The sequence below is a fragment of the Anomaloglossus baeobatrachus genome, chromosome 5, assembly GCF_048569485.1.
Source record: "Anomaloglossus baeobatrachus isolate aAnoBae1 chromosome 5, aAnoBae1.hap1, whole genome shotgun sequence".
Classification (NCBI taxonomy): Eukaryota; Metazoa; Chordata; class Amphibia; order Anura; family Aromobatidae; genus Anomaloglossus; species Anomaloglossus baeobatrachus.
This window is the reverse complement of record NC_134357.1, coordinates 110,629,411-110,701,499: the sequence shown is the minus strand read 5'-3', so window position 1 is coordinate 110,701,499 and position 72,089 is coordinate 110,629,411. Positions and strand designations below refer to the sequence as shown.

The 72,089-nt window shown below is 47.2% G+C and overlaps 1 long non-coding RNA gene across 1 annotated transcript; it reads right to left on the bottom strand.

Moving 5' to 3' along the window:
• Positions 1-45,107: 45,107 nt before the first annotated feature.
• Positions 45,108-71,758, bottom strand: LOC142313361 (uncharacterized). Its single transcript, XR_012754421.1, has 4 exons — positions 71,661-71,758; positions 54,421-54,523; positions 46,149-46,487; positions 45,108-45,554 (listed from the first exon to the last, which is right to left on the bottom strand). It is a non-coding gene; the product is annotated as an uncharacterized LOC142313361 (long non-coding RNA).
• Between the last annotated feature and the right edge of the window lie 331 nt (positions 71,759-72,089).

Below are 72,089 nucleotides of genomic sequence, written 5' to 3'. Positions count from 1 at the left end.
AACGCTGTTTGTCCAGCGGTAGCTTGACTATCGCTGAGAGAGTATGAAACTCCATCCCGAGGTAAGTCAGTGATTGGGTCGGAGTCAATTTTGACTTTGGGAAATTGATGATCCACCCGAACCTCTGGAGAGTCTCCAGAGCAACGGTCAGGCTGTGTTGACTAGGAGATCGTCTAAGTAAGGGATCACCGAGTGGCCCTGAGAGTGTAGGACTGCCACAACGGATGCCATGACCTTGGTGAAGACCCGTGGGGCTGTCGCCAGGCCGAAAGGCAGTGCCACAAACTGAAGGTGTTCGTCCCCAATGGCGAAACGCAGGAAGCGTTGATGCTCTGGTGCGATCGGCACATGGAGATAGGCATCCCTGATGTCGATTGATGCTAGGAAGTCTCCTTGGGACATCGAAGCGATGACAGAGCGGAGGGATTCCATGCGAAACCGTCTGGTTCTCACATGTCTGTTGAGTAATTTGAGGTCCAAAACGGGATGGAATGATCCGTCCTTTTTTGGCACCACGAACAGGTTGGAGTAAAAACCGCGACCACATTCCTGAAGGGGAACGGGGGTCACAACTCCTTCTGTCTTCAGAGTGTCCACCGCCTGAGCAAGTGCATCGGCTCGCTCGGGGGGCGGAGATGTTCTGAAGAAATGAGCCGGAGGACGAGAGCTGAACTCTATCCTGTAACCGTGAGACAGAATGTCTCTCACCCATCGGTCTTGGACATGTGGCCACCAGGCGTCGCCAAAGCGGGAGAGCCTGCCACCGACCGAGGATGCGGTTTGGGGAGGCCGAAAGTCATGAGGAGGCCGCCTTGGAGACGGTGCCTCCGGCGGTCTTTGGAGGACGTGACTTAGACCGCCATGCAGAAGAGTTCCTCTGGCTCTTCTGTGGCCTGTTGGACGAGGAGGATTGGGATCTGGCTGAGGGCCAAAAGGACCGAAACCTCGCTTGAATTTTCCGTTGCTGAGGTCTGTTTGGTTTGGACTGGGGTAAGGACGAGTCCTTTCCCTTGGATTGCTTAATAATTTCATCCAATTGTTCGCCAAACAATCGGTCGCCAGAAAAAGGCAAACCGGTCAAGAACTTCTTGGAAGCAGAGTCTGCCTTCCATTCGCGTAGCCACATGGCCCTGCGGACTGCCACCGAATTGGCGGATGCTACCGCTGTACGGCTAGCAGAGTCCAGGACGGCATTCATGGCGTAGGATGAAAATACCGACGCCTGAGAAGTCAAAGACGCTACTTGCGGAGCAGAGGTACGTGTGACCGCATTAATCTCAGACAGACAAGCTGAGATAGCTTGGAGTGCCCACACGGCTGCAAAGGCCGGAGCAAAAGACGCGCCTGTGGCTTCATAGATGGATTTCATTAGGAGCTCTATCTGCCTGTCAGTGGCATCCTTGAGCGATGAACCGTCAGCCACTGATACTACGGATCTAGCCGCCAGTCTAGAGACTGGAGGATCCACCTTGGGACATTGAGCCCAACCCTTAACTACGTCAGAGGGGAAGGGGTAACGTGTGTCATTAAGGCGCTTAGTAAAGCGCTTGTCCGGAAATGCTCTGTGCTTCTGGACAGCATCTCTGAAGTTAGAGTGATCGAAAAAAGCACTCCGTGTACGTTTGGGAAACCTAAACTGGTGTTTCTCCTGCTGTGAAGCCGACTCCTCTACAGGTGGAGTTGGGGGAGAAAGATCTAGCACCTGGTTGATGGACGCTATAAGGTCATTTACTATGGCGTCCCCTTCAGGTGTATCAAGATTGAGAGCAACGTCAGGGTCCGAGCCCTGGGCTGCGACCTCCGCCTCATCCTCCAGAGAGTCCTCAAGCTGAGACCCCGAACAGCGTGATGAAGTCGGGGAAGATTCCCAGCGAGCCCGCTTAGCCGGTCTGGGACTGCGGTCCGTGCCGGAGTCCTCCACGTGATACCTAGGGGCCACCCCGGGAGCACGCTGCGGCGCAGACCGAGAGGGGCCTGGGGGCGATGGGGTAGGTGGAACCTGCAGGTAGCATAGCCGCACAAGAGGTACAGGTTGCAAAATAACCCTGTGTCTTGGCACCCTTGCTCCTTGTGAACGACATGCTGTTGTCTCCTAGGAGAGTGATCACTGAGGGTATATAGCCAAAAGCTAAACACTGCGGCCGAACCGAGAAAATGTATACAAATATAATATATATATATACAGTTCGGCACCCTAGGGGGACCAGCACCGGGTGACCGGTGTGGCTTACCGACCGCTCAAGCGGTGTGTGTCCACCAGATTCCCTGCCTTGGGTCTCCCAGAGCTGCAGCCAGAAGTCCTCCACCGGCAGAATGTGTTTAAAACATGGCTGCCGGCGTTCTCAGGGGAGGAGGGAGCCGTGGGCGTGACTAATAAAGTGCGGGAATCTGGTGCCCCAGAGTGATTAGTGAGGGGGGAGGAGGACACCTAAAGTGTGCTCCAGCCCTCACTGTCGACGTCAGGCCGACCGTCCCGCCCTTACCCCTGACTGGCAGGCCCGGGGGCGGGAGTTTAAGGCACTAGGCCGCAAAAGCCGGGGACTAAATTTAATACCGCGGCCGGCAAACAGGCGCGGTCGGCGCGGTAGTCCCGGTCGTCATACAAATACAGCAGCTGCTGCAGCGTCTGAGACCAAAGTGCTCCATGCACCGTCCCCAAGGGGACACAGAGTACCTTTAGATGCAGGGCCTGTCCCTGATGATACCCAGTCTCCTGTCCGTCAGATTCCCACACGGGCTGCGGAGGGAGCCCGGTCCCAGTGCCTGGATGACCGGTTAGGATCCCACTTCTCCCAGAGCCTCTAAGGGATGGGGAAGGAAAACGGCATGTGGCTCCAGCCTTTGTACCCGCAATGGGTACCTCAACCTTAACAGCACCGCCGACTCAGTGGGGTGAGAAGGGAGCATGCCGGGAGCCCTGTTAGGGGCCCTCTTTTCTTCCATCCGATACAATCAGCAGCTGCTGCTGACTAAAATGGGAGCTCGAGTGAATGTGTGCCTCCTTCAACACAAAGCATAAAAACTGAGGAGCCCGTGATGCACGGGAGGGTGTATAGGCAGAGGGGAGGGGTTACACTTTTTAAAGTGTAATACTTTGTGTGGCCTCCGGAGGCAGAAGCTATACACCCAATTGTCTGGGTCTCCCAATGGAGCGACAAAGAAAAATCCTTCAATAGCAGCCGGTGATGTCTGATTAATACTGAGATTTGTTCTGAACATAAAACCCCATTTTTGGCCCATTACAGACACTACCAGGTCTTTTTATTCATGTACTATTAACAACACAAATAATTTCACCCCAAATTTCTCTTCAGCGCCTTAAAGTAAATGTATGTAATATATAAGTGATACAGGAGCGTCTGCCCACACATTATCTGACCAGCTCCATGTAATATACAGGGATATACAGTACAGACCAAAAGTTTGGAAACACCTTCTCATTCAAAGAGTTTTCATTATTTTCATGACTCTGAAAATTGTAGATTCACATTGAAGGCTTCAAAACTATGAATTAACACATGTGGAATGAAATACTTAACAAAAAAGTGTGAAACAACTGAAAATATGTCTTATATTCTAGGTTCTTCAAAGTAGCCACCTTTTGCTTTGATTACTGCTTTGCACACTCTTGGCATTCTCTTGATGAGCTTCAAGAGGTAGTCACCGGAAATGGTTTTCACTTCACAGGTGTGCCCTGTCAGGTTTAATAAGTGGGATTTATTGCCTTATAAATGGGGTTGGGACCATCAGTTGTGTTGTGCAGAAGTCTGGTGGATACACAGCTGATAGTCCTACTGAATAGACTGTTAGAATTTGTATTATGACAAGAAAAAAGCAGCTAACAGTCTATTCAGTAGGACTATCAGCTGTGTATCCACCAGACTTCTGCACAACACAACTGATGGTCCCAACCCCATTTATAAGGCAATAAATCCCACTTATTAAGCCTGACAGGGCACACCTGTGAAGTGAAAACCATTTCCGGTGACTACCACTTGAAGCTCATCAAGAGAATGCCAAGAGTTTGCAAGGCAGTAATCAAAGCAAAAGGTGGCTACTTTGAAGAACCTAGAATATAAGACATATTTTCAGTTGTTTCACACTTTTTTGTTAAGTATTTCATTCCACATGTGTTAATTCATAGTTTTGATGCCTTCAATATGAATCAACAGTTTTCAGAGTCATGAAAATAAAGAAGACTCTTTGAATGAGAAGGTGTGTCCAAACTTTTGGTCTGTACTGTATGACATTCATGGTAAAATGTACTACAGCACAATGACTGCGTACTATCGCTTTAAAACTGCAGCTACCTCTGTAACCATGGTAACTGCATGTATAATCAGCCAATAGAATTGCTCAGTTAGAATTGAAATGGAAAAAAAAAGCCGTTTGTCCTCAGTTTGTTACACCTCATCTGAGAGTGAAGACAGACAGCAACAATCAGCGAGAGATTTCTGTGGATTACAAGGAGCGACAATGGCAGAGAAACCCATCTATTGGACTGCGTATGAAGCCAGCGGAGGATCAGGTAGTATCATCAGTCTGTGAGGGCCGACTGTTCCCTAGATTTAGGGTTTCCAAGAATATTTCTTTGCTAGGACTTTGGGCCTAGAACCTACCAGGACGGTAGATGCCGACTCCCTGCCTGTTACTTCTCAGGCCCGTAGTAAGGAAAATTAAAATAGCCCCAAATAGCCCCATTAATTTACTGCTAGTTTAATGGGATCCATCAATAATAATTGCACAGGCCTAGTTAACACCAAAGATGGCCAAGATAACGCTATTCCAGTTCTAACCCAAACAGTTTGCTGTGCGCTGGTCCTGCCGACATGGAGAGGACTACTGACGGGGAGGACGGGTCAGCATTAAAAAAGTAACAAAATGCTTAAAAAGTAAATCTCATCAGAAATCGGCCTATTATTTATATCAGGTTTTTCTGTATAATGTATTTTTTAACAATAAAATTTGTCATTGTTTTTTTTCATCCATATCAGTCTTTATTATACGGTTAGGACTGATCCTAATTTCTGGTTGTGTTTCCTTCAGCTTACATCACACCTGAGGAGAAGCTGAGAAGATTGTCACATTGTATGATGATGCTGCCATCACCCCTCTTCAAGAAGGAGGTCAGTGAGAAAAATGAGGGCAACATCACTGTCTTTTTTTATAAGGGGGTTGTGTATTTGGATGTTCATATTCATCTTTCTAACTTAACTTAATCTCGCCTTCCCAGCGCCTGATGCCGACTAATCCAACGGCCCAAAGGAAATATCAAGTCAGGCAAGAAGAAAATCCAGGACCATCCAAGACCGTCCAGACCAGAGAGAAGAGAAAGAGAGAAGAAGAAATAAAGACCATGAGAGACCTCTGCAAAGACCTGGATGAAGAAGAACCAGTGAAAAAGTCATCAGTAAAAAAACTGAAATTGGACAGATTGAATCTACGGATTCCTGAGAGAAGAACTACACGAGAAAGACAGATTCCTGAGAGGACGACAACACCAGAAAGAAGAATCCAGCAGGACAACAACCGCCAAAATGTGAACAGGTTCCTGGGAGGAAGAAGAAACCTCATATGGACCATGCTGCTGGGACCTCTCGAATGAACGGCGGTGGTGAGTATTAATAAAAAACTAGAAAAAATAATAATAGTAATAACATGAGTAATAATAAGAAAGTAGTTAAATTATTAATGAAATAAGGGTAGTGATAGCAGTAGGTAGAACAGAGGTTTGATCCAGGGTTCTAGGACTGATCGCCTTTTCTCGGGGTCGAGATGGAATTTTTCCCCTGTGACACAAATTGGCTGAAGGTGTCATGGGGGTTTGTGCCTTCTTCTGGATCAACAGTGGGGGGGATAGTTTAGTATTAATAGTTTTAGAAAACACTAAATTAGAAAAAAATAATTTAGAATAACACTGTAATAAGAGAGCAGGATAAGAATAGTATAATAGCTTCTCTCTGTACACTCTAGAGGACCAGTATAATTAGCTCTGTAATATTAATTAACTTCACTACACATAGCATCATTAGTTTTGATCCAGGGTCCTAGGGCTGATCGCCTTTTCTCGGGGTCGAGAAGGAATTTTTCCCCTGTGGCACAGATTGGCTGAAGATGTCATGGGGTTTTTGCCTTCTTCTGGATCAAAAACATTAGGAATTATTTATTAGGAGTTTTTAATACAACACTTAGAACAACAAGGGTAAGAAAAAAAAAATAACAATAGGTGAACATATAAAAAGTAATAGTGCCGTAATAATAAAAATGGTAGTAATAATCTCAGATTTGTCCTAGCCCCAGTTAGTTAGTAATTTAGTGATAAGTTAGTGTAGGGACCCATCTGAAGAGGTCGCCTTGACGTTGGCAGATGGGCTCGCACAATTTAATCACATTGTGTGCCAAGAACCTCACATGTATTTGTATAGAAAATATAGTATCTATATAGAGATTATGAACAGAGGTTTACGGTGTGCACACAGCCGAATAGGGATTTTAGAGGTGCAAGTGAGGGGACCGGGGTGCACACTATAAGTCACAATAACAAACACTGCACTCTCTTTTTTGTATAGAAAATGAAAAAATAAGACAGAGTTGAATTTTTCTTTGCAAAAAATCTTGTTGTATATTTATTAATAAGGTGACAGAGAAGACATGGGACGTTTCGGCCTTGTAAGGCCTTTTTCACGCCAAGTCACTGAAAAAGGTGAAAAAAATAACAATCAATATTTTACAATATATTACATGAATACATATTTGCATAGAATTTCACATTATGTACATAAATTTCAAGAATATCCACATAGATAACTGTAGTCAGATGAACTAATACAACAGTACAGCTTGGTTACAAGAATGAAAACTTATACACTGTAACAGCTCTGCACCAACAAAATAACATACCTCCAAGAAGACTTTTTTCAGAGGAATATTTTCAAAGGAGGAGGAAAAAAAGGGGAGTTGAAGAAGAAATCCACCGAGAAAGTATTTTATAGAAAATCACTAGAAGCGAGTTCTGTTAATAAAGGATATGCATGTAAATAGTTTGTATATACAATATATGTAATGAGGGGTTGAGTGGGGAACTGATGGAATACCTGGTTTGTATTTTTCACAGGTTTTTCTTTGATATAACCACGTTCTTTGGTGTGGGGGTAATGAGCTATGTGGTCTCTCGTCAAGATTGGAGAGCTTTCGTGGTTGGTAATACCTTTATAGGCCTGCAACACACATCCGTGCCTCCGGTACGTGTTTGGTACGTTTTTGCACGTACCGGAGACACGTTGACCAATGTTGCCCTATGGTAGATGGCACACACACGTAAAATCACACGGAACGTGTGTCCGTGTGGTTAGTACGTGTGTGTGTTTTTCCACACGGTCGACATGTCCGTTTTTGGCGGTCAGCACGCAGGCACGGACCCGCTAAAGTCAATGGGTCCGTGCCTGCACGGACGATACACGTAGCATGTCCGTGTTCAGCACGTACTGTCCGTGTGCGTTTTTAAACGAAAGATGTCAGGTTTTTTTTTTTTTTTTGTTAAATGTCAGTCTACTTACCTTTTTTTCTGCTGTTCTCAGTCATCATCCTTTTTGCGCTCGGTCTGTATCTTCCCGTCGCATACTCACCGATCCCCGATCATCAGCGCGGCGAAGAACAGCTGTTCCAAAGATACGCGGCTTCAATTAATATGAAAAAGCCGGCCGCTCATTAATCAATCTCGTATTCCCTGCTTCCCCCGCCCACAGGCACCTATGATTGGTTGCAGTTAGACACGCCCACACACTGAGTGACAGCTGTCTCACTGCAACCAATCACAGCCGCCGGTGGGCGGGTCTTTACTGTGCAGTAAAATAAATAATTAATTAAAAAAAAACGAAGTGCGGTCCCCCCAATTTTGATACCAGCCAGGGTTAAGCCATACGGCTGAAGACTGGTATTCTCAGGATGGGGAGCTCCACGTTATGGGGAGCCCCGCAGCCTAAAAATATCAGCCAGCAGCCGCCCAGAATTGCCGCATCCATTAGATGCGATAGTTCTGGAACTCTACCCGGCTCTTCCCGATTTGCCCTGGTGCGTTGGCAATCGGGGTAATAAGGAGTTAATGGCAGCAACCCATAGCTGCCACTAAGTTCTAGATTAATCATTGCAGGCGTCTAGGAGACACCCCCAATGATTAACCTGTAATTTAAAGTTAATAAACACACACAACGAAAAATCCTTTATTTGCAATAAAAAACAATAACAAATACCCTCGTTCACCAATTTATTAAGCCCCAAAAACCCATCCATGTCCGGCGTAATCCACGGAGGTCCCGCGTCGCTTCTACCTCTGCTACATGAAGGTGACAGGAGCTGCAGAAGAACACCGCCGCTCCTGACAGCTCCATGCAGCAACTGAGGTGAGCCGTGCAATCAGCTGTGCTGTCACTGAGGTTACTCGCGGCCACCACTGGATCCTCCACCTGTGACAGTAAGTCGCCCGAGTGACAGCGATGAAGTCACAGGTGACTTGCGGTCTCAGGGGGAGGACTCCAGCTGGCCGCGGGTAGCCTGAGTGACGACAGCGCAAATCGCGCTGCTCACTTCAGTCACTCAGGGGATTAGCGGTCACCGGTGAGTCCTTCACGGGTGATGCTAATCAGTACGCGACACCCAGACAGAGCCGCGGTATGACAATGAAGTCGGGTGAAGTTCACCCGAGTTCATTCTCATCGCGCAACTCTGTCTGCTGTCATGTATCAACGACATTGTGCATATCACACGGAACATTTCACACGGACATTACACATACGCATACACGGCTAGCATGCGCCATCACACGGATGTCATACGTACCAGAGAAATGCCCATAAAAAACGGAACACTGACTCGAAAAACGGAACATGTGACACGTACGTTTTTTCTGCGGAAGTGTGTTTTAGGCCATAGGGGTTAAGATTAGGATAGTATGCTCTATGTACTAATATTTCATCATATTGTAACGTATATGTCAATACCTTGTGGTTGCTTCTGATTATTATCACCATGAGGGAATAATGCTTCTATAATATAATTAAGGATACCTACACCTGGAACAAGATCCATATAGATAAGAAGTTTTTTGCAATCTGATGCATTAGTACTGAAATATGTCAGGTGCATACTAGGATTCTATAAGACCTCATAGGTGTAGTATTTAAATTCAAAAGATCACGTTTGCACAACCGTGAATCAAAGGTTAGAGTATGTTAACATAAGATGGCTATACAGGTCCCTTTAGACACTATAAGGTCCTCTAATATAATAAAGTGCTATGTATGGTAGATTTAAATGGTTAATATATATTACCTGAGTCACAGTGATATAAATTTCTTTTACAATGGTGGAGTGGAATTTCTTCTAAAAGGCAAAATTGGAGAAGTATATTCAATATAGTAGAGGTGGGTAGTAGGGGTATTAACATAAATAGTTTGTTTACCTGTACGCCGCCTTCCCAGGATGTGGCTGTATGTAGCGTTTCTCAGCGCCCGCAGGCTATTTAATGCTGCAGACCCGGAAGTGATGGAGGACGCCGGCGCATGCGCCGTTGTCTCCTGTGGTGTGTTCTATATTAAGGTATAAACGGTAAGGCTGCTTTCACATTGCGTTTTTCCCTACGTTCACAGGTCCCGTCGGAGCATCCGTCCGAACCGCCCCTTCCCTATTCTGCAAAGCGTGTTCCGGACGCATGCGCCGACAGGGCCATTCACTGTAATGGAGCGCACTGCATTAGCGTGTGCTCTGTTTTGTGCCATTTTTGCACATATTCGTTTTCTGCAGACAGACACCCGAACATTGATTTTATTAAAATGATAGCAAACAGGTCAGTAAGTGATTTCTGGAATCAGGGTCTCTGTCTCTACATTATGCTGCTCTCAGATGGGGGAGAAAAAACTTGCTGACAGATTCCCTTTAAATGCAGCAATTGTCCAGTATAAATGTTCCCTTAGATCCAGGTACCGTATTGGTGACTTCTTCTCTGATTTGCTTTGTCTCACTCCATTCTTCTTCATCTGATCCAGACAACATGATGACTTTGGACGTACACAGCTTCTTTCCGCAGACTTTCATTTTCTGGTTTTCCACAACATATTCCAACATGATGCCCTAAAAAATGTGTGTCATTATTATATCTAAATAAAAAATATCCATACATACTGTGCACTAAATAACCCTTATACTGTGCACTAGAAAAAATATTTCCGCCCACTATACTCCCAGATCAAAAAGTGACCCATACCCTGTCCCCCTAATGATACATGGCCTCCACTTTGTGCCTCTCATATACTACAGCCACTGCACCATCCCTCCACCATGAATTATGGCTACCACACTGTCTTATATCCATAAAACCATCCCCCCTCATTAATCATGCCCTATACGCTTTCCATACAAAATAATGTACCGGTGATATGAACAATGGCCTCCACATTGTGCACTCTGCTGTCTTTTCACACCATACAGCCTTCACAATGTGCCCACACATTGTCCCTCGTATACTGCTCCTCTCATACTGTGCCCTCACATTGTCAATCGTATACTGCTCCTCTCATACTGTGCCCTCACATTGACAATCGTATACTGCTCCTCTCATACTGTGCCCACACATTGTCCCTCGTATACTGCTCCTCTCATACTGTGCCCACACATTGACAATCGTATACTGCTCCTCTCATACTGTGCCCTCACACTGTCCCTCGTATACTGCTCCTCTCATACTGTGCCCACACATTGTCCCTCGTATACTGCTCCTCTCATACTGTGACCTCACATTGTTCCTCGTATACTGCTCCTCTCATAATGTGCCCTCATACTGTCCCTCGTATACTGCTCCTCTCATAATGTGCCCTCATACTGTCCCTCGTATACTGCTCCTCTCATAATGTGCCCTCATACTGTCCCTCGTATACTGCTCCTCTCATACTGTGCCCTCACACTGTCCTTACTGCCTCCCATAATGTGCGGTCACTCTGTATACTGAGTGAATGCTCCTATTCCCCCTCCCACACTTTACAGTAAAAGTTCCTCGCATCTACAGCTCCATGGTGGAGCACTTACCTTGTCCCTCATCTTTACCTCCTTTGTGGTGCTCTATCCCAGACACATCCTGCACCCCCATATCCCATACTGCACCCCATATCCCACAAACTCTTCACCCCAGCCTGTACCCCCATATCACACAGACCCTGCACCCCATATCCAACACACTCTGCATCCCTATATCTCACACAGCCTGTATCCCAACTTACCCCTCTCTCAAACACCCTGAACCACCATATTCTACACACCCTGCATCCAGGGCCGGCATCAGCATCCGGCACACCAGGGCAAATGCCAGGGCCCTGGACAGCTGGGGGGGCCCACTCGCCGTCTTCAGTCCTGCGGGGCCCTGGCTGAGTTCCAGGGACTGCAGTGCTTGGGTTGGCAGCTGCCCTATCCTGCATCCTGGATGGTGCGGTTGCCGACCCTTTAATCCACACTGGCTCACAGCATTCAATGTTGAATGCTTCATGCACCTCCTGCATTGAAGTTCATCTGTGGGCGGAGCTACCGCGCAGTGTGCTTCAGGCTCACATATGAAGAGAAGCCGCAGCGCAGCTCCAACCAGAGTCCCCCAGCACACCCATACTGTATGCCCCCTCCACCTGAGCTGTATGTTCCACCCCCGATCTGTATAGGACTTCCTCATCATCTGAGCTGTATATTTCAACCTCCCATCTGTATGGGCCCCCACTCCTGAACAGTAGGTGACCCCTCTTGAGCTTTATGGGACTGCTAGAGCCGTATGTGATGCCACCCCAGAGCTGTATGTGCTGGCTCCACAGAGCCGTATACACTGCCACCTCAGAGCCGTTTGCGCTGCCACCCCAGAGCTCTATGCCACCCACCCCAGTAAAGCGTATGCCCCCCAGAGTTGTATACTACCCCAGTAACATCTATGCCCCCCAGGAATATGTATGCACCTCAGTAACATGTATGCTCCCCAGTAATGTCTATACCCCCAGCCCCTCCTGTCATTTATATACTGTATCCCCCAGCCCTTCCTGTAATGTATATATTGTAGCCCCCAGCCCCTCTTGTGATGTATATACAGCAGTCTGTGTGCACTGTGCACGTCCATGTCTGTCAGTGACGGCCATCATGCAACACAGCCCCATGCCCTGGAGGAGCTGGATGGAGACAAGCGGGGAGGTGAGTGAGGCTACTGCCGGCTTCCCTAGATCAATAATATCTCTAATGCGTCTCTGTGTGTGTATGTATAATGTGTATCTATGTGTGTCCGTGTGTATGACTGTGCATAGATTTATGTCTGTTTATATGTATTTTTCTTACTTTTACTTTAAATACCATATTTTTTGTTTTATAAGACGTTCCCCAAATTTGGAGTAAAAAAATAAATAAATAAATAAATAAATATGGGGTTTGTATTATAATCTGGTGGTGTCGTCATACCAGGGATGAGGGCTGTCAGAGGAGCGGGGTTCATAGGAGGCAGGGGCGGTAGTGGAGTACGGCGATGCTGTGAGTGGTACAGATGGGGGCCCAGATACTCACTGCATGCTCTGTGCTGGGCAGGTCTGCTCTGCTCTGAGCGGGGCGGCTCTGCTCTGTGCGGCGGGCGGTAAGGCACCAGCCATTCTGAAGATGTTGGCGGTGAGGGCTTCTTCAAATAATGGCGCCCGGAGTCCACACGTTCGCAGATGAGAGCCTGAGCTGAGAGCTCCATCTGCACATGAGCTGACTCTAGGCGCTATTATTTGAAGAAACCCTCACCGCCAACATCTTCAGAATGGCTGGTGCCTTACCGCCTGCCGCATAGAGCAGCCCTACGCCGAGCAGTGCAGGCCCGTGCTGAGCAGAGCCGCCTTGAGCAGAGCAGCCCCACACAAAGCAGAGCCGCGCCGAACAGAGCCGCAGCAAGCAGAATAGCCGTGCTGCAAAGCAGAGCCGCCCTGCACAGACCAGAGCCACACTGCAGAGCAGAGCGAGCCGCACAATGCAGAGTGAGCCACACAGAGCAGTGCCGGCAGCACACCGCATAGCATTGCCCCTGCCTTCTTTGACCCCCCCTCCACCATCCCCGGTAAACTACATTCGGATTTTAAGACGCACCCCTCATTTTCCTCATAAATTTTTGGGAGGAAAAGTGCGTCTTATAATCCAGAAAATACGGTATGTATTGTAACGTTGCGCCCTGCAACGTGGAGGTTTCACTCGCTTGCAGCGGTGTGAGGTAGCTTCAGCAACACACGTACACAGTCTCTTCATAGAAATTCTGGCAGTTTATTTAAAAACACTCAGCATAAACTGCCCTCAAACATAAACAATAAGTCCATAATGGAAGTTTAGCAACTTCTCCACTCTCTGGCTCCTGCCAGCGTACAACTCTAGCCAAGGTTCCTTCCAGCACCCAGGGCCCTCTGCAGACCCCTGTCTGTCTCTCCTCCAGGAGAGATTCGGTCCTACAGCCCTGGCCTGGCTTGGCCGCACTCACCTCAGACTCAATATCAGAGCCTTGTGATCAGCCTCCATGCAGGCTGATACACCCAGAGCTCCTGGCTCTGCTCTCGCTTGTTTCCAGTCCACACACTGGACATCTGGAGCCAGTCTCTCTCTAGACTGCCCTAGACACACCTCTCCCAGGTTCAGAGACAGGATTGCTTTAACCCCTGGAGCCACACCCACAGGTGGTAAGGAGTGTGTAATCAGCATCACACACCCTTCCATGGCTCTGCATGTAATGCAATCCTGTGGAACCACAGGTCCCAGCCAGCTTCACATTGCAGAGCATCCACGCTTCTGCAAAACATACCGGCCCTTTGTAATACAGCCGGTTGATACCTCACATACCCTCCCCCTCTGTTCAAACCCGTAGGGGAGAACACTTGCCAATGACCTGGGGCCGCGAGACAGGGCATCCCCGCTGCCATGCCCCAGCAGTCGAGAGGGCCGTCCAAGAGCAGTAGTCCCTGAGACATCGCCCGACACTGTCACCAAACCCTGTCTTCTCAACCTAGGGTTAAAGGACGTCCCATTTCCAGACCGTTCTCTCCATGACCCCCTCCCAGGGTCACCGTAGTAGAGAGACATGTCCCCAGTCAAACCTACAGTCTTGTCCGAACCTAGGCTTTCTCGAGTACCCCCAAGGCTACTGTCGGGAACTCTAAGCTCATAGCGGCCACTATCTACAGTACATCGTAGGTTACCACTCTGTCGGCGATTCCTTTTATCGCGCGTCTGAACTACTGGACCGACACGCCATCTTCCACTTCTTTCCCCTGAACAACGGGTGGAAGACGGCTGCTGTCCCCCACACAGTTGGCGAAGCTGCTCCTTAATTTTCAGGTTTTCTTGCCACAACCGCTCCATGTCACGTACATGGTGTACCCGATATTCAATAAGGCTTCGAATGTTTCCAAGACTCTCTACAGTCCCGACACAGACGAACGGAACCATACCAGCTACCCTGGGTATCTTGCTCTCATTAGCAGCAGGGATTCTTAATCTCACCAATCCCGATATATTCACCATGTCTTGCATGACTCGTCCGTTTTTTCAAATGACTCTCCCCACCAGAGCCTGGGGTACTTGGACGATATCTTCCGCCAGACTCTGCGCTTTCCTTTTATACTCTAGCTGTCTAGTGGCTTCTTCCTTTTGCAGTAGGACCTGCCACTTCATACGAACACATCTGAAGTGCATGTCCTTTAGAATAGCCACCCGCTGCCCAGTAATTTCACTGGTGGATAATATCACTAACTGTTCAGCCCCTGGGGTACAGTAGACATCACACGCTTCCACAGCTCTCTTAAATTCGTCATGCATGCACTCGGTGGCACACGCTTCTCTTAAGTCCTCAGGTATATCCACCATGCACTTGACTACAGAAGTCTCATTCATCCCTGCCACATGCTTGTCAAGTTTAGCTTCCAGAGTCAGCTCTCTTTGGGCCTCCCCTGCTTCAACAAGTTTGGTCAGGATTGACACTCGCTGCTCCATCTGCTCCAAGACTCCCTGGGACTTGGACTGGTACTCTGCCAAGCGACTTCGGAGCTCAGCCACTTCTTTCTCCAGCTCACTTACTCGACTCTCAGTAGCCTGCCTAAGAAGTATCTCTTGTTGCAGATGGTCTTTGCTCATCCTCTTGAATGAGTCTTCACTTGCGGACCTCTCTGGTCTACGACACACTATTTCTGAGGCTTCTTCCACCTCAGCTTCAGAACGTTTGGGTTTCTTACTCTCCTTATCCACGACCTTCTCTATATCCTCCATCGTGGTTTTACCAAGCAGGTCAGGCAGGCTCCCAGTCCTGGATGAGACCTCTGGTTCAGACTTCACCTCCTCAGAGGCTCTCTTAACTTCAGCGCCAGCTGTTTCTTGTTTCTTCACTGCATTATCTTCCACTTCCTCTGGGGTCTCTGCAGTGTCACCCTCAGCCTGGGTGTCACACCCTTCAACATGGCACTCTGTTCCTTTTAGAGATTTGGGGCTAAATTCGCTGTCTTCCACCCCAGCACTTGGTAGTTCACCAGTCTGCTCACCACGACTGTTGGGGATTATTCCTTCCCCCACACTCTCTAGGATTCCATTTCCTATACCACTCTCGCCTGACAGACTATCAGCTTCACACTGGTAAATCATAGGGACCACCACCATTACGTCCTTGGTTGGCTCCTTCTCTGCACTTGCAGCCCGCTGATTTCTGTCGTCACAATGTGTCAGTTCAATCTCTGATTCCTCTGTCTTTTGTAGGAAATCACCGTCTGACTCCACCATAGCAGGTGTTACTAGCACCATGTTTTCATTAACCAGGCATATCACTTTCTCTGCACCCTCAGATAGCCTACACTGTGCCCCCTCTCGGCGCTTATTACGTCTTCGGCGTCGGGAGGAAGTTTTGCCCTTCTCGCCCATCTGTACCACACTGTACTCGTTTGTCACTTTTCTAGAGTCAGTGTCTTTACTGGAGTCATCATCACTCCCCCTGGTATCCTGGACTATCATGTCCCCACTTAACCAGATATCTGCCTCCCTTTCTGGAGCTACCCCGTTTTTAACGGTCACACTATCGGTTATTCCCTTAGTCCTTATGTCACTAAGTTGGGTCCGTCCATCATTTTCTTTGGTCACCCCTAACTTAGGACAGTCAATTTTAGGAGGTGCTATCTCCTCCTTACCACACATAACTGCACAACAAGGACCCCTTTTCACCTCCCAATGTGGTGGGGTTTCCTTTGGGCTGTTCCGGCTCTTACACAAGCAACCGTATACGTCCCCCTGCTTCCACAAGTGCACAAATAATTTAGAGTCCCAACCTATAATAATTGGGTGCAGTAAATCTGAGACTACTCCAACATCATGAGAACCACTGTCGCAGGCTGTCTTAATGACCACTCTGGAGACCGGGTATTCTGTCTCATTACTGTGGGTGCAGCCGACGTGGATCTTCCTTCCAGGAATCAAGTGGACATCAGAGGTAGCCCTCACCAGGGTCACCAAGCTCCTTGAGTCTACGACTCCGGTTACAGATTCCCCATCCACTTCCACGGAACACAGACGTGGCTTCTCGTCGGATGGGTGGTCTATATTGCAAACAGGACACTTGTGGCATGAACACTGTTGTCCCTGGCTACAGTCCATCTGCGCCACTTCACCCTTGGATTTGGGATGCTCCGCACCCTTTTGGGGGACCACCGCTTTCTGGGACTCCATCCCCTTATGGGCAACCACCCCTTTATGGGACTCCACCCCCTTATGGGCAACTATTCCCTTCTGGGACTCCGCCCCCTTTTGCGGTTTCCATGCAATGTCCTTAGCCCCCAGTTCACACTGTTTGCCCTTGTCTCCCTGGGCACCCAGTGTCCATACTGGCCCCTGAAGGGAACGCTCAAACTGGTCCATGGCTGTGACATCGCTACACACCGACAGCTCCTGCTGTCCCCGGACCAGGAACTGGTACAGCTCCTCCACAATGTCCACAGGGACCATTCCCTCTTTTTGGCTTTCAGCCCCCACTGCTGTCACTGGACCTCCTGGCACATGCCGTTGGCGCTGCTGGCTCTGCAGCAGCTGGTTCAGGAGCTCCTCCATGCTGCAACGAGAAGAGGAACAGGAGGGGCGCTCCAATGGGTAATACCCGGTGGTCAAAGACAGGGGGGGTTAGAGAACCACTAACCTTTCCGGGTTGTACCGCCCGTACAACCAGGATCTCCAGCCTGTGGTGTATCACTGCTCACCAAGCAGGGCCTTGCAATTCCGGCTGGCCTGGAACCTCCAGTCGCTGGACTCTCGCCACTGCAGCACGGGTCCCCAACGACCTGCTGATTCACCACCAGGTGCTTGAGAGCGCTGTCCCTGTTCGTGGACCCGCCGATCCACCGCCAACTGCTTGAGTGCGCAGACAATTTTCGTGGACCCGCCGATCCACCGCAAACCGCTTCAAAAATTTTTCGTAGACCCGCCGATCCACCGCAAGCAGTCCGTATCCACAGGAATATGTCCTAGGCCGTTGCCCCTAGCAACCAGGCTGCGTTGCCCCTAGCAACCAGACCGCATGCCCGCATTCTCCACCATATGTAACGTTGCGCCCTGCAACGTGGAGGTTTCACTCGCTTGCAGCGGTGTGAGGTAGCTTCAGCAACACACGTACACAGTCTCTTCATAGAAATTCTGGCAGTTTATTTAAAAACACTCAGCATAAACTGCCCTCAAACATAAACAATAAGTCCATAATGGAAGTTTAGCAACTTCCCCACTCTCTGGCTCCTGCCAGCGTACAACTCTAGCCAAGGTTCCTTCCAGCACCCAGGGCCCTCTGCAGACCCCTGTCTGTCTCTCCTCCAGGAGAGATTCGGTCCTACAGCCCTGGCCTGGCTTGGCCGCACTCACCTCAGACTCAATATCAGAGCCTTGTGATCAGCCTCCATGCAGGCTGATACACCCAGAGCTCCTGGCTCTGCTCTCGCTTGTTTCCAGTCCACACACTGGACATCTGGAGCCAGTCTCTCTCTAGACTGCCCTAGACACACCTCTCCCAGGTTCAGAGACAGGATTGCTTTAACCCCTGGAGCCACACCCACAGGTGGTAAGGAGTGTGTAATCAGCATCACACACCCTTCCATGGCTCTGCATGTAATGCAATCCTGTGGAACCACAGGTCCCAGCCAGCTTCACATTGCAGAGCATCCACGCTTCTGCAAAACATACCGGCCCTTTGTAATGTAGTGGGTGGGCCTACCCCCTACTAGTTTAGCATAGTTACCCGGCATTGTGATTATTAAAAGTGTTGATTTTTATTATTGTATATGATGTGTTAGGGCACCCCCCTAGTGGCCGGGTGGGACGGCTGTTGCCACCGGGGAGGAGGAGTCGGCCGGATATCTAGGCAAGGTCTGAATGTGTGTGGAGAGAGAGGATCCGGGGCAGCGGAGAGTGCACATCTGCAGCGGCAAGTGTGATTGTGTGAGCGGACCATCAAGGGACACCTGAGATAAGGAGGTGAACGCAACCTCGAAGCCTATTCTGCCGGTGTGGGTCCGGTGTATGCTTGGCTAAAGAGTGGAAGCCCGTAGGAAGTGGAGTACTTTGGGCATATTCCCACCAGAGGGTGCGTTCGGGCAGGGTGTCCCCAGCTCCACTAATATTGCCGGAATCTGCTGCCCGGAGTGTTTTATCTTCGTGAATAAATGTCGTTTTTATTGCATCTGGACTTTTGCCTGCAGCCTTTTTGTGCATCGGCCGATGAAGACACCGACATACACTCTCTCAACATTAAAGAAGTGATGAAGCCAGGGATGTGCCTTGAATACAGTGCTGCCACGACTACACAGCCAGAGGCCTCCCAGACTTGTCACTTCAAGTGGCGTAGTCGGCAGGATGCGATTCCCCTGCCAGGAACCCAAGAAGCCGGAGACCAAGTGGTGCCGAGTGCACCGTCTCCGGGCTATGAGAACAGATTTCCAGTCCCATGGTGGGAGGAAGAAGTGCCCAAGGCGTTGGACCGGGCACAAGATGGCGGCAAGATGGCCGTCGTCTGTGAAGATAACGAGAGCGCGCGGAAAGTTGGCGCCAAAAGAAGAGCCTGGGGCTGGCCGGCGCCGAAGAAAAAGGACAGAGTACTCCGCCCAAAGAGGGGAGGCGCCAGCTCCAGGGCATTGAAGATGAAGAAAAAGAAAAAGAAGTACCTCAGCGGAGGAGTCAAGATGATGCGTGAGGCTGGGGGTGGAGTCCGTTTAAGAGCGGGAAACGAAGACCCGCCTCCACTTTCCCCAGTCTCAGCGTCGACATCACCGCCATTACCAGCGATACCGTCAGAGACCGAGATGGAGAACTTTGGGCAACCCGCGGAGTTGGCGACGACCATGGCCCTAATCAGCCTCGGTCGAGGCCGACCACGGTTCGCCCCTGCTAACGAGGCCGCGTTAGAAGACCTTCCCATTGGACCGGGAGGTTCTACGAGGCCGGACAAAGTTTCCTGGAAGACCTCATGGGATGCTCAAACCGGGAGCACCATCACAGAGGTGAAGGCGACCTATGCCACCCCACCCATGCCAAACCGTCCGGGGGTTGCAGTCTTCCCATGGGAGACCCCGCAGCTTAACGCCGCCGCTTCCCCATTTGTGCCGGAGCCGGCTGAGGAGTTTGCTGAGCGCTTGGAGAAAGATCACCTGGGCTTCTTCTGGGATCCAGTCATCGCCCCGCCTGCGGAGCCGCGCCCCAGTGTCCCGACCCCGAAGCCTGACCCCGTCCAGGAACGTCTCCTGGCCGAGACCATCGTCCGGGAAATGCTGTCCGGTTCTGGTGGCGAGGAGCTGGCACAGCAGTTTGTGACCGGGGTGGTTGTTAAGTTCAACCAGCAGGACGGATATGGATTCATCCGAGAAGTCGAGACCGGGGATGATTACTTTTATAATAGAGTTCATCTCGACGTGGAAGGACTGCCCAAGCGACTCCATACTTTGTGGCCGGGCGAGAAAGTCCAGTTCCTGCCGGACGCAGGTAGCCGCGGCCTGTTTGCTGTTTGTGTCTCCCGCATGCCAACCACCCGGGAAGCGGAGCAGTGGCAGGAGGAGATTGAGTGGGAGGAGCAGCAAGAGCGGCGCCGGAGCCATGCCAGATCGCTCCCGCCCGCGCCCTCTCAACCCCGGCGTGTCAGGGCTGCTGTCCCGGAAACAGCGACTGCATCGGCCCCTGACCCGGAGAAGGTTCCAACCGTGGTAGCGGTAACGCAAAATGTTACAAACAAGCCGGTCATCATGCTGGACGCACCACCGCCATCTCGGGCAGAGACACCATCACCCCCAAGAGGAGCTGCAGCAGCTGCACCGGCGGAGCCGCCTTTCGCCCCTGTGTCTTTCAGGCGAATCCGCCGCCAGCCGGGACAATCTCTGGGGGCCTATATCCAGGCTCAAGTGGAAGAATGGAAGCGAGCCTGGCCCCCAGAGTAAGTTGTTAACTTCAGCACCTTCAAAGACCGGTGTTGTTCCAGACCGGCAGAAAGTTTCATTGTTGTTGAAAAGTTTTACGGGCCCGTTGCCCTCCAGCAAAGACCGGGAGCGCTTTTGAAGCCTCCGGGCACCTTCAGCAAAGACCGGGAGCGCTATTGAAGCCTCCGGGCGCCCATCTAAGACCGGGAGCGCTGTTGAGCCTCCGGGCGCTATCCAGAGACCGGGAGCGCTGCTGCGCCATTAAGCGCCCCTAAAGACCGGGAGTGCCGCTGAACTGGTGCCGCTGTTGAGGACTGACCCAAAAGGTTTTTATGTGTCAATATGTTTAAAGTTTTAGAGCCTTGCCGGGAGGCTCGGATTTTAAGAGGGGAGGCATGTAGTGGGTGGGCCTACCCCCTACTAGTTTAGCATAGTTACCCGGCATTGTGATTATTAAAAGTGTTGATTTTTATTATTGTATATGATGTGTTAGGGCACCCCCTAGTGGCCAGGTGGGACGGCTGTTGCCACCGGGGAGGAGGAGTCGGCCGGATATCTAGGCAAGGTCTGAATGTGTGTGGAGAGAGAGGATCCGGGGCAGCGGAGAGTGCACATCTGCAGCGGCAAGTGTGATTGTGTGAGCGGACCATCAAGGGACACCTGAGATAAGGAGGTGAACGCAACCTCGAAGCCTATTCTGCCGGTGTGGGTCCGGTGTATGCTTGGCTAAAGAGTGGAAGCCCGTAGGAAGTGGAGTACTTTGGGCATATTCCCACCAGAGGGTGCGTTCGGGCAGGGTGTCCCCAGCTCCACTAATATTGCCGGAATCTGCTGCCCGGAGTGTTTTATCTTCGTGAATAAATGTCGTTTTTATTGCATCTGGACTTTTGCCTGCAGCCTTTTTGTGCATCGGCCGATGAAGACACCGACATACACTCTCTCAACATTAAAGAAGTGATGAAGCCAGGGATGTGCCTTGAATACAGTGCTGCCACGACTACACAGCCAGAGGCCTCCCAGACTTGTCACTTCAGTAATACAGCCGGTTGATACCTCACAGTATATGTATGTATGACTGGCGTGTGACCCGTGCGAGTATGGGATCGCACTGCCCGGACCGGCCGCGGCTCTCCTGACAGGACCGGGTCAGCATCATAGAAATACATAAAGCGGAGCCGCTCCTGGCAGGAGAGAAGACAGCCGGTCCGGGCAGTGCCATCCCATACTCATACTCCAGCCATTCATACATATATATACCGTATTTTTTTATTTATGTCACACAGCCTGTACCCCAACTTACCCCTCCACACCATTCTGTCACAGTCTGCACCCCTCATATGCACTCACCCTGCAGCCCCATCTTCCCTCACTACTGGTCACCAGCTCCCATCTCCTTCAGGAATCAGTATGTCCTTGTTTTCTGAGCGGCAAAACTGTGGCTCCTCCCACTCAGTCACATGGGCATGACATCATCACAGGTCCTATCTACACCACTAGGATGTATTTTCGTCATCTGGACAAGCGTTTCTGCTCTGCCCCTGCAGCACTCACAGGTGAAAGCTCCTAGTGGGCCCCTCTGAGCACGGGTCCCGGGGCCACCCCACCCGGTATCTATGCTACTGTCACAACCCCGAATATTCACAGTGTGAGGATTGGTGTGTTAGTACCAAACTTTCTCCTCTACATATAACACTGCTCTGAGGCTGTGTGCACACTTTGCTTTTTTGTGTGCACATTTTGTATACATAAAAAAAAAACGTTTAGGTAGGAAAAAGGCAGCAGAAAAAATGCACATTTTTTATTGTTTGCAAGTTTTTTCATGTGTTTTTCATGATTTTTTTTGTCTTGGCGATTGCAGGGGTTCAGGTGCTGTAGCCACACAATCGCCACCAGGTCTCTGGCTGATGTTAGGCTGTGTTCACACAGGGCTTTTTTTGGTAAGTTTTTTTTTCTGACCAAAACCTGATCTTGTGGCAGGAAATCTCCTTTGAATCATCTGCGTTTTTGGTGCATTTTTCATGCGTTTTCAAGGCTATGACCGCACTTTGCGTTCTCCTACTTGCAGTTCTAAACGCACGTTTTTGCCTTAATTGATTTGGCCAAAGTTGCCTATTCCAGAAATTTAGCGTATGCGTATTTACCGCGTTTTTGATGCTTTTTCAGAGCTGTTTACATGCTTTTTCACCTGCGTTTTGACAGATGCGTTTTGAACATCAAGACACTGCTAAATAAAGATTACACAGTCAAACAGAATGAAAAAAGAGAAAAAAACCCCAAAACATTTATATTTTGTGAATTAATAAAGAAAAAAGTTATATTTCATGAAATTATAGCGGTTTTATAATATTTAATGCTAAAATAGCAATAAAATCATAATTTTCTTTAATTTAATTGTCGGACTATGTGTGTGTGTGTAAAGGGACATATGATTCCATTAATTTAATGTTAGAAAAGTATGTATTTTGTTTGTCCAAAACGCTTGTTTTCTGCTCACAAAAAGCAGGTAAAACGCAGGAAATTTGAAGATTCTTGGTTTTTGCCATTTCTCATTGAATTCAATGTTAGCAAAATGCTGCAGAAATGGCAAAAACAATTGACATGCTGCTTTTTTGAATGCATGGTTTTTGCCATAAAATATGCCAATGAAACGCAGCGTTTTAAAACGCCAAGTGCGGTCTAGAAATCTACATTTTTCATAGACTATTATGGAAAAGCAAAACACATGCCTTTTGGCATGAAAACGCTGCAGCTCAAAACGGACCTAAAAAGCAGCAGAAACGCAGGTGGAAACGCAAAGTGCGGTCATACCCTTAGTGACGTTTTTCTTTAGATTTGGTGCGGATTTTCTGCTTTCTTTCTACAAAATGGGTTGTATCAATAAAAAAATGCAGCAAAGAATTGACATGCTCATTCTTTAAAATTCTGACCAAAAACACAAGTATTTAAAAAAAAGTCAGGAAAAATCCTGATGTGTTTGTGTGTGCGTGTGCGTGTGTGTGTGGCGCCCTGGACAAGCCAGGTCGTCACAGAACTACACCAACACACCCCACACCCCGGTTAGGCACACCAAAGCCAAACACAAAATCCTTGTTGCCTTCCTCCAGGAGCTGATGTCCACACCAGGGGGTGTGCCAGGCGGTTGGTCCCGCCCACCGAGGAGTTCACAGTCCTGGAGGAGGGAAAAGGAAGACAGTTGAGTTTTAAAGTTTGAGAAGTGAGGAAGAAAAGTGGTAGTGGAGGAGACTGACCGTGTCCGGGTGCGTGGCCCGGGCACATACAGCAAGGTTGGTAGACGGTGGTGACCGTCTGCAGGAGAGGCTAATTGAAGCAAACCGTATGGACCGTGGACGGGCGGTGGCCCGGCGGTACCGGATCGGAGAGTGAAGAGAAGCCAGCACCATCCGGCAGGGCTTACGGACCCCGACCAGGCTAGGAGTCGCCGTTAAACTGGTCAAATCCGTTATCGAAGGGAACCTCCGGGGTTTCCCAGCAGTCAAGACCCGATTGAAGGCAACCGCTCACACCGTAGAGGGAAACACAGTCACCGCCAAGGCTACAGTTCCCAGGGCCAGAGACTGCGGGCAAAAGGGGCTCCTTCAGCATCCATCTAAGCTGGGGAGCGGGTTACCGGTGGGAAGCCATTGGAACCGTAACACAACACAGGTGCAGGGAAAGGCAGTCACCATCAACTTGCCGGGAGGAGAAACACCGCAGCCGTCTGTGGGACCCGTCCATCCAGCCGTTTGTTTTACCGGAGACTTTGCATTCGTCATTGGCTGAGTGAGTACCACCGTGCCTTGCGGCACAGCGCTGCCCCCGCGACTCTGCATTTCACCAGGCCCCGTAACCCGCCTGCCATCCATCCCTAACCCTCTCCGGGGCCCCGGGACAACCAACCCCCCTACCCACGGAGGGGAGAACCAACATCCAAGCTGTTCCCTGTCACCGCTCCCGGGATCCCCGTCCAGAGCAGCGGTGGTGTCACCAATCTCACCACAACCGTGGGTGGCATCACGGACAATATCCCTAAACCCAAACCACCCCCTTTCACTCACGGGCAAGGAACCCCGCTCGAGTCCCCGGGATCCGGCCCACCGCTCGAGCCACCACCGAGCAGCAGCAGCCGGACCCGAGCAGTGGGTGAGCGCAGCGTCCCCTCCTCCGCCCGCGACATGTGCATCAGATTTCAGAAATCTCAAAGACTGCTGGGACTGTAAATAGCAGCTTTTTATTAGCATGGATGTCATTACCAGTGTCAGTGTCATTATCCTTTACCACAGTGTCAGTGTCATTATCCTGTACCCCGAGTGTCCGTATCATTATCCTGTACCCCAGTGTCAGTGTCCTGTACCCCCAGTGTCAGTGTCATTATCCTGTACGCCCAGTGTCATTATCCTGTACCTCCAGTGTCATTATCTTGTACCCCAAGTGTCAGTTCAGTATCCTGTACCCCCAGTGTCAGTATCCTGTACCCCCAGTGTCAGTGTCATTATCTTGTACCCCAAGTGTCAGTGTCATTATCCTGTACCCCCAGTGTCAGTGTCATTATCTTGTACCCCCAGTGTCAATGTCATTATCCTGTACCCCCAGTGTCAGTGTCATTATCCTGTACCCCCAGTGTCAGTGTCATTATCCTGTACCCCCAGTGTCAGTGTCATTATCCTGTACCTCCAGAGAGAGATGCCTCCTCCTGGCAGAATAAGCACAGGAACTAATGCCCTTGCGACTAGTATCTGTTCTCATTAGCATATCATAAAGGATCTTTAGAAATACTGTTTTTAGAGATCTCTTTATGTATGCTACTAGATACAGGGACTTCTAGGCAGGGATTACAAATATGCACCCATAACTGCTCGTGCTTCTGGGGGCATATTGCACCTGACAGGTTCCATTTAAGGGATGTTCAACCTTTATTGGATCGTTTAAATTATGCTTTATGATTAATTCCTATGGGGACAGTTTTTTCCAGGAGAATACCGTATAAGATGCTACTAGAGGAGTTGTCTGTCCCAAGTATCGTATTCAGTTAACAATCAGTTTAAAAGAGGACTTATCTATGTGGTTAGAGTTATTAAACAAATATAATGGTCACACATGCTGGTACCAAGATTTTCTATCATCTGATTCACTGCAAATTTGCACTGATGCTGCTGGATGTTCAGGGTACGGGACTTTTTTCATGGGTAAGTGATCTGAAGAGTCTTGGTCCCAGTAATGGATACGGTAGTTAATAAGGTGGTTGATAGCATTTTAGTTTTAGAATTGTTCCCAGTTTTGGTAGGTATAGTTATTTGGAGTTCGAGTCTGAAGACTAAAAGGATCTTGATTTATTCCGATGACAAAGAAGTAGTGTTCGATATCAGCTAAATGATGTTGGTCAACTACAATTCTTAGGCATTTGGTATTTTATTACATGAGTCAAAATATTTGGTTAAAAGCTAGGAATAATGTCAGTAGAAATAATTGTATAGCTGACGCTCTTTCTTGCCAGCAGTGTAAAACATTTTAGGATTTAGCTCTCGATGTAGATACGGTTGGGTTTCCATGCCCTTGGCACCTTTGGGATTTAGGCTATGTGCGCACTTTGCTTTTTTTCATGCGTTTCAGTAGCGTTTTGAGCTGCAGCGTTTTAATGCAAAATTGCATGCGTTTTGATTTCCAGGCAAAGTCTATGGAAATTAGGGCTTTCTTGTGCGCACGATGCATTTACAAACGCTGCATTTTAGTTGCGGAAAATTTGTAAAAATCCCTGCGTTTGAAGAAGCAACATGTCAATTGTTTTTGCCATTTTGGCAGCGTTTTAATAACATTGAAGTCAATGAGAAATGTCTAAATGCATATTTTTCAAGAAAGAATGCATTTCACTTGCTTTTTTACTAGCGATCTGCATGTGTTTTTGACATAATAAACGCAGGTCTTTCGGTCTCTTTCTCTGTCCATGTCGGTCTCTCCTTCCCACCCCCTCTCTCATACTCACCGATCCACGATCACCAGCACTGCGCTGCACGGCATTCACACTGTGGCAGCTTCTCCTCTTTTGAAAATGCCGGCTGCTCATTAATCCATCACGTATTTGCTGCTTCTCCCGCCCACCGGCGCCTATGATTGGTTGCAGTCAGACACTCCACCACGCTGAGTGACAGCTGTCTCACTGCAACCAATCACAGCCGCCGGTGGGCGTGTCTATATCAAGCAGTTAAAAAAATAAATAATTAAAAAAAAACGATGTGCGATCCCCCCCAATTTGGATACCAGCCAGGGTAAAGCCACACGGCTGAAGTCTGGTATTCTGAGGATGGGGAGCTCTACGTTATGGGGAGCCCCCCAGCCTAACAGTATCAGCCAGCATCCGCCCAGAATTGCCGCATCCATTAGATGCGACAGACCCGGGACTTTACCTGGCTCATCCCGAATTGCCCTGGTGCGGTGGCAAACGGGGTAATAAGGAGTTAATGGCAGAAGCCCATAGCTGCCACTAAGTTCTAGGTTAATCATGGCAGGCGCCTCCCCGAGATACCTTCCATGATTAACCTGTAAGTTAAAGAAAATAAACACAAACATCCAAAAAATCCTTAATTTGTAATGGAAGACAAAAAAAAACCTCTTTCACCAATTTATTAATCCCTCAAAAACACCTCCAGCTCCGACGTAATCCACGCAAAGTCCCACGACGCTTCCAGCTCTGCTACATCAGAAGCTGACAGGAGCGGCAGTAGAACATCGCCGCTCCTGTGAGCTTCATGCAGCAACTGAAGTGAGTCGCGCGATCAGCTTGAGCTGTCCCTGAGGTTACCCGCGACCACCGCTCTCAGGTGGAGGACTGCAGCTGTGGCTGCTGGTAACCTGAGTGACGGCACAGCTGATCGCGCGGCTCACTGCAGTCACTCAGGGGATTTGCGATCACAGGTGAGTCCTTCACGTGTGACTGCAAATCAAGCCGCGGTACACGTACAGAGCTGTGCGATCACAATGACGTCGGGTGAAGTTCATGCGAGTTCATTCTGATCGCGCGGCTCTGTCTCGCAGTCAGCCATGCTCTTTTTGACAGTCCGGTTCCACTCGGCTCTGCTGCAAGTCTATGGGGATGCTGCAGAGCCGAGTGGGACCGCACTGTGAAAAATGTGTATTCTGCCGAATGAGTCTCAGAATGCAGCTTTTTCGGCTGCATTCTGAGACGCACAGGCAGTGACTTACACACTGCGGTATTGAACGCAATGTGCACACATAGCCTTAATCTGGGACTGATTCCATCATACTTAGAGAAATTGGTAACTAGCAGGACATGGGTCAATTACTCGGCTGCATGAATGGATTGGATTCACTTATGTGATTTTGTTAGAATGGCTTTTTTTTTTTTTTCGAAACAGTTTTTATTGATTTTACAAATTCTACACAATATCGTATCATAAGAAGTATTATCAGGTTACATTGACATAAAATAAGTCAAAATTATAGAATCTGAACATAACATACATGAAACAAACCCTTAAGCCCCTGTGCCATTCTTTAATATTTCTAATATTGATGCCGTGCCTTGATCATGTCATACCATCTTACCTTTGTCCTTCACCTTAGTCCCCGCTAAGTAATCCTCAACTTTCCCAAGCTGCCCTGGATTTCACTCAGAAGGTACCACTCCGTATGCCTAAAAGGTGCCACTAAATGGTTTATTTCTTCCTGTTTGAAATAAACTTCAATAAAAGTTTTACACCTACTAAAAAACTTGGTAGTCTTATTGTCTTTGTCCCTTTCTGCTTCTAGTTTCTCCATCCTCAAAAGATTATGTAGTTCCCCGATGACTTCCCCTGTGGATGGAGCCTCCTCCTGTATCCAGTGCCTTAGGATGCACCTTTTAGCTATCATGGCTATGTCATGTATGATTGCAAATGTCTTTTTGTCCTGAGGATTCAGTCCCCCTCTAACTCCACCCTCAAAGAAGGGAAAAATCCACACCATTAACTCTGATTTGCAGGAAATTCTCCATGTTGTCTGGGCTAGTGCTCCGACTTGATTCCAGAACCTCTTTATCGTCCTGCATTCCCACAGGCCATGTAACATGTCTGTTTTTTCTTTATGGCACTTAGGGCACCGTGCCTCCCTGCCCGGTATGTTGAAACCCAAAACTGCCCTGTGTAATATCCTAAATTGGGTGTCTCTCCAGCTCTCATTGGTGACTTGTTTCCGCATCTGAACCCATCCTTTCAGTATGACCTCCACCACTTCTTGCCCTTTCAGTTGTTTTTTCCATGGCTTTTGCACAGAGTAATGTTTCTTTGACTTTACATTTGTAATAGCAGGTAGAAGGAAAAAATCTGGGCATTCTTACCGTCTATTAGGACCTGCCGGCGGCATTTTCTTAATACAAAACGTCCTTAGTATAGGAGCCGCTTGCACTTATGCTATGCTGCAGCAGGATCTTTGTGAGCCCACTCCTGTAGATACACGGCTAAGGGAAGACTGGCAGCCACCGTGGTGCTATTGCCAAGCAATAGAAACGTCCATCCAAAAAAGTAAGATCGGCAACACTCTGCGGTGTGAGAAGTTTTAATGTTTCTTCATGCAAACAGGTGAAGGGGAGGGGAGGGAGCATAAAGGACAACGGTACCGTTTTGCATCTCTAGGGGTGCTTTCACGGGTCCACCCGTGAAAGCACCCCTAGAGGTGCGAAACGGTACCACTGTCCTTTGTGCTCCCTCACCTCCCCTTCGTTGACTCACGTGTTTGCATGAAGCAACATTAAATCTTCTCACACCGCAGAGTGCTGCCGATCTTACTTTTTTGGGTTGACTTTACATTTTGTACAGTAGATTATTTGTTTAACAGGAAGCTTGCTTTTTCTTCCCTATTGAAAATCTTAATAGGTGTATCTTTATTTTTGTAGTTATATCACCAGAATTCCTTGAACAGTTTTTTCCCACATTAAACAGTTGTTAAAGGGATATATGAAAGCTGTTTCAAGGCCCGATGATCGGCGACCTTTTTCACTGAAGCTTTTACGTAAGCTTTGGTATACTCTACCAGAAGTTTGTTTCGATGGTTTAGGACAGCTTTTATTATTGAATTTTTTGCTGCCCTAAGGATTGGACAGCTAGTGTCTTTGAAGAAGTCAGTGGTCTCCGGTTTATTGATGTCTGATGTACTTTTAAATAGCTCAACAGTGGTAGTTTATATCAGAAGATCCAAGATGGATCAGTCCAGGAAAGGATGCCACATTACACGGAAATAAATGTTTGATTCACCAATCTGTATGGTAGCCAAGGTAAAACAATGGATTGGTATGAGGCCTTTTTTAATTCACAAAAATCATTTACCTGTAACATAATTTCAATTTAATGTGATTTTAAAAATAGTACTTGGTTAAATTGAATCTCAGAAATATAAAATGATCATCACATTCCCTTCGGATTGTTGTCGCCACTGAAGCAGCCAGATTGTGTTTTTCCAGAAGAAATGTTATGCCTTTAGGAAGATGGGATTCAAGCCTTTACGAATTGTACAATAGACCGGAATTGTCTATTTAAACAAATCTTTCACTTCTTAGGACCTATAATCGTATAGGTTGTGGGCCATTCTTATATTCATTGGTCCCAGAAGAGGGCAGCAAAAAGGAACTACACTGAGAGTTTATCCTTCACCTCATATACACTTAATGTGCTTGGGTATGGAGTTAGGCTATGTTCACATTGTGCATCTTTTGTAACTACAAATATTAAGCGTTTTTGACCCAAAAAAACGCACCTGAGACAAAAATGCATCAAAAAATGCATTTTTGATGCGTTTTTACCACATTTTGCCCAAAGCATTTTTAAAGTCAAATCTATTGAATAGAAGGGCTCAAAAATGCTGGAAAAATGCAAAAAGAATTGACATGCTGCATTTTCAAAAATGCAGCCAAGATACAGACAAAAAAAAGATGCACTGTGTGGACAGCACAATAGAAATCTCAGTCTTTGCTGGGGGCAGTAAATGAATGTGTCGCGGGCGGGGAGGAGGGTGTCAGCACACTACGCTCACCCCTTCTGCTCGGGTCCGGCGGCTGCTGCTTAGTGGTGGCTCGAGCTGTGGGCCGGATCCCGGGGGTTTCTCTAGCGGCACTCCTCGCCCGTGAGTGAAAGGGGGTTTGTTGGGTGTGGGGATGATTATTGTCCGTGACGCCACCCACGGTTGTGGTGATTTCACCACCGCTGCTCAGTATGGGGATCCCGGGAATGGTGATGCGGAGCAGCCAGGTGTTGTGTTGCCCCTCCATGGGTAGGGGTTGGTGATCCCGGGGCCCGGTGATGGTGAGGGAGGTGCAGGGCCTGGTGGGCGCAGGGACCAGGGGGCAACGCTGTGCCTTGCGGCACTGTGGTACTCACTCAGCCTGAGACGTTGACACAGTTTTACGGTAAACCACACGGCTGGAAAGACGGTTCCCACGGACGGCTGCACTTGCTCTCCCAGTAGGTGACGGTGATGTCCCTTTTCCTTGCACCTTTGTTCTGTGTTGGTAGCGATGGGTTCCCACCGGTAACCCGCTCCCCGGCTTCAAGCTGGACCGGAGGAGCTCTACTCTTTGCCCGCAGGTGCTGGCCCTGAGAAACTGGTGCCCTGGCGGTGGCGGTGTCTCTCCTACTCTGGTTGGGCTGTTGCCTTCAATCGGGACTTGGTTGTTGGGGGATCTACGTCCCCTTCACTGACGGATTTGGCAAATTATGGCGACTCCTAGCCTTGCCAGGGTCCGAGAGGCCCCTGCCCTGGTGCTGACTGTCCTTCGGAACACTGCTCCAGACCGCCGGGCCACTACCCGTCCGCGGTCCTTCCAGGAACTTCCAAACGGTCCCCCTCCAGACAGTCACCGCCGTTGCTGACCTTGCTGACCTGTCCTGCACACAGCTGGACTACTTCAGGCTTTCTTTCTGTCTCCACTCTTGCTTTCCTCCTTTACCACTTTACTTCTTTCTACTTTCACTTCCTTAACTCCTCTTTGCTGTTTACTCAAGCCCTGCCTGGGCTAATCTGCCTGGTTCTTCCCGCCTCCAGAGCTGTGAACTCCTCGGTGGGCGGAGCCAACCGCCTGGCCCACCCCCTGGTGTGAATCATCAGCCTCTGGAGGAAGGCAACAAGGATTTTTGGTTAGCTTTGGTGTTCCTAACTGGGATGTAGGGTGTGGTGGTGTGATGACTTGTGTCCCCTGGCTTGCCCAGGGCGACACAAATGCATTTAGGTGCATCTTTGTGACCTCAAAAACACACCAAAAACACAGCAAAAGATGCCCTGTGTGAACATAGCCTTAGAGGTCTTAGATGGGAGAAGGTACTAATAAATTGAAATGTTTATCATCTTTGTGGCCTAATCCTGTTCTGATTATTTTGCATGTTGCAGGCAATGATATCGGCAAAGTTACTCCTTGGATCTTTGAGCAGGGACCTTTCCCTGTTTAAATGTTGGTTTCCAAATACATGCTTCCAATTCTCTAAAATAATTTCTAGATTATTTTGAGCAAATAGAGGGCTTGGTTTAATGGAGAAAATACGAAAAAGATTGAACCGCTCTTTAGAAAAGATCATGTCTGTAATTGGTGACTTTAGCCTATAGGTTTATTTGACCTTGAAGGCTACACCCTTGGACTTTACAGGACTGATCTAGTTCATCGTTCTTATATAGGAATGAATATTTTTAATCTAAGCCTAAAAAATTCTATACAAAAATGGCTGTGATGTTTGGGGGGGACCAAGTCTTTTTAAGCCTTAGCGTTTTAGGACAAATTGCCCAGCTATTGCTGGGTAGATTAGTCAATTTATATGTTGGTTAATTTACATATGGTTTTCTTTATATTGATTATTTATTCTTATTTTTTTCAATTATTTATTAGTAACACTTAAACATCACAGCCATATTTTTAGCCATTACAAAATAGTGGCGTCCTTATTTATTTAATTTATTATAGAAGTGTTTTTTGTGCTGCCAAGCTTCTTAGTTCTTGGTACTACTTCTGCTCTTACACTGTCCTCTACTAAACTTTTTCCGACACCACTGTTCCACTTAGAAAAGTCATTGAGTCTCGCCCAGCCATGGTTGCAGGATGGGTAACAGCCGGAAGACCCCTCTTTATATTTTTCCATAAATTGTCTGCATATGTTTTGCGGGTTAAATTGTACTACATTGCACTTTTTCAGTGCTATTTACAGCACCTTAAGTATTAGTGTATATTCATTTTTGCTGGTTGGCCTTTATATTATATACTAGAAGGTGGCCCGATTCTACGCATCGGGTATTCTAGAATTTACGTATTGTGTAGTTCATGTATGATTTTTGTTATATATATATATAGATGTTGTTGTGTGTAGTTACCAAGTGTTTGTGTAGGGCGCTGTACATGTTCTGGGTGTGGCGGGGGTAAGAGCGGTGTTGTATGTGTGTTGCGTGTGTTGCGTTGTTTGTGGAGCGCTGTGTGTCTGTAGCGTTGTGTGTGTGTGTTGTGCGGTTTGTGTGTGTGTGGTGTGTTTTGGGGGGAGGTATGTTTTGAGCAATGTGTGTGTTGTGCGGTATGTGCGTATATTTGTGTGTGCTGCGGTGTTTGTGTGTTGGGTGTTGTGTGTGTGCAGCGTTGTCTGTGTGTGTGGGTGTCTGTGTAGGGCGTTGTTTGTGGTTCCCAGTGTGTGTGTGTTGTGCAGTGCGCGTGTGTGTGTGTGTTGGGGGGAGGTGTGCACCTTCCATCGTGCTCCATCCTCCATGCTGCGCACCCCCTATCGTGCTCCATCCCCCATGCAGCGCACTCCCCATCGTGCTGCATCCCCCATGCTGCGCACTCCGAAACGTGCTCCATCTGCCATGCTGCGCACTCCCAAACGTGGTCCATCCGCCATGCTGTGCACTCCCAAACGTGCTCCATCCGCCATACTGCGCACTCCCAAACGTGCTCCATCCGCCATACTGCGCACTCCCCATCGTGCTGCATCCCCCATGCTGCGCACTCCCAAACGTGCTCCATCCGCCATGCTGCGCACTCCCCATCGTGCTCTATCCGCCATGCTGCGCACTCCCAAACGTGCTCCATCCCCCATGCTGCGCACTCCCAAACGTGCTCCATCCCCCATGCTGCGCACCCCCCATCGTGCTGCATCCCCCATGCTGCGCATTCTCAAACGTGCTGCATCCGCCATGCTGCGCACTCCCAAACGTGGTCCATCCGCTATGCTGCGCACTCCCAAACGTGCTCCATCCGCCATACTGCGCACTCCCCATCGTGCTGCATCCCCCATGCTGCGCACTCCCAAACGTGCTCCATCCGCCATGCTGCGCACTCCCCATCGTGCTCTATCCGCCATGCTGCACACTCCCAAACGTGCTCCATCCGCCATGCTGCGCACTCCCAAACGTGCTCCATCCGCCATGCTGCGCACCCCCCATCATGCTCCATCCGCCATGCTGCGCACTCCCAAACGTGCTCCACCCGCCATGCTGCGCACTCCCAAACGTGCTCCTTCCGCCATGCTGCGCACTCCCAAACGTGCTCCATCCGCCATGCTGCGCACTCCCAAACGTGGTCCATCCGTTAAGCTGCACACTCCCAAACGTGCTCCATCCGCCATGCTGCGCACTCCTAAACGTGCTCCATCCGCCATACTGCACACTCCTAAACGTGCTCCATCCGCTATACTGCGCACTCCCCATCGTGCACCATCCGGCACGCTGCGCATTCCCAAACGTGCTCCATCCGCCATGCTGCGCACTCCCAAACGTGCTCCATCTGCCATGCTGCGCACTCCCAAACGTGGTCCATCCGCCATGCTGCGCACTCCCAAACGTGGTCCATCCGCCATGCTGCGCACTCCCAAACGTGGTCCATCCGCTATGCTGCGCACTCCCAAACATGGTCCATCCACCATGCTGCGCACTCCCAAACGTGCTCCATCCGCCATGCTGCGCACTCCCAAACGTGCTCCATCCGCCATGCTGCTCACTCCCAAACGTGCTCCATCCTCCATGCTGCGCACTGCCAAACGTGCTCCATCCTCCATGCTGCGCACTCCCAAACGTGGTCCATCCGCCATGCTGCGCACTCCCAAACGTGCTCCATCCCCCATGCTGCGCACTCCCCATCGTGCTCCATCCCCCATGCTGCGCACCCCCCATCGTGCTCCATTCCCCATGCTGCACCAGCATCAGCCTCTCTGCCCGCAGCATCAGCCTCTCTGCCCGCAGCATCAGCCTCTCTCCTTCTAGCCTCCCCCAGCATCAGCCTCTCTCCTTCTAGCCTCCCCCAGCATCAGCCTCTCTCCTTCCAGCCTCCTCCAGCATCAGCCTCCCTCTCCCAGCCTTCCCTAGGATTAGCCTCTCTCCTCCCAGCCTCCATCCTCCTAGCCTTCCCCAGCATCAGCCTCCCCCAGCATCAGCCTCTCTCCTTCCAGCCTCTCCCAGCATCACCCTCTGTCCTTCCAGCCTCCCCTAGCATCAGCCTCCCTCTCCCAGCCTTCCCCAGGATCAGCCTCTCTCCTCCCAGCCTCCGTCCTCCCAGCCTTCCCCAGCATCAGCTTTCCCCTCCCAGCCTCCCTCAGCATCAGCCTTCCCCATCATCAGCCTCTCTCCTTCCAGCCTCCCTCAGCATCAGCCTCCTTCTCCCAGCCTTCCCCAGGATCAGCGTCTCTCTTCCCAGCCTCCGTCTTCCCAGCCTTCCCTAGCATCAGCTCAGCCTTCCCCAGGATCAGCCTCTCTCCTCCCAGCCTCCGTCTTCCCAGCCTTCCCCAGCATCAGCTCAGCCTTCCCCAGGTTCAGCCTCTCTCCTCCCAGCCTCCGTCCTCCCAGCCTTCCCCAGCATCAGCTCAGCCTTCCCCAGGTTCAGCCTCTCTCCTCCCAGCCTCCGTCCTCCCAGCCTTCCCCAGCATCAGCTCAGCCTTCCTCTCCCAGTCTCCCCCAGCATCAGCGTCCCCCTCCTAGCCTTCCCCAAGATCAGTCTCTCTGCTCCGTGCCTCCTCCAGCACGCCGTGCTCCTCTGCCGACACTCACACACCCGATCCCGACACTCACACACACCCGACCGATCGCATACACTCACACACACCCGACCGATCGCATACACTCACACACACCCGACCGATCGCATACACTCACACACACAGACACTGACGATAACGCACATACGCGCTCACAGTCACAACATCCGGAGATACCACATGCTTCTGGCCATGTGATCCTCCGTCAGGTCCTGGAAGCTCACAGCACAGTATCGCCGCCGAGAAGCAAGCGATATCACCGGATGCTGTGAGTATGTGGATGCGATGTGTGTGTGAGGTGTGTGTGAGGTGTTTGTGAGAGTGAGTGTGATCTGATGTGTGTGTATGTGTGTGTGTGTGCTGTTATGTGTTTGCGTGAGGATCTCCGGCCGCTGCAGGACCTTGGTGTGCTGGTAACTAATAGTTACCAACGTATCCCGTCCCCCGCTCGCACGGGAGCCCACAGCAGCATACGGCGGTGGCGCACGCTGATGTGGGCTCCCGGGGGGGCCCTGGGGGGGGGGGTGCTTGGGGGGGCTTGGGGGGGGTGTACAGTACTCACCTAGGATTCGTGGCTCCGTGACCGTGTCAGTGAGGGGGCGCAGCCTGGGCGAGCGGCCAATCCGTGTGGGGGGGCGGGGCCATGGCGAGGCCAGCGGCCAATCAGCTTTGTGTCACTGTAACGACACAATGTCACCGGAAGGACACAATTTTGAAGCATGACAGACAGACAGACAGACAGAATAAGGCAATTATATATATAGATAGGGTCATTCCGTGTCAAGTGGACCAGTGGTCCCCACTCGACGTTCTCCGATTTTGCTGAAAATTTATAAGGATGTACATGTATGTTTGAAAAGAGGTTCTGTAAATTTTTAGGGCCAGATCTCAAATATATTGGGCACTGTTGACCACTGGAGGCCCCCCCCCAAGGCTGCGGCTTCAGCTAAGAGGATTTTGCAACCTTTGGCACATAGCCATTAGAGTTCTATACTAGCTATGATGCTGAAATTTGGCATACTAGCTCAACTTTTGCTGCTAAACGCGATAAAATTATTACCGGCTATGACAAAACAATATTTCGGCCGCAATTTTGTGTCAAAGTAGCTTGCAAAACGCCTCGCATAAAATTTATGCCAAACTTTGCCCATATATAACTCAAGACCAAAAACCAATAGGAACTGGTGCTTTACCCTGTACAACAAACATCTTCATTACTTTGCATTGCTGCAATATCACGGTCAAAGCATATGTATTTGTGGAAATATTCACACCCACATATGATGAAAAACTTAAAAAAACCGAATTTTACCTATTTTTAGGTCAAATTTCCCAAAAAGGGTACCCCAAAAATATATTAATTCTGTTATCATTTGAAAGAGCACATTTTTCTCTACAAGGATCATTGGGGTTTTTTGGAGTCTCTCCATTTAAGAAAAGAAAAATGCCACTGAACATGGTGTTACGTATGCACGTAATGCATTGATTTTGTGTTTGATTTTCAGATTCTTATCACATGTTACAGAGTTGTATTGTTGCTAGCAATGTCTATTATAATCAAAAACCTATAAACCTATTGACTATTGTTACATTTTAATGCATATATTATTTATTTTTTAGTGATGGAGAATGAAATTGATTAAAAAAAGATTCGCATTTCAAGGGTGTCAAATGACCCTTCATCTTTCATTGCCCATGTAGATGGATCTGTCAGATCAGAAATGCCTTTTGTGCCAATTGCAAACCTCCAGCCAGGGCAATACATTGCCTGCATTTACGATAGGAACTGGTGGATTGGAAATATTTCTGAAATTTCAGTCGACGACCATGATGCATTAATAAATTTTATGCATCCTCATGGACCAGCTAGCTTCTTTCACTGGCCTGTGAGAAATGATACATGCTGGATTCCCGAGCAGTCGATCATTGCAATAATTCCAGCACCAGCTGCAACAGCAATGGGCCGACAATACAGCATCTCTGAACCGATTATGTTGCAAATTCAGCAACAATTCCAGACCACTTACTTAGACTGAACATTATGGCTTGGGAACCAACAAAAGATACCCAATATTAGGCTTGGGATCCTAGGCAAAGACACCCACCCTCAGGCTTTGGAACCTGCGATAAAGAGACCACCCGCGACTTGCCTTGCACGGCTATCGGCCAAGGCTTCTAGGCGATGGGGCTGCCAATTCTCGAAAGACAGCATTATTACAATTCTTAATAGGATTATAATACCAATTCTTAGGGAATTGGTTGTGGTATAACCACCATGGACCAACGCAAGGGTTTGAATAGTGCAGTTAGCATTCATTGCGTATTAATAAATAACACCATGTTCAGTGGCATTTTTCTTTTCTTAAATGGAGAGACTCCAAAAAAAACCCCAATGATCCTTGTAGAGAAAAATGTGCTCTTTCAAATGATAACAGAATTAATATATTTTAGGGGTACCCTTTTTGGGAAATTTGACCTAAAAATAGGTAAAATTCGTTTTTTTTAAGTTTTTCATCATATGTGGGTGTGAATATTTCCACAAATACATATGCTTTGACCGTGATATTGCAGCAATGCAAAGTCATGAAGATGTTTGTTGTACAGGGTAAAGCACCAGTTCCTATTGGTTTTTGATCTTGAGTTATATATGGGCAAAGTTTGGCATAAATTTTATGCGAGGCGTTTTGCAAGCTACTTTGACACAAAATTGCGGCCGAAATATTGTTTTGTCATAGCCGGTAATAATTTTATCGCGTTTAGCAGCAAAAGTTGAGCTAGTATGCCAAATTTCAGCATCATAGCCAGTATAGAACTCTAATGGCTATGTGCCAAAGTTTGCAAAATCCTCTTAGCTGAAGCCGCAGCCTTGGGGGGGGGCCTCCAGTGAAAGGTCAACAGTGCCCAAAATACTTGAGATCTGGCCCTAAAAATTTACAGAACCTCTTTTCAAACATACATGTACATCCTTATAAATTTTCAGCAAAATCGGAGAACGTCGAGTGGGGACGATTTTTAAAACTGGTCCACTTGACACGGAATGACCCTATACTTTTCCTTCTGTGCTGCACCATTTTTGGTATATTTCACTATTCGTTCCCTTGCATTATATTTTATTCTATTACTAATAAAGAATAGATTTTATTTATTATCATCATGTGGCTATTTCTGTGAATAGGTTCTACTTTCTGGTGTTATAGAGCCTCTTTAATCCTCGAGGTTAGTGATACACTTGTATCACCTGCTACTATTTTTTACACCCAACCTTGCCAAACAATTGATTAGAATATATATTTGCAGGCACCATACTGCATAATTTCTCCTGCTATAAGTTTTTCTACAGTTAACTCCATTATTGTGTTTCCCGAAAAATAAGCCCTACCAGGAATTTTCAGCCTTCTCGGAATAAGGCTTAAATATAAGCCCTCCCCCCAAAATAAGCCCTAGTCATGGTTCAATAATGAAGTGTCCATGCAGCTAAAAAAGTTAGAATACTGCAGGACACTTCATTAAAGAAAGCAGACACCCTCAAAAGAGAGAAGACAGACTCCGCTATCATACTTACTAGACCCTGAATGGTTGTGGGACATGGACATGAGGACCTGCAGTGGAGCGCATCACGGACCTGCAGTGGAGCGCATCAAGGACCTGCTGTGGAATGCATCAATGTGTTCTGCCAGCCAAAGCAGTACAGTACCACCGAATGTTTCTATGTGTGTGTGATTTTCCTGTGATCTAAAGTGTGTGTTAGTGCTAGCTGGAAGCAGGGAATACCGCTGTGGAGCACACAAGGACCTGCTAGGAGAGCCCGCTGTGGATCGCAGGAGAATCACAGGAGGACCTGAGAACGACGCAGATGTCTGTGGTCTGGTAAGTATGATTTTCCTGAGGGTTGTCTGCCTTTTTGGAGGGTAAACTTACCCCCAACCCAAGTTTTCTCAGAAATAAGCCCTACCCCAAAAATAAGCCCTAGCGCATTTTTTAGGGCAAAAAAATATGCTATTTTTATATTCTGCATTGTCTGGATTTACTGAACAACATTTCTCAATATTTTTATGAAAAAAAAAATTGTATTTGCAAAGAAAAGTTATTACTGTATATAACCTGCAGAAGAGAACTAAACAATCTTTATCTTTTTCCCTGACATTAACCTGACATTAAACCACAGCAAATGTTCACGTTAGCAAAGTATACAGTATATTTACAAGATTAAAGGATGTTCTACTTTTTGTTTTCATCTGTTATAGTCCATCACTAAGTATCCCAGACAACTGGTGTTTTCATTTCCTGCTTTCAGAAGCATTATTATTCATTTTATTAACAAAAATTCCCCAATGCAGATCCATTATGCTGTGTGTACAGTACAAACCTTATAACCTTGCTTGGCATTTACCATATTTTGTAGAACATTATAGAAAATTATTTTCCATTAGAGGTTAAACGCTTTCTCAATTCTGCTGAAGTTTCTCTTTTTTATGTTATATTCTGTATGGCAGTGTGTTTTTGGGGAATTAATTTTATGTTATGTACATTATGTACTTTTTTTTTAGAAATGATAGAAAATTAAAACAAAAGGGAATATGTCAGTTTATATTAAAGTTCAAAGTAAGCACTATTCTTTTTTTACTTGCCGTGTATTTTGTAATTATAATGCAATGTTCCTGAGCTTTTCAATGCCTTAATTTATACCACCAGGTACCTGGACTCCAATTGTGTTTAAGATTGAACAATAATGATGGTGTTTGTATATTAAAATTAAACTTTCAGCTGGATTTTTTCCATTAATCCACCACCAGCGCTATATTTGCTTCCTAGAAAACCTTTTGAGCACACCCCGAGCCAAGACGCCAAGCAATCATGTTGTGTTTTGCAGTGGCTCAAGTGCCAGTGTGGCGCCCCTAAGGCTTCAGTCACCACAGAGGTACTGCACCTCATCCAGAGGTGTGGTATTCCATACTGGGTATGGAGGAGGTCATCCACCGGTTCACACAAAACACAACACTCTCACTCAGCAACACCTCATCAGACATGGCAAGGGCATGCTGTACCCGAAGCCAGGTGGGGGGGTGGAGTCTAGGCTATGTGCGCACTAGGCAGTTTTACCCGCGGATTTACCCGCGGTTTTGCTGCGGAAATTTCTTGAGAAATGTTTGAAATCTTTCTGCAGACATTTCCCAGCAAAACCTATGGGAAAAAAAATAGCTGTGCGCACACTGCGTTTTTTTCTCAAGAAAATTCTTTGTGAAGATTTTCTTGAGAAAATTTCTTGAGAAAATGTGCATGTCACTTCTTGTCCGCAGGTACCTGCGGCATAGCCCTGGTATTTCACTCCATTCACTGTAATGTAATCGCGAAATTCCGGGGGTATACTGCAGTTAGCAAATGATGTGCGGTATACCCCCGGTATAGCCGCGATTTACCTTCGGTAATGCTCATCGCTGCCTGCGGTTTTGCAGAGAGTGATGTCATTATGACAGAAGAGGAAGCGGAGCAGAGTAAACACACACGTCACACTCCCTGGACGCCGCACAGAAGCACTTCCGTGTGATGTCCGGCGGGTGCCCGTGCAGTCTGTGTCCCGCTCCGGCCCCGCGGCTGCCTGCCCTGCAGTGTCAGTGTCTTTCCCGCAGTGTCAGCAGCTTGTCACGCTGCAGCGCAGGCAGACACTAGCGGTGACGTCACGGGCTCTTGCGATACATGCTGACAACGCGATGGGCATAGAAGTCTGTGACAGCGCTGATGGCAGGACTGCAGGAGATCATCACAGCAGGTAATGATCTCATCTAACCTCCTAACACCAGCACTTGTCATCCCCTGCAGTGACCTGGGCTGACCTATTGATGTTAGCTCAGGTCACTGCATTACTCTCCCAGCCAATGGGGAACCTTCTGTTCTTCACTTACTGGGACAGTGACTATCATATGGATCGTCATGGGACCCCCCCCCCCCCTTATAGGATTACGCCGGACCCGGATTTGATTGTTCTTGTCAATAAATTGGTGAAAGAGGGAATGTGGGGAGTATTTTTTCAAATAAAACTTTTTTTGTTGTCTATTTTTTATTTCTTACTGACTGGGTTGGTGATGTCAGGTATCTGATAGACGTGTGACATCACTAACCCCAGGGCCTGATGCCAGTTGACATTACACATCTAACATCAACCCCATATATTACCCCGTTTGCCACCGCACCAGGGCAACAAGATGAGTTGGGGCGAAGCGCCAGGATTGGCACGTCTAATGGATGCGCCACTTCTGGGGCGGCTGCAGCCTGCTATTTTTAGGCTGGGGAGTGTCCAATAACAGTGGACCTCCCTAGTCTGAGAATATCAGACCCCAGCTGTCCGCTTTACCTTGGCTAGTGATCCAATATGGGGGGGACCCCACGTTTTTTGTTTTAAATTATTTATTTAATGTAAAATAACAACGTGGGGGTGCCCTCTGTTTTGGATTACCAGCCAAGGTGAAGCTGCCAGCTGTGGTCTGCAGGCTGCAGCCGTCTGCTTTACCCTAGCTGGCTACAAAAGATGGGGGGACCTCACGTCATTTTTTTTTAATTATTTTTTTTTTGGCTAAATACAAGGCTAGGCACCCTTAAGTGCCACATGAAAGTCACTAAAGGGTGCCAGCTTAGAATATGCAGGGGGGTGGGACATTATATATGTCTTTCTCATCTATCTATCTATTCATCAATCCATCTTTCCCTCTATCCATTATCTGTCTATCTATCGATTATCTATCTATTATCTACAGTGCTGGCCAAAAGTATTGGCACCTCTGCTATTCTGTCAGATAATACTCAGTTTCTTCTTGAAAATGAATGTAATTACAAATTCTTTGGTACTATTATCTTCATTTCATTTGTCTTCAATGAAAAAAAAAATAAAAAATTGTCATAAAGCCAAATTGAATATAATTCCACACCAAACATAAAAAAAGGGGTGGACAAAAGTATTGGCACTGTTTGAAAAATCATGTGATGCTTCTCTAATTTGTGTAATTAACAGCACCTGTAACTTACCTGTGGCACCTAACAGGTGTTGGCTATAACTAAATCACACTTGCAGCCAGTGACATGGATTCAAGTTGACTCAACCTCTGTACTGTGTCCTTGTGTGTACCACATTGAGCATGGAGAAAAGAAAGAAGACCAAAGAACTGTCTGAGGACTTGAGAATCCAAATTGTGAGGAAGCATGAGCAATCTCAAGGCTACAAGTCCATCTCCAAAGACCTGAAACTTCCTGTGTCGACGGTGCGCAGTGTCATCAAGAAGTTTGAAGCCCATGGCACTGTGGCTAACCTCCCTAGATGTGGAAGGAAAAGAAAAATTGACGAGAGATTTCAACGCAAGATTGTGCAGATGGTGGATCAAGAACCTCGACTAACATCCAAACAAGTTCAAGCTGCCCTGCAGTCCGAGGGTACAACAGTGTCAACCCGTACTATTCGTCGGCATCTGAATGAAAAGGGACTGTATGGTAGGATACCCAGGAAGACCCCACTTCTTACCCCGAGACATAAAAAAGCCAGGCTGGAGTTTGCCAAAACTTACCTGAGAAAGCCTAAAACGTTTTGGAGTAATGTTCTCTGGTCACATGAGACAAAAGTAGAGCTTTTTGGGAAAAGCCATCAACAGAGTTTACAGGAAAAAAAAAAGAGGCATTCAAAGAAAAGAACACGGTCCCTACAGTCAAACATAGCAGAGGTTCCCTGATGTTTTGGGGTTGCTTTGCTGCCTCTGGCACTGGACTGCTTGACCGTGTGCATGGCATTATAAAGTCTGAAGACTACCAACAAATTTTGCAGCATAATGTAGGGCCCAGTGTGAGAAAGCTGGGTCTTCCTCAGAGGTCATGGGTCTTCCAGCCGGACAATGACCCAAAACACACTTCAAAAAGCACTAGAAAATGGTTTGAGAGAAAGCACAGGAGACTACTAATGGGGCCAGCAATGAGTCCAGACCTGAATCCCATAGTACACCTGTGGAGAGATCTCAAAATGGCAGTTTGGAGAAGGCCCCCTTCAAATCTCAGGGACCTGGAGCAGTTTGCCAAAGAAGAATGGTCTAAAATTCCAGGAGAGCATTGCAAGAAACTCATTGATGGTTACCGGAAGCAGTTGTTCGCAGTTATTTTGGCTAAAGGTTGGCAACCAAGTATTAGGCTAAGGGTGCCAATACTTTTGTCTGGCCCATTTTTTGGAGTTTTGTGTGAAATGATCAATGATTTGATTTGTTTCATTCTCTTTTGTGTTTTTTCATTGCAAGCAAAATCAATGAAGATAATAATACCAAAGAATTTGTGATTGCAATCATTTTCAAGAAGAAACTGAGTATTATCTGACAGAATTGCAGGGGTGCCAATACTTTTGGCCAGCACTGTATATTATTTATTGCAGTTCAGCATAAAAAAAACGCAGAGACCAACCTGCGGAAAAACCGCGGCAAAATCGCGGCAAAAATGCATGCATTTTTCCCGCGGTTTTTTACTGCAGGTGCGGTAGTCTTCAACTCCCAGAAGTTTCTCAAGAAATTTTCTTGAGAAAAATCACTTTTCTAGTGCGCACATAGCCTTAGAAGTGGGAACATACAGTAGTGGAGTGTCAGTAGGAGTGGAGAGTCAAGAAGGAGCAGTGGAGGAGAAAAGACCTGTGGCCTGGAGCTGGTGCAGCTCGGCTCAGGCACAAGACAGAAGGGGTCCTAGGGACCATGAGAAGTGAGCCATACTCCCGTGGCCCTGTTCTACATACAGCGACAGAGTGAAGGGACTTGGCCACAAATCGGGGACTGGTCCCTAGGCTAGAGGAGAAAAACCTACGTACTCCGCTAGTAAAACCAGAGGCTGAGGTGACTGCAAGCACCGAGGCTACATCCACACACAAATTCACTGGAAGGTGACCCAAAAAGGGCCAAGGGATAGAGCTTCACGCCGCCCAAAAGGGTCCGCGGGCACTGGCTCACGGCTTTGTGTGTGAGGGCGCAAGGGAGGAGGGAGAAGTAAGCACAGGAAGATTGAAGGGACACATAAGAAAGATGCACCGGACTCGATCTTCGAATTACCCGGGATCGGATGGAGCCCTTCACAGTGAAACCCAACACTCCAAAGGTGGTCACTGGCTAGTCATGTTACCTTGCAACCTGCTACAGTGAGTAAACATCTTGAGACTGCATCCCTGTGTTGCTCCGTTATTCACCTGCGCCTCCGGCCCTGCAACCCCTGTCATTGACGCTTACTACTACCCCCATCCACCCTGGGGCCCAGCTCTACCTGTGGAGAGCTGTATCAACTAAGCTGCGTCTTCATCTGCTTCAGTGATCCCAATTATGCAGCAGTGGCACCTAACTTGCCACATACCATAGGTGGTGTCACGAATAAACTGTCATCACCCCCTTCTTATTTCATAAACAACACCGCCAGATGGCAACCGCTTGAAAAAAAGCTTATCTGTACACACCCTCATAGTGTAGCTCAACATATGTGAAGTACCTCCACTAATAGAGAGGAGTGGAAGTTCGGTTCAGTGGCTGCAGCCGGGCTTTTGATAAAGTTTGGTTTGTGACACAGACTTGGTCTGAATCTTCATTTATACACTCTGTAATATATATATATATATATATATATATATATATATATATATATATATATATATATATATATATACAGTACAGACCAAAAGTTTGGACACTCCTCATTCAAAGAGTTTTCTTTATTTTCATGGCTCTGAAAATTGGAGATTCACATTGAACGCATGAAAACTGTGAATTAGCACGTGTGGAATGAAATACTTAACAAAAAAGTGTGAAACACTGAAAATATGTCTTATATTCTAGGTTCTTCAAAGTAGCCACCTTTTGCTTTGATTACTGCTTTGCACACTCTTGGTGTTCTCTTGATGAGCTTCAAGAGGTAGTCACCGGGCAGAATACGAGGGCCGCTCCCGCGGTGACTTCGGACCGGAGGAAACCTGGCGAAGACAGCAGGCGAAGTCCGGATTCAGTGATGAATGCAGGCTGGAGACGTCGGATGTAATCCAGAACCGGTGGCCGAGCAGAAGGAAGATGGTGAGGTCCACTGCTAACGGATGCCGGTAAATCTCCAGGGAGCCGGAAGAGCTGGAGCACACGCCAGGCGTCAGGATCTGAGGGCAGAGACAGGGTTAATCCAGGAACAAAACACTGAGGGCTTGAACACTAGCATAAGAGACTAAGCTGCAAGAACTTGTTGAACAAGCACCGCCCGTATGCAAAAGGAAGTCTTTTATACCCTGCACCTGTAATCGGCCATATCCTGTTCCAGGGACGCTGGCCCTTTAAGAAGAGGTGAATGCGCATGCATGAAGCCCGGGAGTCAGAGACAAGCACAGAAGGCTGGGGACAGGACGCAGGGGAGCCGGGGGCAGAGTCCCAAGCCGCAGCAAGCCGGCGGGAACGCCGAGCAGGGAGCATGGGCGACGCAGGGGAGCAGGAGCAGCGGCCGCGCATCAGTGGCTAAGGAGCGGCGCAGAGATCCCGAGACCAGATCAGTGGATATGGAATGGTGCCGGGACCCCGGGAGTGTGACAGTACCCCCCCTCCCACCCTCCTTCCCGCAACCGGGCCAGGAAACTGCGCACAAGAGGAGCAGCGACGTTCACCCGTGGTTCCCAGGATCGTTCCTCAGAACCGAAACCCTCCCAATCAATGAGAAAGTACGACCTACTTCTCACCCTCTTCATGGCCAATATGTCTCTTACCTCGTACACATCATCAGAAGCAAGAAGAGGAGGAGAACTACCGGTATCAGGGAAGTAGGGCGAGAGGACCAGCAGGTTTGAGAAGGGATACGTGGAAGGAATTCTGGATGCGCATCGTGGCTAGAAACTGCAGTTTGTACGAAACTTCGTTGATCCTTTTGAGAATCTTTAAAGGACCGATTTATCGAGGACCCAACTTGTACGATGGGATCTTCAGCCGGACGTATTTGGAGGACAGCCACACCTTATCTCCCGGGGAGAAGTGAGGAGGATCGAGGCGTTGTTTGTCGGCATGTTTCTTCATCCAAAGGGAAGCACATTCCATTTTTGGTGTTGGCCCTTTAAAGAATAATGAGGGTAAAATCATAGAAAGCGATGTGGGAAAAGCAAATGTTTTAAATACTTTTTTCTCAACTGTGTTCACACAGGAAAAGCATATGCCACGGGAAATGCAGAGTGATCATGTAAACGCTTCATTAAGTATGACCTGCCTAACCCAGGAAGAAGTGCAGAACCGACTTAGTAACATTAAAATTGACAAATCACCAGGCCCTGATGGCATTCACCCTCGGGTATTAAGGGAGTTAAGTAATGTGATAGACAGGCCTCTATTCCTTATATTTAAAGACTCTATAGAAACTGGGTCTGTTCCACTGGATTGGCGGCTAGCAAATGTGGTACCAATATTCAAAAAAGGGTGTAAAAGGGAACCTGGAGACTATAGGCCGGTAAGCTTAACATCTGTTGTGGGTAAAATGTTTGAAGGGTTTTTAAGGGACACTATTATGGAATGTCTCAATGTTAGTAATTGTTTAACTCCATATCAACATGGATTTATGAAGGATTGTTCCTGTCAAACTAACCTGATCAGCTTCTATGAGGATGTAAGCTCTCACATGGACCGAGGAGAATCATTGGATGTCATTTATCTCGACTTCGGTAAAGCATTTGACACTGTCCCACATAAAAGACTGCTAAGTAAAATGAGAAAGCTTGGGCTCGGGAAAAATGTGTGTAGATGGGTAGGTAACTGGCTTAGTGGTAGAAAACAGAGTGGTTATTAATGGCGCATACTCAGATTGAGCCGGGGTTACTAGTGGGGTGCCAAAGGGGTCTGTATTGGGCCCCCTACTATTTATTATATTTATTAATGATCTGGTGGATGGTTTACAGAGTAAAATATCAGTATTTGCAGATGATACAAAACTATGTAAGGTAGTTAACACAAAGGAGGACAGTTTGCAACTACAGATGGATTTGAGTAAATTGGAGAATTGGGCTGAAAAATGGCAAATGAGGTTTAACACAGATAAGTGTAAGGTTATGCACATGGGAAGGAGAAACGGATGCTACGATTACTTAATAAATGGGAAACTGCTGGGAAAATCAGACATGGAAAAAGACTTAGGGGCACTTTGCATGCTGCGACATCGCAGGCCGATGCTGCGATGCCGAGCACGATAGTTCCCGCCCCCGTTGCAGCTGCGATATTCTTGTGATAGCTGCCGTAGCGAACATTATCGCTATGGCAGCTTCACATGGACTCACCTGTCCTGCGACCGTCGCTCTGGCCGGCGATCCGCCTCCTTATTAAGGGGGCGGGTCGTATGGCGTCACTGCGATGTCACACGGCAGGCGGCCAATAGGAGCGGAGGGGTGGAGATGAGCGGGATGTAAACATCCCGCCCACCTCCTTCCTTCCGCATATCCTACGGAAGCCGCAGTGATGCCGGTAGGAGATGTTCCTCGCTCCTGCGGCTTCACATACAGCGATGTGTGCTGCCGCAGGAACGAGGAACAACATCGGACCGTCGCGTCAGCGTAATCATGGATTACGCTGACGCTGCACCAATGATACGATTACGACGCTTTTGCGCTCATTAATTGTATCATCGAGCCTTTACACACTACGATGTCGCATGTGATGCCGGAAGTACGTCATTTTCAATTTGACCCCACCGACATCGCACCTGCGATGTCGTAGTGTGCAAAGCCTGCCTTAGGCATCTTAGTCAATAAGAATCTAAATTGGAGTGCCCAGTGTCAGGCAGCAGCCACCAAAGCAAATAGGGTGATGGGATGCATTAGAAGAGGTCTGGGGGCACGAGATGAAAACATCATTCTCCCTCTGTACAAATCACTCGTCAGACCACACTTGGAGTATTTTGTGCAATTTTGGGCGCCGGTGCTCAAGAAAGACATTACTGAACTTGAAAGGGCTCAGAGGCGGGCTACTAAAATAATAAATGGAGTGGGTGCATTACAATACACGGAAAGGTTAGTAAAATTAGGTCTATTTACTCTAGAAAAGAGAAGACTTAGGGGAGACCTAATAAATATGTACAAATATATCAGAAGGCCATATGGAGATCTCTCCCATGATCTGTTTGTACCAAGGACTATGACAAGAACAAGGGGGCATTCTCTTCGATTGGAGGAAAGAAAATTCCTACATCAGCATAGAAGAGGGTTCTTCACGGTAAGAGCAGTGAGGCTCTGGAACTCTCTTCCTGAGGAAGTGGTGATGGCCAACTCACTGAATGAATTTAAGAGAGGAATGGATGCTTTTCTTGATAGCAAAAGTAAAGAAGGTTATAAATAGCATAATCTTACAGGTAGATAGAAGAGCAACCAAGATTATTAGAGGAATGGGTGGGCTGCAACACCAAGACAGGTTATTAAACTTGGGGTTATTTAGTTTGGAAAAACAAAGGCTTAGGGGGGATCTAATCACAATGTATAAACATATGAGGGGACAGTACAGAGACCTTTCCAAAGATCTCTTTATACCTAGGCCTGCGACTGGAACACGGGAGTATCCGCTACGTCTTGAGGAAAGAAGGTTTAATCATATTCACAGACGAGGATTCTTTACTGTACGAGCAGTGAGACTATGGAACTCTCTGCCGCATGATGTTGTAATGAGTGATTTACTACTAACATTTAAGCAGAGCCTGGATGCCTTTCTTGTAAAATATAATATTACTAGTTATGTATATTAGATTTTATGACAGGGTGTTGATCCAGGGAACAAGTCTGATTGCCGTATGTGGAGTCAGGAAGGAATTTTTTTCCCCATTGGAGCTTATTTGACACATTGGGTTTTTTTTGCCTTCCTCTGGATCAACATGTTAGGCTACGGGTTGAACTAGATGGACTTAGGGGCACTTTGCACACTACGACATCGCAAGCCGATAATGCGATGCCGAGCGCGATAGTGCCCGCCCCCGTCGCAACTGCGATATCCTTGTGATAGCTGCCGTAGCGAACATATATAGCGAACACCACGGCCCCCCGAGGAAGCTAACGAAACGTGCGCGTCGGGGCACGTTTTCCACACTGGCATCCACCTGAACATGGGTAATTATGTTTAATTTTGTATGGCTGCATGTTTAGTCGGGAAAAACTTGTTTACTCTGTGACTTTGTGACTTTGTCACTATAATGACCATTTGATGTTCCCCTTCTCTTACGGCAGCCTGAATATTAATCCTTATTGACTCTTTGAATGCCCACAATGCATTTATGTCTTTAATATCATAATATATGTCTTTGATGACTGTATCATATGTGAGGCCTTCTTTTATGAACATTTTAGGATATTGGAATTGCCATGTTTGGTGTCGGACCATAGTGCATTTTGTCAGGATCCCCTCCTGTATTAACCTGTATGTGATATAACCACTATCTAATGTAATGTACTCACAATCTTGCTAATAACACTTTTTGGTAAAATAAAAAAACTTTTTTAAATGCAAGATTTTTTTGATGCTTTATTACTATATGTGTAGACTATGATTCCCAGCTCTCTCTCCTGGTTAAACATTATCGCTACGGCAGCTTCACATGGACTCACCTGTCCTGCGACCGTCGCTCTGGCCGGCGACCCGCCTCCTTATTAAGGGGGCGGGTTGTATGGCATCACTGCGACGTCACACGGCAGGCGGCCCATAGGAGCGGAGGGGCGGAGATGAGCAGGATGTAAACATCCCGCCCACCTCCTTCCTTCCGCATATCCTACGGATGCTGCAGTGACGCCGGTAGGAGATGTTCCTCGCTCCTGCGGCTTCACACACAGCGATGTGTGCTGCCGCAGGAACGAGGAACAACATCGGACCATCGCGTCAGCATAATCATGGATTACGCCGAGGCTGCACCGATGATACGATTACGACGCTTTTGCGCTCGTTAATCGTATCATCGAGCCTTTACACACTGCGATGTCACCTGCGATGCCGGAAGTGCGTCATTTTCAATTTGACCCCACCGACATCGCACCTGCGATGTCGTAGTGTGCAAAGTACCCCTTAGAGTCTCCCTTCAACTTTAAAAACTATGAAACTAAGAAACTATGTCTTGACGGCACTCTATATGTTGGAGAAGTCTGTGGAGAGTGCATCCGCAGCAAGAACACCAGAACTAGAGGGCACCGGCAGCGGCACAGAAGGCTGAAGACCATAGATAATACGGAAGAGAGAACTGGAGGAGGATTCACTGACATGATGATTGTAGGAGAACTCAGCCTACGGGAGCAGCTTGGACCAGTCGTCATGATGGGAATTGACGAAGTGCCGGAGAAAGGATGTCAGAACTTGGTTGACCCGTTTGACTTGGCCGTTTGATTGAGGATGGTATGCAAAAGAGAAGTCCAGAGACACTCCTAGTTGTTTGCAGAGCGCCCTCCAGAAGCGTGAGGTGAATTGAGTTCCCCTGTCGGACACTATGTGCAGAGGAAAGCCGTGAAGTCGGAAAATGTGTTGAATGAAGTTGTCTGCGAGTTCCGGAGCAGAGGGCAGTCCAGGCAAGGGGACGAAATGAGCCATTTTGGAGAAACGGTCCACCACGACCCAGATGGCTGAATAGTCAGAAGACGAGGGCAAGTCCGTGATAAAATCCATGGCGATATGCTGCCATGGTATGGAAGGAATGGGCAGAGGCAAGAGATGACCAGAGGGCAGCTGCCTGGGAGTCTTGTTGTGGGCACAGGACAGACATGCCAACACAAAAGAGATGACATCCTTGCGGAGAGACGGCCACCAGTATTGACGGGCGATCAGGCACCAAGTCTTCTTCTGGCCCGCATGTCCAGCCACCTTCGAGGAATGGCCCCATAGAGGAACTTTCCGTCTGTCATTCTCTGCAACGAAGGTCTTCCCCGGGGAAAGTTGTTACAAGGTGATCGGAGATACTGAGATGACCTTACTAGGACAAATGATGGACTGGTCCCTCTCGTCCTTTTGCTCTGCAGATACAAAGGACCGGGACAGGGCATCCGCCCGCACGTTGTTGTCAGCGGGCCGGAAATGGAGTTGAAAATCGAATCGGGCAAAAAACAAGGACCACCGGGCTTGTCGTGAATTGAGTCTTCGGGCCGAGTGCAGGTACGCCAGGTTTTTATGGTCGTTGTAAATTATGACCGGATATACAGCCCCCACCAGCAGGTATCGCCACTCGTCCAAGGCCAGCTTTATAGCCAGGAGTTCCCGATTGCCGATGGTATAGTTGCGTTCTGGGACAGAAGGCCTTGGAGAAGAAGCCGCAGATAACCATTCTTCCGGAGGATGATTTCTGCATGAGTACGGCACCGGCGCCCGAAGAGGAGGCATCCACTTCCAACGTGAATTGTCTATTCAGCTCGAGTCTATGGAGAACTGGAGCGGAGGCAAATGCCTGTTTCAAGGAACGGAAGACGTCTTCGGCCTCAGGAGACCATTCCTGTGGATTCGATCCTTCCCTGGTCATGGCGGAGAGGAGGGCCATCCGGGCTGAAAAGTGGGGGATGAATTGACGATAATAGTTCGCGAATCCGAGGAAGCCTTGAATGGCTTTCAGTCCGGAGGGAAGAGGCCATTTAAGGATGGACACTTTCTCTGGATCCATCTGTAGACCCGTATCGGAAATAACGTATCGAAGAAAAAGGAAGGGACGTCTGTTCAAACACGCACTTCTCATACTTGGCGTACAGGTGATTCTCTCTAAGCCTCTGCAGGACGAGACGCATATGCCTCCTGTGGGTCGATATGTCCGAAGAGAAAACCAGGATGTCGTCCAGATAGGCGACCACACAGACGTACAGCAGGTCCCGAAAGACGTCATTCACCAACTCCTGAAAGAGAGCCGGGGCGTTACAGAGACTGAACGGCATCACACGGTATTCGTAGTGCCCGTCCCAGGTGTTAAAGGCGGTTTTCCATTCATCTCCCGGGCGAATATGGACCAAGTTGTACGCTCCATGGAGATCAAGCTTGGTGAAGATGCGAGCCCCTCTAAGCCGAATGAAGAGCTCTGGGATGAGAGGAAGAGGGTATTTGTTTTTCACGGTTATCTGGTTTAGACCCCTGTAGTCAATGCATGGCCGGAGGGATCCATCCTTCTTTTTCACGAAGAAAAACCCGGCCCCTGCAGGGGATGCAGATCTCTGGATAAACCCTCTTGCCAGGTTCTCAGCAATGTATTCCGACATGGCCTGTGTCTCAGCTGGTGACAAGGGATACATGTGACCTTGGGGAGGAGTAGACCCTGGCTTCAGGTCAATGGCACAGTCATAGGGTCTATACGGTGGCAATACCTCGACTTCTTTTTTGTCAAATACGTCCACAAAGGACCAATAGGCGAACGGCAGTCTTGGTAGGGAGTCCGGTGCCGGAGGCTGATTGAGTGGACGAACTGGTTGCAGACAAGTCTCGTGGCAGGCCTGGCCCCATCTAGTGATCTCCCCAGAACGCCAACTGACGACAGGTTTATGTGCTCGCAACCAGGGCAGCCCCAGCAGGATTGGGTGAGCCAGCTTCGGCAGAACGTAGAAGGCGATCTATTCAGTGTGCAATGCACCTATACGGAGTTCCACGGGCGTTGTGACAAAGAGCACGGCCTCGGAGAGGGGTCTGGGGTATTGGGAACGTAAGATCTTTTTAGATGATGGCATATCAGCAGTGGCGGGAGTTCAGGAGTGGATGCAGTACATAGATGAAGTTTGGTTTCTGTGGCAGGGGTCAGAGATTGAATTGCAAACATTAATGGCTGACCTTAATAAAAATGAATTTAACATCAGATTAACATACAAATTCGGGAAACAACTGGATTTTCTCGACATAAAAATAACTTCTATGGATAATGAGGAGATAATCACAGATATGTTTCGCAAGCCCATGGCCACCAATTCGTTGCTTCATGCCACATCATCACACCTACCATCCACGATAAGAGGCATCCCAGTGGGCCAGTTTGTGCAAGCCAAGCGAATATGCTCAAATGATGAGAATTTTCAGGTCCAGGCAGCGGACATTGCCCAAAAGATTTGAAGAACGAGGTTATAGCCGTAGAAACATTAGAAGGGGCTATAGGAGGGCACAGAATACTAATAGGGATGAACTTTTGTTTGGGTCAAAGTCTAGACAGAATGAGGAATCCTCTAATATCACTAGAGTTATCACAACATATAACTCTCAATGGAAAGAACTTAAACATGTGATTGAAAAACATTGGGATACATTGTTGACTGATCCCATTTTGAGAAACTATTTGCCCTCAAAACCATCGATTGTGGCTAAACGGTCCTGCAACTTACGCGATATACTGGTCCACAGCCATTATGTGAACATGAGATCTTTGAGAGAACCTACTCCCTCTATTTGGGGATTTTTCCCATGTGGCCTTTGCAAGGCATGTGGCAATTGTATAAAAACTAAAAAATGTAGAAACCACAATGGATCTAAAATGTTTGACATCCGTAAGACTCTCACGTGTTCATCTGTTGGCGTAATATATGTAGCGGAGTGCCCCTGCTCAAAAATATACGTAGGCTTGACCACACGGGAGATGAAAATGTGACGTCATTGAAAAGCTTGCCCAAACATTTAAAAATTCATCACCAATGCAAACCTAAAGGCTTGCAGTTTAGGGCAATTGATCAGGTAAGTGCAGGGCCAAGAGGGGGCAATTTGGGTCACATGTTGGCCAAAGTTGAATGTAAATGGATCTACCGTCTTGGTTCCATGACCCCTCAGGGCCTGAATGAAAAGTAATGGGTTTGGGTCCTTTCTGAACAAATAGATTGGGAGTGGTGTTCCATGAATTAATATATATATGTGCACGTATTCAGATGTATTTAAGATAGGTGCGGTGTCCTTTTTGCAGTATAGGTCTAGGTCAATGGGTTTGTTAATGCTTATGATGTCCTATTTGTATGAGGTTTTTTATGGGGGGTTGTTTTTAGCTGTGGTTGTCTTTAACGTTTCTAATATATGTTATTTTAATTCTTAGATCATTTGTACCTTTGTTCTGCTGCAATTTGGCCCAATGGAATGATACATTATTTTGGTGATGTGAAGAATTTTGCATGGAGATTTCTCCTTCATTTGGGACCATGGATGATTACTGAATACAAGAAAGAAAAATTAATGTGAATGGAATTACGTCTATCTAATGCCTTGTACATATATGGCTGATTACGCTGTAATCAATATATATATATGCGCAGCACAGTAGCATTTTATAATAATATTTATTTATTTACTGGTGAAGGATAATATTATGTATAATATTCTACTATGCACTGTGCGTGCGCAATTATATGTATTGAAAGTATGACAATTAGAGATGAGCGAACCGGTCCCGGTTCGGCTCGAGGCCGGTTCGCCGAACGGGGGTCCCGTTCGAGTTCGGCTCGTCGAACGTTCGACGAACCGAACTCGAACGTATAGGCTATAATGGGAGGCAATCACAAACACATAAAAATGCATTATAAATGTACACAAACAGTTAATAAACATTGCCATAACACTTACCGGTCCCCGCGATCCCTTCTGCACTCTGTCTCCTGCCGCTATTCCATCCGATGATCGCTTAATCCTCCCGGTGACCTGCACTGCCAGCAGAGATGCAGGACCTATCGTGACATCAAAATAGCCATGTGACCAGTCACGTGGCTATTATCTCATTGGCTACAGACTGGTCACATGACTATGACACGTCATGTAGGACCTGCGAGTGCATCTCTCCGGTACACGGTGCACATATGTGTATCGCCGTGTACCGGCGATATGCTCTAGCACACGGTCGACTCCCCGTTCCGTTAGGGACCGGCTGACACAGCCGGTCATTAACGGAGATCACCGTTGCCATAGCAACGCAGTTAGCGGTGACGTCACCGCTAACCGCGGCTCCGAGAGCACCGTTGCTATGGTAACGCGTCTGTCAGCGTTACCGCTGTTACCGCTGACTGCCAGCACTGATCACTCACGGAGTGAAGGCTGCACGCTGCTGCACGATTGTAGTGAGGATTGTAGTGAGGATGAGGTTCCCCAGCCCCAAGTGATGAGCTGGTGAATCTCATCCTTCCTCACTACAATCGTCACTATTACTACACTAGTGAGGATTGTAGTGAGGATTGTAGTGAGGATGAGGTTCCCCAGCCCCAAGTGATGAGCTGGTGCACCTCATCCTTCCTCACTACAATCGTCACTACTACTACACTAGAAAGAAAGAAGACAGAAGAGCAGGATCGTGGAGGGGTGACAGGGGGTAATAAAGATGGAGTCTCTAATGTGTCTGTGTATTTATTTCTATTAAAGTATTTTTTTTCTGTGTGGTGTCTTTTTTTTAACCCTTTATTGGAGATTCTTAATGGCCGGGTCAAACGTGCCTGACATTAAGAATCTCTGGCTTAATACTGGCTAGTAAAACAAAGCCAGTATTAACTCATGATTACCCAACAAGCCACCCGGCTCCAGGGCTGTTGGAAGAGTTGGATACAGCGCCAGATGATGGCGCTTCTATGAGAGCGCCATTTTCTGGGGCGGTTGCGGACTGCAATTCGCAGCAGAGGCGCCCAGAAACCTCGGGCTAACCTGTGCTGCGGATTCCAATCCCCAGCTGCCTAGTTGTACCCGGCTGGACACAAAAATGGGGCGAAGCCCACGTCATTTGTTTTTTAATTATTTCATGAACTAAGTGAAATAATTAAAAAAAACGGGCTTCCCTATATTTTTGGTTCCCAGCCGGGTACAAATAGGCAACTGGGGGTTGGAGGCAGCCCGTGGCTGCCTGCTGTACCTGGCTAGCATACAAAAATATGGCGAAGCCCACGTCATTTTTTTGGTGGGCAAAAAAATTCTGCATACAGTCCTGGATGGAGTATGCTGAGCCTTGTAATTCTGCAGCTGCTGTCTGCTCTTCTCCATACAGATAGACAGCAGCTGCAGAACTACAAGGCTCAGCATACTCCATCCAGGACTGTATGCAGAAGTTTTTTTCCCCCTGAAAAAATTATGTGGGCTTCGCCATATTTTTGTATGCTAGCCAGGTACAGCAGGCAGGTATGGCTGCCCCCAACCCCCAGTTGCCTATTTGTACCCGGCTGGGAACCAAAAATAAAGGGAAGCCCTTTTTTTATTATTTCATGAATTTCATGAAATAATTAGAAAACAAATGACGTAGGCTTTGCCCCATTTTTGTGTCCAGCCAGGTACAACTAGGCAGCTGGGGATTGGAATCCGCAGCACAGGTTGGCCTGAGCTTTCTGGGCCCCACTGCTGCGAATTGCAGTCTGCAGCCGCCTCAGAAAATGGCATTTTCATAGAAGCGCCATATTCTGGCGCTGTATCCAACTCTTCCAGCACCTGCCTGCTATACCTGGCTAGCATACAAAAATATGGCGAAGCTCACGTCCTTTTTTTGTAGTTTTTTGGCAAAAAAAATAAAAAATGCTTCCCTGGATTTTCCATTGCCAGTGAAGGTAACACCAAGCAGTGGGGGTTAGCAGCCAGTAGCTGCTTGGATTACCCTTAGCTAGCAATACAAAAAATGCAGCGGGAGCCCATATATATTTTTTTTAATTATTTATTTAAATAACTAAAAATAAAATGGGCTTCCCTGTATTTTGATTGCTGGACATCACAGTGCTGTAAAAATAAATCTTTAAAAAAATGACGTAGCGCTCCGCGGTATTTTTGATTCTCAGCGCAGATAAAGCAGACAGCTATGGGTTGCCACCCCCATCTGCCTGCCGTTACCTTGGTTGGCAATCAAAATACAGGGAAGCCCATTAATTTTTTCTATTTAAAAAATAGTTAAAAAAAAAAATGACGTTGGGTCCCCCCATTTTTGATAGCCAGCTAGGGTAAAGCAGATGGCTGTAGCCTGAAAACCACAGCTGGCAGCTTTACCGTGGTTGGGGATCCCCTCAGGCTCTTTTTTATAATTATTGTATAAATATTAATAATTACACAATAAAAGTAGGGTCCCCCCCAAATTGGATCACCAGCCAAGGTAAAGCGGACAGCTGTGGTCTGGTATTCTCAGGGTGGGAAGGTCCATAGTTATTGGGCCTTCACAGCCTAAAAATAGCAGGCCGCAGGCACCCCAGACGTGGCGCATCCACTAGATGCGCCAATCCTGGCGCTTCACCCCAGCTCATCCCGTGCCCTGGTGCAGTGGCAAACGGGGTAATAAATCGGGTTGATACTAGCTGTAAAGTAACCTGAGATCAAGCCCAGCAGTTTGTGAAGTCATGGCGTCTATTAGATACTCAACATCATAAACTGTCAGTACTAACAAAAAAAAAAAATCGACAAAAGAAATTTATTTGAAAAAACAGTCCCCAAAACATTTCCTCTTTCACCAATTTATTGTAAGAAAAAAAATAAAGGGGTCCCACGATGACTCTGGACCGTCTAGAATATGGGGGGGAGACACTCAGGGAACGTATCCCCCATTTTCTAGGTGTGCGGACCCTTCATGTGAGGAGTGTGGGTGCAATGAATCTGCACTCACTCTTCTCGGGTCCACAGCAGCAGAGTCCATGTCGTAATGGTTGCTACCAAAGCTGCAATGCCCTGCTCATGAGGTAAGGGCATGCCTAATCAGGAGAACTACTGTAGAGGAAGCTCTGCTCACTGGTATATAGGTGCTCAGAGGTAATAATAGATAAAATTAGTGAGTAACCTCGGCACTCTAAATCTCCCAGACTAAGTCAGTAAGTCACAACGGATAGTAATGCAAAATCACTCTTTATTGGTCCGTATTAAGAAAATTTTTTTTTCATAAGCATATATGTTTTTGTCCAAAACAAGTTACAAATGACGTTTCGGCCTGAGCCTTCGTCAGATTGGACTTATCTGCATGTAATTATGAAAAATGACAATAATCAGTATCACATAAGAGTGAGAGAACAATAACATAAACTCGAACAATGTAGAGGTACAATTGGGATGCAGCAAAAAACATTGCAACACAGCAAGAAATGAAACACATGATACAAATGTCATAATACAGTACAAGGACAATATAGTAATGACAAATATGGAGTCAGAGTAGACTTAGACAGCTCTGGTACGAAAGAGATGTCAATCATAAAGTAACATGTGCAGTAGGTGTAGAGCTACAGTGTGCATGGCAGAGCTAATGGGTAGACCGACCATAGAAAAAGAACGGAGAAAAAGTGGAGAAAAAGTGGAGAAAAAAGTGGAGAAAAAGTGGAGAAAAAGTGGAGAAAAAGTGGAGAAAAAATGGAGAATAAGTGGAGAAAAAGTGGAGAAAAAGTGGAGAAAAAATGGAGAAAGAAGTGGAGAAAAAGTGGAGAAAAAGTGGACAAAAAAGTGGAGAAAAAGTGGAGAAAAAGTGGAGAATAAGTGGAGAAAAAGTGGAGAACAAATGGAGAAAGAAGTGGAGAAAAAGTGGAGAAAAAGTGGAGAAAAAGTGGAGAAAAAGTGGAGAAAAAGTGGAAAAAAATGGAGAAAAAGTGGAGAAAAAGTGGAGAAAAAGTGGAGAAAAAGTGGAGAAAAAGTGGAGAAAAAGTGGAGAATAAGTGGAGAAAAAGTGGAGAAAAAGTGGAGAAAAAGTGGAGAAAAAGTGGAGAAAAAGTGGAGAAAAAGTGGAGAAAAAGTGGAGAAAAAGTGGAGAAAAAGTGGAGAAAAAGTGGAGAAAAAGTGGAGAAAAAGTGGAAAAAAATGGAGAAAAAGTGGAGAAAAAGTGGAGAAAAAGTGGAGAAAAAGTGGAGAAAAAGTGGAGAAAAAGTGGAGAAAAAGTGGAGAAAAAAATGGAGAAAAAGTGGAGAAAAAGTGGAGAAAAAGTGGAGAAAAAGTGGAGAAAAAAATGGAGAAAAAGTGGAGAAAAAGTGGAGAAAAAGTGGAGGAAAAAGTGGAGAAAAAGTGGAGAAAAAGTGGAGAAAAAGTGGAGAAAAAGTGGAGAAAAAGTGGAGAAAAAGTGGAGAAAAAGTGGAGAAAAAGTGGAGAAAAAAATGGAGAAAAAGTGGAGAAAAAGTTGAGAAAAAGTGGAAAAAAAGTGGAGAAAAAGTGGAAAAAAATGGAGAAAAAGTGGAGAAAAAGTGGAGAAAAAATGTAGAAAAAGTGGAGAAAAAATGGAGAAAAAGTGGAGCACCCTTTGGTGCCTTTCATGTGGCACTAAGGGGTGCTTAGCTTTGTATTTAGCCAAAAAAATGAAAAAAAAAATGACGTAGGGTTCCCCCTAGTTTTGTAGCCAGCTAGGGTAAAGCAGACGGCTGCAGCCTGCAGACCACAGCTGGCAACCTCACCTTGGCTGGTAATCCAAAACTGAGGGCACCCCACGCTGTTATTTTAAATTAAATAAATAATTTTAAAAAAAAAACACGTAGGGGTCCCCCAAAATTGGATCACCAGCCAAGGTAAAGCAGACAGCTGGGGCCTGATATTCTCAGACTAGGGAGGTCCATGGTTATTGGACTCTCCCCAGCCTCAAAATAGCAGGCCGCAGCCGCCCCAGAAGTGGCGCATACATTAGATGCGCCAATCCTGGTGCTTCGCCCCAGCTCATCCCGCGCCCTGGTGCGGTGGCAAACGGGGTAATATATGGGGTTAATACCAGATGTGTAAGTCACCTGGCATCAAGCCCTGGGGTTGGTGAGGTCAGGCGTCTATCAGATACCCGACATCAGTAATAAAAAAAAATAGACGACAAACATTTTTATTTGAAAAAACACTCCCCAAAACATTCCCTCTTTAACCAATTTATTAGAATGAAAAACAAATCCAGGTCTGGTGTAATCCAAGGGGTTGCCATGACGATCCACACTGTCCCAGTCAATGAAGAGCAGGATGTTCCCCATTGGCTGGGAGAGCAATGCAGTGACCTGAGCTAACATCAATGGGTCAGCCCAGGTCACTGCAGGGCATGACAAGTGCTGCTGTCAGGAGCGAAGTACATTACCTGCGCTGATCTCCAGCACACTGACAGCCCCTGTCACTGAGTTCAATGACCGGCTTCACACCAAGTATCGCGAGAGGTCCGTGATGTCACCGCTAGTCAGTCTCGGGTCGGAAGCGAGAGGTGATGTGAAAAGCGGCGGCCATGGAGGACAGTGACAGCGCTGAGGTCAGGATGGCGGGACTTCATCACCGCAGGTAAGCCGAGCGGGGGGGGGGGGGGGTGCGTGTGTGTGTGTGTGTGTGTGTGTGTGTGTGTGTGTGTGTGTGTGTGTATGTATGTGTACGTGTGTACAATACATGCCGCGGGCAGGAGGGGGCGGAGTGAGCTGAGCGGGGAAGTGTGGGCTTCCTGCACGTAACTAAGATAAACATCGGGTTACTAACCAAAGCGCTTTGCTTGGATACCCGATGTTTATCTTGGTTACCAGCTTCTGGCAGGCTGCCAGTGATGGCTCCTGCACACTGTAGCTGTGAAAAGCCCTGCTTTTTGCTGCTAGAACTGTTCTCGAACATATCTAGAACTATCGAGCTTTTGCAAAAAGCTCGAGTTCTAGTTCGATCTCGAACAGCCCCCAAAATCACTCGAGCCCCGAACTGGAGAACCTCGAACCACGAACCGCGCTCAACTCTAATGACAATGCTTGTAAGCTCACAAAATATGTATCAGTTCTGTATAGATATTCTTGACTGGCCCAGCGCATGCGAATGGGTGATTATGCTGTAACCAATATATATATATATATATATGCGCTGCACAGTAGCATTTTATAATAAATATGCGTGGTTCAATGCCGCTCTTACTTTCTGGCTGTGTGCCTCAAAAGGCACTGTATGCTTTCCATGCATGTGATCCAGCGCGCGCAGCCGGCAAGTCCATTATAATGAGATTGGCAGAGACCTCGGCATGCGCTAACAAAGAGCCTGTCATCATTCCAGGATATTCATTGGTTCACAGGACGAATGGCTGATTTGGATTGGTTGCAAGAGCGCATATCATCTGCAGCGTCCCCCCACCTTGACACACGCCTCCTTTTGAATAACGCTTGCGAAACGTACGTCAAGGTGGAAGGACGGGCTGCCCCACGCTAAGGTATTTATTGATTTGGCTGATGTGCTCCTAATGTTATGGCTTTCGCATGTATACTTGTGCGCTGATTGATCAGAGACTTATATATTTGATCTGAGCAATAATGTGCTCAGTAAGTCTCCTAACCTGTAAATATTGAGCTCACTTTAGCTACACACAAGCACTAAATGATCTCTAACAGGTGTGGCATTTAACTTGTATGAATTGTGGATTGCTACAAACACGGGAGCTTTGACTAATAGTATTCAATTTAATGTATTGAACAGGGATTTTTCTCTTCATGCGGCTGTGTTTGGTTCACAGACAGCCGACAGCACATACTTGCGGTATTATACCGATAGATCTTTGTATATGTATATCAGAGGTACTTGCTCCAGTGATAGTAGTCAAATTGGATCGCATTAGCGTTTTTTGCGTTTACAAGTAAAAAAAACTTTTATGAGCCGCAGCAAGCCGGCGGGACCGCCGAGCAGGGAGAACAGGCGATGCAGCAGAGCAGGAGCGGGAGCAGCGGCCGCAGTCAGCACGCATGTGAACCGGATCAGTGGCTAAGGAGCGGCGCTGAGATCCCGAGACCGGATCAGTGGGTAAGGAGCGGCGCAGGGACCCCAGGAGCGTGACAGATTAGTGCAAATTTATTTGCAAAGTCAGCAAATAAAAATTTTAACACTAGAAGTCCCAGGAATTTCGAGCTCCATAAGGTTTCAATGGTAGAAATGTTAAATGACCCCTCTCTGGGACTTCTAGTGTTAAAAGATGCACTCATTTGTAGTATTTCATTTTGGAAGGTATAATCTTTATTTGTAAATTCCCTTGTGAGTAATACAAGTCCTAGAATTCCTTGTAGTCATTTTGCTGGGTCTTATAAGTGGAACAAGAAAGGGGGGTCATTGCACAGCTACTTTCTCTAAAGGGGTGGTTCACTACTTTCCAATAATGGCCATATCTCTGTAAAAGTGATAGGGAAGGCTTTTTCTAAATACCTTGTTCAGCCAATTCTGCCTCTGAGTGGCGCTATTGTGGTCCGCTCATCCCCATGAAGTAACCCCCGGTCTCCGTGGCCCCTGAGATTCAGTGATGTCACATCAATTTCCAGTTGACCTGACATCACTGAAGTGGCCACTGTCTTCCTGAGTCACTGGGCTGTGATCAGCGGGGAAACTCCGCCCACAACCCAGTCACTCAGGAAGACTAGGGCTGGGTTCAGTGATGTGAGATAAACTGGAAGTTGATGTCACATCACCGGATCTCAGAGGTCATGCAGCCTGGGGGTCACTTCATGGGGATGAGCGGACCACAATAGTGCCGCTCACAGGCACAATTGGCTGAACAAGGTATTTAGAAAAATCCTTCTCTATCAGTTTTACAGGGATGTGGCCACTATTGCAGAGTAGTGAACCACCCCTTTAAGGCAAGAGTCACACGACTGTATTTTTTCCATTAGAGAAAAACTGTACACTTTTGCTAATTAGACTCTCATCTGAGTTTTATCAAAGTGGGATTTCGTTTTTTTTTCTAATGTGGAGAAAAATAAAGAAAAAAAATGTCTCCATCTTCTCCATGTCTCCATCTGTCATCCAATTCCCATCAGATTTTTTTTCACCGACCCATAGAATTGCATGGCCAAGTGCCTTCTGATTCACGGAGGTAAATTGTGCAGGCAACCGAGTGGTTAGAGGAAAAATATCAGACATTATATTGAATAACATTGGTTGGAGTGTGATCCAATGTTTTAATGAACTACACTCGGACTGAAAATACGGTGGTCTGCACAAGCCCTAATACCACCGGGCCAAGTTATGTAAGCTAGAAATATGCCATTATACATGCAAATATCTCTTTATGGCTGCAGCCACCACTGTGATTTACTTTATTAGATATTAAAAAAAAAAAACAAATTAGCAAAGCGTCAGTTAACAAAATGTAGGACAAACACAACTTGGACTATATTTTGAAGTTATAGTACATGTAGGAGACCTCTTCACATTAAATTGAGCATACAGTGCTTTGCAAAAGTATTCAGCCCCCTTGAATTTTTCAACCTTTTCCCACATTTCAGGCTTCAAACATAAAGATAAAAATTTTAATGTTATGGTGAAGAATCAACAACAAGTGGGACACAATTGTGAAGTTGAACGAAATGTATTGCTTATTTTAAACTTTTTAAAAAAATAAATAACTGAAAATTGGGCGTGCAATATTATTCGGCCCCTTTACTTTCAGTGCAGCAAACTCACTCCAGAAGTTCATTGAGGATCTCTGAATGATCCAATCTTGTCCTAAATGACTGATGATGATAAATATAAGCCACCAGCGTCGGGGCCTCCTGGACAGCATTACAGCAAACTTTATACCATGGGTGAGCACTTGTAATTTTTGTATACAATCCGCATACTAGTGGCTGTAGTGCAGCCCTGATGGATAGTTGACTCAACTAATTCCATCACTTGTGTTGAGTTTTTGGTGACTGCATTTTATTGCACACTGGCAGCACTGCTCCTTGCAGTAATGGGATTCCTGTCTCTACCACCGTATTATACATATACATTGTGTTACTAACGTTAATCTATATTTTATGGTGGGAGGTGGTTTCCCATACTTATTGGTATTACTGCAGTGTGTACAATGATTAGGCTGACCCAGAAACCAGCACCATTACGCAAATATCATCTATAATTGATGTAGGATGTACTTTTGTGCACTATATGCCATTGGAACCTTTGATACTCACCAATGACTTTCATTGCAATATTTTTGCTGTCCCTTGCACCTTATTTCTCCTTTTACTGTGTGTTATTTTTATGAATTTTGTATTTAATAAATTTATACCTTTTTAACGCAATTTTGGATTATGACTCCGTTCTTGTGAGATTCTATATTGTTGGGAGTTTCCATACGTGATAAATCTTTATGATGTACCGGATGTATTTGATTATATATATGCTCTGTGTTTCCACAGCTGTACCATCTGGTAAAATGGACTTTAAGGCACGCGAACAGACATGGCGTGCCCAACTTGACCTAGTTTTTGGGGGAGAAAGCGGTGCAAGCATTGATTTTAATTTTAAGGACTCTACTGACCTTACCAATAAGTATAGAGAGCTCATGCATAAAAGACTTCGACTGTGGTGGAATAAAGCCTTCCTGGAGAGGTACCTGACCTGTGGCCTTGTTCCTAGAGGCTTACGGGTCCAGGTTTTTCCTGCCTTCCTCACGGAGGATGATGTTTTTAAAAATCAATGGGAGGAACTAGCAACCATCTGTTCAAGGGGTTTCATTTCATTGTTGATTAAATCCAACGAAAATTCCCTAACTGAAATTGATGTCGATCTGGGTGCTGCCCAGGATAACATTAGGAAATCACTTTCTCCTGAGAGATCTTCAAAATTTTATGCTGATCTCGATGTTGAAATACAAAAGTGGGAAAAAGAGATCATAGGAACCAAGACCAAAAAATATCAAAGAGATCTCTTGGATTTCCAGAGCAATAAGGTATACAGGTGGAGGAAACAATATAAGAATTCTAGACACTTGCCACGTGACCGTTCTGCCTCATTCTCGTCAGTTTCGTCTGTTGAGGACAATTCAGCTCGGAGGGAGGATGCTGAGGCTGGAAATGATCGGATGGGCTTTATCAGAAATTTGAGGTCTACCACACAACCGACCAAACGCAAAACAACACTACCTGCACAGACTGACAAGAGATCCAGGAACAGAACCTTGGAGGTAATTAATTTATCTTCTCACTCCATTACCCCTCAACAACGGGAGGTTCTGTCCCTGGGTCTCACGTTTGTACCATCTAATCATTTTGATTATTTTACAGCCTTAAAGGATTTGCACCTTTTTTCAAGGAAAATTATTTTAAAAAAACTACACTCCAAGAACAATCTTTCTGAATTGGGCCTCAACAGTCGTGCTGAACGGGAGGTGGTTCGTGTACTGCAGGAATTGGCAAGTGAGTCCACCCCTGATATATCTGACAAATTTCCACACTCTATTCTCCCCAGGTCTACCACGTTCCCCTCACTGTCCATCTGTCCCCAGGTTGAGATCTTCACACAGTTGGTGGCTAATGATCTGAAACAGATCAGTAATAAAAAGAAAAAAGATAATCTTACTTCGGATCAAAGACTTGCCCTGTGTGAATTGAAATCCTGGGATGACGTACTTTTTAAACCTGCGGACAAGGGGGGGAATGTGGTTATTTGGCCTGTGGAGAAATACGAGCGTGAGGTGTTCAGGCAGCTCCGTAATAAGGAGGTTTATACTATTCTGACCCATAATCCTGTGGGAGGTTTTTCGTCCATTCTGCTTAAAATTCTGGAGAAGGCTCTCAATGCAGGTACCATTACAAAAAAAGTTTTCGACGGCCTTATGGCAAAAAATCCCATCATTCCTACATTTTACCTGTTGCCAAAAATTCACAAAGATCCTCAGAATCCACCTGGACGTCCAATTGTTTCTGGCATAGGAGGGCTATGCGACCCAATTTGTAAATTTATAGAACATTATCTGCATCCTTTAGTGGAAACGCTGCCCTCCTATGTCAGAGACACTATGGACGTCCTTCAACGTCTTGATGGCATGACTTTGGAACCAGACATGCTTCTGGTAGTTGCTGATGTTGAAAGCCTCTACACAAGTATAAAACATACTGATGGCTTGGAGGCATCACGATTCTTCCTCACTATGAGTAACCTTGATGTGGATTTGGTCGGTCTGGTGTTGGAGTTGTTGCAGTTTATACTTACACATAATTTTTTTATTTTTAAGGATAGGTATTTTTTACAGCAACAGGGTACAGCCATGGGAGCGGCATGTGCCCCGTCGTATGCCAACCTCTTCCTGGGACTCTGGGAGAGGGGCATTTTCGGCGGGGCAGATGTTGCTCCCCAGGTACAAGGATGGTACAGGTACATTGATGATGTACTGTTCATCTGGCAGGGTTCACTTTATGATTTCCATACGTTTATGACAGGACTGAACTGCAACGACTCCAACATCAGACTCACCTACAAGGCTGACAAACAGGAGATTGACTTCCTGGATATAAAAATCCTGGTACAGGCTGATGGTGTTGTACACACCGATTTGTACAGGAAGGAGACCTCTGTTAATGCCCTCCTGCATGCCTCCTCCACCCACGTACCATCTACCATCAGGGCAATTCCTACGGGCCAGTTCCTCAGAGCTAGAAGGATCTGCTCCACTGGTACACTTTTTGAGGAACAGGCCAATGATCTAAAAGATAAATTTACTGAGAGGGGCTACAGCAGGAGGTGCATTAGGAGGGGCTACCTTAGGGCCAAATCGAGCAACAGGAATGATTTATTAACACCAATTTCCAGGAAGTCATCTCCTGGGGCTATCCGGTTTATTTCCATTCATAACCACCAGTGGGGGTTGATGCGTCAAGTTCTACAGAAGCACTGGTCCATTTTGCTCACCGAGCCAACGTTGGCTGGTGTTTTGCCTATATCTCCTCTGATGACAGCTAGGAGAAGTATGAATCTGAAGGACCATCTGGTAAAAAGCCACTATGTGGCTAAGGTGAATAGTCCCTGGACTGTGGGTAGGAGGAGGGTCGGCTTCTATCCTTGCGGAGATTGCCGTGCGTGCTCCAATATGGTGAGGTCTTCAACATTCTCATCGGCAGACGGGCAGAGGGATTTCAAAATACTAGATTTTATAACATGCAGCAGTACATATGTGGTGTATTACGGCACTTGTACTTGTTATTTAATCTATGTGGGCCTCACCTCTAGGGAACTGCGTGTTCGCATACGTGAACACGTAAGAGACATCTTGGCAGCATGCACCGCTGAAGAGCCGTCCCTCCTCAAACCCATACCGAGGCATTTTTATGCCCATCACAATTGTGACCCTGTTGGATTTAGGGTTCGTGGCATTGAACAGGTTAGGATGGGTGCTAGAGGGGGCGATATGAAGCACCTTCTGGCACAACGCGAATGTCGTTGGATTCATATTTTGGGTACACTCAGCCCAGGTGGTCTTAATGAGCAACAGAGTTTTGCTCCTTTTTTGTAATTTGCGCTGAGCTCTTTTTGGGTCCTTTTGTTTTTTAATGTGTGTCTTTTTAATCTTCTTATTATTCATATTCTATCTTTCTTCCATTTTCTGTATAGGCTGATGGGATCCATACATTATCTTAAGTGTTGACATCATCTTCTCGAGCAGTGAAAAACTATTTATGATGAATATTTATATGAACAGTTTGTGCTTCTTTGCTTGTATTGTATGAACTCAATTCTATTATATTCTTGGCAAGTTCTTATGTATAATCTCTATTCCTATACTTACATGTTGTATGACTTTCTGATTACTATTTGTCCGTGAGATTGCTGGTGCGCATGCGCGCCGGGAGCTGGCTGCTTGGACGCATCCCGGAAGGTCTCTACGAGTGATGTGGGCGGGATTTTGTGACGTCACCAGGGATTTCCCTGACCCGCGACGTCACTCTGAGGCCGGAAGTGATGCGGCCGCGGCGCCCGCTCGCGCTGCGCATGCGCTGCAGGTGACGGTAATCTCACGCTCACTTGGGGCTTTAAGTAGCTGGACACACACAATCAAGTCATGGCCCCCCGAGGAAGCCCTACGCGAAACGCAGCGTCGGGGTCCCCTGGACAGCATTACAGCAAACTTTATACCATGGGTGAGCACTTGTAATTTTTGTATACAATCCGCATACTAGTGGCTGTAGTGCAGCCCTGATGGATAGTTGACTCAACTAATTCCATCACTTGTGTTGAGTTTTTGGTGACTGCATTTTATTGCACACTGGCAGCACTGCTCCTTGCAGTAATGGGATTCCTGTCTCTACCACCGTATTATACATATACATTGTGTTACTAACGTTAATCTATATTTTATGGTGGGAGGTGGTTTCCCATACTTATTGGTATTACTGCAGTGTGTACAATGATTAGGCTGACCCAGAAACCAGCACCATTACGCAAATATCATCTATAATTGATGTGGGATGTACTTTTGTGCACTATATGCCATTGGAACCTTTGATACTCACCAATGACTTTCATTGCAATATTTTTGCTGTCCCTTGCACCTTATTTCTCCTTTTACTGTGTGTTATTTTTATGAATTTTGTATTTAATAAATTTATACCTTTTTAACGCAATTTTGGATTATGACTCCGTTCTTGTGAGGTTCTAACTTAGTAGTGAGGTTAACCCTTCATGTGTGAGCTGCATCTTATATCTAAAACTAGTACAAAATTACAAGTATCCAAAACATTAATGTAATCCAAAGTTCTGGGGTTTTACTTATTTATCTGTCCCCATATAGATCATGTTATCAGCACTACATCACCAATTTCCATGATGCAATGTGCTGCTTAGAATTATGATTTTTGTTCTGGCAACAATTCAATCACCCGATGAATGAGCCGTATGTGTGACAAATATTGGAAAGGGGTGAAACTGATGTGCATTGAGGAATCATGAAACAAAGTTAGACGTTTTTCAAACCTACTTACAATAGATTAGTTCATCTGATATTCCTATTCATTGCTATGGAAAGTAGCTAAGTATTTAGAATTGCTGATAGGCAAATAGTAGATATTCGTGTTCGGATAATGCTTACCGAATACCAAGTATAATTGTAGTATTCGTAATGACAAGAAAAATGCTCAGTTCCCTAGTGGCTTGCATTAGGTTCGTTCTTCGTGATGAATACCAGAATAGAACTTTGGGATTCGTTATGAATAATCTGTGACGCCCTGACAAAACCAGGTAGTCACAAAAGTGGAACCATACTCCATCCTCCTTGGGATACCAATACAAAACCCACACCCGGGTACAACACACAGCCATTAAAGCCTAGCCATCCCCCATGACAATAGGGACACACCAGTGGGCGGGACCAGGCAGATGGGAGCACCCACCTAGGGGTCCTGAGGTGTCAGGGGAGGGAACAAGTGAGTTGAGTTGAGTCCTGACAGTTGACAGTGGAGGAGTGTGGGAGTGCAGTGGAGTCAGGGGTAGGGGGTCCCTGGACTACCGGGCTAGGTGGCAGACGGCAAGCAGGACCATAGGCACTGGAGATCCGTTCGCGGGAGACCTTAAGTGGACTGGGGCAGGGTTGTAGCCCGCCGGTGCCGACAGAGGGAATCTGGTCCGGAGGCCGTGCACAGTCGGGGTACCTGGACCTTAGGACGAGGAAGATTGCAAGCCCCTTGGTAATTGACCAGCCGGGGACAAGGTTTCAGGCCGTGTTCCACAAGAAGCCCAAAGAGCGAAACGGAAGCCCAACGCGGGGATAGGGTGTCTGTCAGAACCCACAAAAATGCCAAGGGTCAGATTTCGCAGGCCACAGCTCCCAAACAAACACAGTATTGGGAGTGGACTTCCCCGTTCCAAGTGGAGTTGTCCCAGAACAGACACAAACACTAAGGGGCACTTTACACGTTGCGACATCGCTAGCATTTGCTTGCGATGTCCAGCGCGATAGCACTCGCCCCCGTCGTACATGCGATATCTTGTGATTGCTGCCGTAGCGAACATTCTCGCTACGGCGGCTTCACACGCACATACCTGCTTGGCGACGTCGCGATGACTGCCGAACAATCCCTCCTTCAAAGGGGAGGTGCGTTCGGTGTCACCGCGACGTCACTAATCGTCCGGCCAATAGAAGCGGAGGGGCGGAGATGAGCGGGACATAACATCCCACTCACCTTCTCCCTCCCGCATTGTCGTCGGGACACAAGTAAGGAGATGTTTGTCGCTCCTGCAGGTTTACACACAGCAATGTGTGGAGCTGCAGGACCGACAAACAACATCGTACCTGCGGTCGACCCGACATTATGGAAATGAACGACGTTACACAGATCAGCGAGATTGTACGCTTCTGTGCTCGTTCATTGTTCCACCTAGGATTTACAAGTTGCGATGTCGCTACCGGATGTGCGTCGCTAACAACGTGACCCCGACGATATAGTGGTAGCGATGTCGCAACGTGTAAAGTACCCCTAAGTGCAGGAGGAAGGGTCCCCTGTTTGCTACACCCGGGTGTGGGACCCGAATGCACCCGTCAGAGGTGACCGGTCACTGGCAATATGGTTTACCACTGGACTTTGTGTGTTATTCTTTGAACTGTGAGTACACCAATTATCCCCACTCCAACTTGGCACGTCTCCTCCTGCAGCCATTACTCCCGTGTACCTGGGCCCCGGGACTACACCTCCCCTACCCGTGGAGGGGATCCCACCTTGCTGCCCCACTCCATCAGCCCCGGGCACCCACATACAAGGCAGCGGCGGTGTCACCATACCTCACCACAACCCACGGGTGTCGTCACAGACAAACCAATCCCCTGTAAATATTCCCTTCCGACGGTTGTGAGGACGGACGGCCGTACGACCCCGGGTCCGGTCACCACTCAAGCCGCAGTAAAGAACCCAGATCAGGGAATAGCACCAGTGAGATAATATTAAAATTTAACCTTTATTTTATTCCTTAAAACACACAAAAAGCAATATTAAAAACCGAAGATTTGACCATGCAGGTCACAAATCACACACTGCCCAGAGCTGTATATAAAGCTCAAAAGGGCCACAAATACGTCCCTTAGGCAAGATAGACAATGGGACAACTAAATCATGTGTTGAGAGCTGGTTAATACTATCAGTGGATAGCACATAGTCATAACGACAATAGTTCCATTATGCTCAGGTCAGAGTCATAAAATAACACAGGCAAAAGGATATATATTTTTCCTTCACTGAAGGTACGAAAAATACATATAAACACCTATTGGCTGTAATCAACACACAAATTAGGCAAAAAAACAGGGAAGATCTCACCCATTCAGATGATCTTCTGTTGCTTATCACAGCATCTCTTGCTGACAGGGCCAAAATGGGGCTTGGATTCCAGGTTGATGTAACTCACCCTAAACCCCATTGACTCCCGTCCTAACAAGGACGGTCCACAACTGAACCTATTGTTGTCCTTGTTCAAAACAGCCCCACATGCCTCCCGACGCGTTTCGTCACGTTTTAGTGACTCCTCAGGGGACCAAACATGGGTTAAAAGTATCAGGGCCAGTGATGGTGTAATGCCTGCAAGGTCCACACACACCAAATGCTGCAAACAGTTAGCCCCACTCATTCTGACCTATAAATGTATGGTCGGGGCCCACAAAGCCAATCCACAAAACTTCCGATCAGGTGCAACATTAATCACCTCACACGATCAACACTCACCACCAGCTGAAGGAGTAAGGACGCCAGGATTCCACGTGTCACAGTGTTTCCATATCGTTCGGTCTCCATTATCCAGCATGTGCACAGGACTTCCTGGTTGTGTTCACAGAAACGAGGCTTGGAACACATCACGTGATACACACATGGTTCACCATGTGATCCACCGTGTCATCGCTTCATTCTGAGTATTACAGCAGTGTAGGATCTGCCCACACCAGTGGGACACGCCCCCGGCCGTCCAGGCTGCTTACAGGGAAAAAAAAAAAAATCCAAGCAGCCTGTCACATATGTGCAGGCACATCCAGGCCAGAATCAGCCGCACAGTGTTGTGTATATCCAAAACCACTGGGCAAGTGTATCACATGTTTCATGAGCCTATTTCAAACTTACCCTTGTCCCCATTAGTCTGTGCTGGAGACAAAGTTAGGC